Below are 60,948 nucleotides of genomic sequence, written 5' to 3'. Positions count from 1 at the left end.
GGTCCCAAGTATTAAAGAAAGGCAGCAACTCCCCATGTAAACAGTTGACAAGTCACTGGTCAATATATAACTCTTTATTACAGGATCAAACTCTAATAATAACAGACCTTAAACATAATTTTTTTAGTCTTTTACAGCAAGGAAAATGAGCCACCTGAGGTCAGCCGGCATCATCCAAAACAAAGGCAATATGCTAGTTCCTTTCAATTAAAAAGAATGCTTGTAAAGTATCAAATACCAAAGTCCTTTGTTTATGGGATAGGAATAGAAACAAATGAGAGTTGAGTATAAGGTAAGAAAAATACACGGTTATGACATCCTAGTGTTGCCCTAGATGCTCATGTCTCTGTTCTGATTGCTGTTTAAGAGACCATGAGCAGAAGTATGCCTGGTGTTTTCTGAAATGTAAATTAACATGAATCCAATTCTTTCTTTTGTTTATTGATTTCATAAATAAGAATGTCTAGACAATGTCTATACACGCTATCTTCTTCCTCGAAAACTTGCTGATCCCTGTTATAGTCAAATGAGTCAACATCAGGTTGACAGTACTACAATGCATAGGAAGGGTTGGTCCTTCTTATCCCTTCCTCCTCTTATGGCTCAGTACAAAATCGTCGTCATCATCACTGTCATCTATGATCCGTTTCTTTGTTTTTACTTCACCATTCTTTGATGCCTGCTGTGGCTTTTTGGAGCTCTCAGGTTTACTTGGTGGTGGAGATTTAATAGGAGTTCCTGTCCGAAGTTGTTTTTGCTTTTTCTGCTTTTTCTCAAAAGCCTTCCTTGCCTTTTCAGGTGACAGCATGCCATGTTCCATCAACCTGCATATAGACAATCTTCATGTTTTAGTACAGCACAATCTATTAGGTCATGTTCATCTCAGGGAAATTAGAAATCAGAATAAAAGGCAACTATGCAGCAATGAGTTCTTTTTCCTTTTTTTTTTATTTTTCGGAAAAATCCATCAAAACAAAGAATTCTATTATAAGCAAACAAAGCACAGCCAGGCGCTTCATGGTTGCGAGGGTCACATCATAAAGTTCTCCAGAATGAAAGGAGTAAAACTGTTTCGTGATAGAATGCGGATATCACACTATGATCTTAAATTTTCTTTGAGGAATTTAATATAGTCCCTCAATGATGATCATGAAGATGATTGCAATGTAGTGAGAGAATGAATCAATAGAGTCAAAATGATAAAGTCTCATAGCCAAGAAATAAATGTTTTTCTCTTCTAAGAGCAAGAGTTTGTAGTCATTTTGAAGCACCTTGATTTGTGAGGATCTTCTGCACTATCTGAAAATAACTCACCACACTATATTCCCAGTTCAATCACTACATGCACAGACTGTAATGTTAACTTTTGAACTTTGAGAAGTGAAACTAACACTCCGTTCAGTAGTGAAAAGTAGAAAAAGACAGGATGAATTGGTCTGTTAGGCTGAAATAATGGATCAAAGTTTTTGCAGTGCAATTCTACATGGCACAGCTAACACAAACAATCCTCAAAGCAATCCCTCTAAAGGAAGGCCTGGTAATCTGATTAATTTGATGAACAACATGTTTCCACAACACTATTTGCAGACAACAGACTATTTCTTTAGTTAGAGTAGTGTGAACTCTTGAGTACAGCATGTGGCACCAATGCAAGTCAAGATCCTCTTCTGGATGGCATTACTTTCAATAGCTTCTAATGCTGATTGGAAGAAAGGTTGGATGATGGAATTGGTGACTGTGTGTTATGGCCCGTATCAGTTCAAGCTTCATGCACAAGCTACCAAGATGAGTCAGCAAAGGAATGAGCAGAGGAAATGTGATCACAAGGGCAGGATCACGTGGCTGAGCATTATTACAACAGAATTAGGAAGTTAGTTATTTGGCGGGAAAGTTAGTTAGTCAATTGCAGATTGTTTTCTTGAGCTGAAGGCTCTAATCTGTATAAATAATGCGTCTGTCTACTAGGGAGCTTAGCTTGATTGTAATCCAGATTTTCCCTCTCAATAAGATCTCATCTTTCTCCTTCTCTGCCCTTTCTTCTCTTTCCCCCAATTTCCCTTTCTGATCACTTCTCTTTTCTCCTTCTATCTCTTATCCCTAATTCAACTCTGTCTGATCCATTACAGTGGTATCAGAGCTTGCGATCCTTGGATTGTAAGCTTCAAACCGCTGAAAATCATGGCGGAAGGAACTAGAATGAAGAGTTTTGAAGAGCAGCTCAGGAAACAAGAGGCTAGGATCCAAGCAGTCATTGATTCCTTGGCTGCGGACAAGCAGGCTATGGACGAACGGTTGGAAGGTAATCAAAGGGAGATGCGAGCTCTAATGGAAACCAATAACTCAGAGCTGAAAAGCTTCATGAGTACTCAAATCAGTTCCATTTTGAGGAGTTTGCAAGGTGACAGGGGCATTTTGGGAAATCCTACGGGCTCAGCAGAGAGGACTCCTAATCATCGCAGTACTGGAGCTCAAGGTGTTCGACAAGGTGAATTTGGCAATTCAACCAGAGGAGATGGCCAGCATTGGCCTGTGGGGGTCCCCAGGCTAGATTTTCCCAGGTTTGAAGGCCATAGTCCCAAGGAGTGGATCAGGAAGTGTGAGAAGTTCTTCCAACTGTTTCACACTCCTGAAGATCAGCAGATGGACTTGGTGGAATTGCATCTAGAAGGCAAGGCAGATCTCTGGTATCAAAATTTCAAAAAAGACAGAGGGGTGGTTCAATGGAAGGATTTTGGTTTGGAGGTGTGTAGAAGATTCAGCAATGTAGGGGAAGCAGATGCTGTAGAGGAGTTCAGCAAGCTTAGTCAATCCTCCACCGTTCTGGCTTACCAGGAAAAGTTTGAAGAGTTGAGGTCAATTGTAATGCTCCAGGTGCCTGAATTGACCGAATCTTACTACATAGCTAGTTTTCTAAGTGGATTGAAAGGTGAAATCAAATCGGCTGTGAAGATGCATAGGCCACTTAGTCTACAAGCTGCATTTGAAATGGCCAGATGGCAGGAACACCACTTAGAGCTTCTCCACAAGTCCAATAGAACTTCACTCAAAAGTGGCCCACAATCAACTCCCTATGGTTCTACCAAGGGAGTGCAGGATCCAGGAGTAAGGCAGACGGGTACTTTGTCACCAGATTACAGCAGGAAATCCAATCCACAGCAGGTTTTCAAGAAGATCTCCCCTACTGAGTTTCAATACAGGAAGGACCATAATCTGTGTTTTAGGTGTGGAGAAAGATTCAGTCCAGGGCATAATTGTAAAAGCAGGGGAATCCACATGATGTTAGTAGATGATGGGGACAAATGTGATACAGATCAGACAGTAGATCAGACAGCAGAAGAAGAGGAAGTTATTGAGTACGTGGGGAACCAGCAGGAGCATGATGTGATGCTAACCTTGCATGCAATGTCAGGAGAATTATCATCTAGCATCATCAAAATGCAGGGGCGGTATAAGGGTCATCATCTGACAATCCTTCTAGATGGAGGAAGTACTAACTGCTTTATCAAGAGATCTGTGGCTCAGATGTACCCAGAAATGGTGCAGAGGCATAGGCCTTTTAAGGTCAAGATAGCTGATGGCAAGGAGTTGCAATGTGACCACTGGATTCCTAGGATGCAATGGGACATGCAGGACCACAAATTTACACATGATGTGTTTGTCCTGGATCTGGAACCTTATGATTTGATATTGGGGGTGGACTGGATGAAATACTACAGTCCTATCACTTTTGACTTCAAGAAATTGCATCTGTCTTTTGAAAAGGAAGGGGAGCAGGTGGTGCTAAGGGGAGATTCCAACACTGCCAACGTTAGGATGCAGCAAGGCTTATCAGCTCACAAGTATGTCAAGCATAAGATCAGGAAGGCTCTACAGCAGTCTTGCATGGTGCAGATTCACAATTCACAGGTAATGTCTGTACCAGATTCTCTCACTAAATTGTTGGCCAAATATGATGATGTCTTTGCAGAACCTAAATCTCTCCCTCCTAACAGATGCCATGACCACCAAATTCCCCTTAAATCAGATGCCAAACCTTTCAAAATTCCTCCATACAGGTACCCCCATTTTCAAAAACATGAAATTGACAGGCAAGTAAAAGACATGTTAGCCTCTGGCCTTATACAGATCAGCCACAGCCCCTTTGCATCTCCTGCTCTATTAGTCAAAAAAAAAGATGGGAGTTGGAGACTCTGTATTGATTATAGACAGTTAAACAACCTTACCATAAAAGATAAGTTTCCAATTCCCATTATAGATGACCTGTTAGATGAGTTACATGGAGCAAGGGTCTTTTCTAAAATTGACCTTAGATCAGGCTACCACCAAATCAGAATGAACTCTGATGACATCCCCAAAACTGCTTTCAGGACTCACTCTGGACTATATGAGTTCCTTGTAATGCCATTTGGACTCACCAATGCACCTGCCACCTTTCAGGCACTAATGAACTCAGTTTTTGAGCCTTACATCAGAAAATTTGTCCTTGTGTTCTTTGATGACATTCTGATCTATAGTCCAGACCACAAAACTCACTTACACCACTTATCCCTAGTACTAGAGACCTTGAAAAGACACTTCCTATATGCAAAGATGTCAAAATGTTCATTTGGCCAGAATCAAGTGGAGTATCTGGGACATATAATTACTAGTGAAGGGGTGAAAACTGATCCATCCAAGGTAGAAGCTATGCTGTCCTGGCCAACTCCTACCTGCTTGAAGGCCCTCAGAGGATTCTTGGGTTTAACAGGTTACTACAGGAGGTTTGTTAAGGGGTACGGAGAGATGGCCAAACCTCTCACTGAGTTGCTGAAGAAGGATCAGTTTGCTTGGGGTACTGCTGCAGAATCTGCATTCCAGCAGTTGAAAATGGCCATGAGCAGGACACCAGTGTTAGCTTTACCTGATTTTTCAAAGCCATTTCTGTTGGAAACTGATGCTAGTCAGTTAGCCATTGGGGCAGTTCTGATGCAACAGGGGAGACCTATAGCCTACTACAGTCAAGTGTTAGGACAGAAAAATCAGACCAGATCCACTTATGAGAAGGAGCTGCTATCACTCATCACTGCAGTTCAAAAATGGAAACATTACTTGATGGGAAACCATTTCATTATAAAGACTGATCATGAGAGCCTCAAATACTTGCTGGACCAGAAAATAAACACTTCCCTTCAGCAGAAATGGTTGATTAAACTGATGGGAATGGATTATGAGATTCAGTACAAAAGGGGTAAAGACAACGTGGTTGCAGATGCATTGTCAAGGAGAGGTGAGCAGGGAGATCCAGCAGAAGCATTTGTGCATTCTCTTACTACCATTAAACCTCAATGGTTGACAATGGTGGCTGAGAGCTACATTGGGGATGAAATAGCTAAAGAAGCACTGATGAAGTTGGCTATGGGAGCTGATGCACTGCCTGACCACTCTTATCACCAGGGGATTCTGAGGTTTAAGGGTAGGATATGGATAGGTGCAGGCTCCGGGTTAAGACAAAAATTGATCTCCTGCTTCCATGATTCTTGCCTTGGGGGGCACTCTGGAAATCATGGTACTTATCAGAGGATCAAGAGCTATGTGTATTGGCCCGGAATGAAGAGGGAAGTGGAACAATATGTACAGGGGTGTGATATTTGTAAGAGGAGTAAGAGTGAAAATTGCTCTTATCCAGGACTGCTGCAACCATTAGCTATACCTGAGCAAGCTTGGCAACAAATTTCTATGGACTTCATAGAGGGGCTACCCAAGTCTTTTGGCTGCAATGTCATCTATGTAGTGGTGGATAGGTTTACTAAATATGCTCACTTCATTCCTATGACCTCTCATTACACTGCTAAAAGTGTAGCAGAGGCCTTCTTTGATCAAATTTTCAGGTTGCATGGCTTACCAACCCACATTGTCTCTGACAGGGACAGGGCTTTTACTAGCCTATTCTGGCAGGAACTTTTTAAAATGCTGGGCACAGAGCTCAACTTTTCTTCTGCTTACCACCCTCAATCTGATGGACAGACTGAGAGGGTTAACAGATGTGTGGAGAGCTATTTGAGAAGCGTGTGCATGGATCAACCAGGGAAATGGAGGAAATGGCTTCCTGCAGCTGAATGGTGGTACAACACCAACTATCATAGCAGTCTGCAAATGCCACCCTTTCAGGCCTTGTATGGTTACAAACCTATCCAGCTGAATCTGAGGCCTGATACCACGTTAGTGGCTGCAGTGGAAGATTGGGCACAGGAGAGATTGGGGTGGAATTCCTTGCTCAGGGAGAACCTGCTAAAGGCTCAGAATAGAATGAAACAGTTGGCTGATAAAGGGAGGAGTGACAGGGAATTTGAAGTGGGAGAGTGGGCTTATCTGAAGCTCCAACCTTACAAACAAACTTCTGTAGCCGTGAGAAGGAATTTAAAACTCACTGCCAAGTACTACGGACCCTATCAGGTGGAACAGAAGGTAGGTACTGTAGCCTATAAGTTGCAGCTACCTGCAGGGTCTAACATCCATCCTGTCTTTCATGTCTCACTGCTCAAGAAGTCACCTAAGGAGGCTCCAGTCAGTACTACATTGCCTACCTTGAATGCAGATAGTGAGTTCGAGGTAGTGCCCTTAGCAGTATTGGACAGGAGAACAATTTATAGGAAGGGTCAGGGAATAGATCAGGTGTTGGTGCAATGGGAAAACATGGAACCTGAGGAAGCCACTTGGGAAGACCTGTCGTTCATTCATGCCCAATTCCCTGCTTTCACAATCAATCAATCCTAGAGACTAGGATTATTTTTAGGGGGAGGTATTGTTATGGCCCGTATCAGTTCAAGCTTCATGCACAAGCTACCAAGATGAGTCAGCAAAGGAATGAGCAGAGGAAATGTGATCACAAGGGCAGGATCACGTGGCTGAGCATTATTACAACAGAATTAGGAAGTTAGTTATTTGGCGGGAAAGTTAGTTAGTCAATTGCAGATTGTTTTCTTGAGCTGAAGGCTCTAATCTGTATAAATAATGCGTCTGTCTACTAGGGAGCTTAGCTTGATTGTAATCCAGATTTTCCCTCTCAATAAGATCTCATCTTTCTCCTTCTCTGCCCTTTCTTCTCTTTCCCCCAATTTCCCTTTCTGATCACTTCTCTTTTCTCCTTCTATCTCTTATCCCTAATTCAACTCTGTCTGATCCATTACACTGTGACAGCTAGAAAAATAAGCATCTTGTCCATCTTATTCAAGAAAAAGTTCAACAAAATGGCAAGAAGAAATCAGAAGGCTAGCATAGCCCCTAACATGTGGCTTACTGCTTCATTACATGGTATGTCACTGCAGAAATTATATACCAGCTTTATGAAAAAATTAAAAACTCTAGGAAACCATTGAGTTTAATATTTGACCAAAGCCAGCTAAATGTGGCAGAGTCAATATCCTAACTAGAAAGCCTCTGACAAATGCTGCGAAATATTGGTTTATACGAGCCCAAAGAAAATGACAACTTTAGATATGAAATTTAGAAATATTAAATTGGTTTTACATCACTAGTTTATAAATTTGCCCCCACTGACCAAAGAAAAATATTTGTTCCAGGTAACGAATTTTATGCTTTTATCCTGACTAATTTGTAGAAAGTCAATATGACATGTTTCTACAAGTATTTATATAAACAGTTATTAGTTATATGAACAAGTAAGATATACAATCCATCGGTTTAAGTATGACTACAAGTAAAAGCCATAGTTTCAAAGGGGTTCTAAGCCACTAATGGGTAACAAAAAATTTAGAGTTTTGATGAGTTCACAAGGCATTAGTGGATTCATTGTATTTTCTTATGTTATTTGTTACATGTCTCAACTATCTATTATATATGCCCCCTCTGAGAAATTTTTCTGGCTCCACCACTGTTCCAGAGTCTTTGCTGAGAAGTTTTAGCTGTCCCAACAATTGCATGGGAGGAATATTTGTACCCAAGATTCAGTTATTATGTAGATATTTATTTGTATTTTCTCTATTTCCAAGTTATAAATCTTAATAGCCAGGACTAAAACTAAATATCATCTTCCTGGAGATGGAATATGAAAAAGATTCAAAAAACCTCGATGAGATTAGACATGAGCCACTATGTGAAGAAGATGTTGGCTTACAACTTACCCTAGATATGTGAAGACGAGGTTGGCTTACAACTTACCCCAGATAAGGCTAAATCAAAATCTGGCAGTGTCATGGGCAAGAATGCCAAATATTTCAACAAGGAAGCATGCTCTGTTTTGAAAGAGCAGCACGAAACAGACATGATGGAAAATGTCTTTTCCCATTAGCATACAGAAAGAATCAAGGGTTTGAATCTGGTGTCATTTGTTCATATTTCTGACTTATTCTAGCCAACTTAAGAAATAATTCATGGATAATAAACAGCAACTGTAGATCCCAAGTATATAACACTGCTGAAAAGAAAATGCTAACAATCATGATCACATTTGCTTCCGAATCCCTCTCCAAGTCGGACAAATAAATTAAGACAAAATTACAGAAGCTACAGTCCAGTAAGAATGATGTAAACAACTCCAATAACTGACATTAACTTGTCATAAGATTTCTCATTCTTCTCAATTGTCTCGTTTGGCAGAGCTTCTTCTGCAGCCAATCATATTAAAATTTGATGAAAATTTTGACATTTAGTCTTTTCCTAAACTCAAAAAATCTGGTGCCCCCCAAAAAAAAAAGTTCACATTACTTGGACACAAATATCCCAACAGTTTTGACTATTCGTCAACCGTTTATTATTCGTAAATTCCATTTATAAGATATTTATAAGATAAGATGTATTCTGAGAGAGCAGGAAGGAAAGAGACTCGATGACTCTGTGTTCTCCCACAGCAAGAATCCCAATCCACCTCACCTCTTGCAAGTCAACCCCATTTTCAACCCGAGACAAAATGACCCAAACCACAAGCATAGCAAGATGTAATACCATGATCGTTCCCTAGTTTGTTCTGCCTACAGAAAATGTCCCTTGTTTCTTCCACAGAAAATGGGACAAAAAGATATCCAGAAAATACTATCCAAAGGATCTAAGTGCTCTGGTACCCTTTGATATTGTTCCAATGAAGCAAAACGGAAACAATTTCATGATAGCTCTCTGATCATCGGCCACATCTTGTTACAGGAAAAATTGTAGGAAAAGTTTACTGCTGGGACACTTTCCAACAGTTTACGTCAGCGAATTTTTAAGGTTATACAACATTTGTTTGGTCTCATCATATCTCATTGGCAAACTATTAACCACTTAATTTGAATCTCAATTTTCTCCAATTTAACTAAATCAACTTCTTTCCTATTTCTTTACCTTACTTACTCTTTTTTTCTGTCCATCAGAGCCTTATATATTCATGCACAATTTAGATGTACAACTATATGCTTTAACACCTTCATCAATACTATATTAGTTGGCACATATTAACAAAAATTACAGGCACAAAATGGATACTTCTTGTCTATCAAAACCACTACAATGTGGAAAATTCAAATTAACAAAGTGAGATCCATAATGCAGTTTGGGCACGTTTATCTATAAGACACTACAGTTCTTATGGGCTTGCTTGAATACCCAATTTCTTGGGAAAGGTAGGGGTACTGGCAACATAGGTCATCTCTTTCATAATGTATTGAAGTAAAATATGAGAAATAAACCAATCAAGAGCCATGATAACTGTAGTAACAAACCATTATCAACAGAAAAGATAGGGCAGCAAGAAGTGGAAAACACAGCTTGGAAAATCTATAAACCATGGCAATATCAAGATGCAAATTCTCCAGTACAAAAAAAAAATGGAAATACAAAGTTTGGTTTGGCGAACTGGGATGATCACAATACTGCATCACCAGAAAAGGTGAATATCCATTATACATTCTCATTGTATCCAACAAACTTTGAGAAGTAGGTTTGAAAAGAGGTAACCAAACACTGACCAAGTTGAAAATCAGAACAGGTAGATATGAAGTTCTTGCTGAGAAGAAGAACTGCCCAAATTTAGTTAAGATCAGGCTTAAAAATCATCAATGAGTCATGACACCAAAGTTCCAGATTTTCTTCTCTTTCTGTAACTTTTTCACTTGCCAATGTATGTTTTCCAGATGAGGAAGACTATTCTTTTTCTTTGTCACAAAAATGTGAGTTCAAAGAGTGACCAAATCCATATTGACACCATAAACTAGTTTCAGCTGGTCAACTGGGATTGTCCACCCAAACGGTGAAACCCATTTATTGTGATATTTATCATTGTTGCTTGCTTGGTATAGAATTTCATTATATATGATACTTCAGGAAAAAAAGTGTTCATCCTGGTTTGGAAATTTTTAATGCAGTTGTCCTTCTTACACCCCCCCCCCCCCAACACAAACAAACCCTACTTCACAACAAACTGGTATAAAAGCTACTGGGTTGAACTGTTAGGCTGATAAAAAAAGGGACGAATTATCTAGTTGTTTTACAATTAACCTTGTCAAATTATTCAACTTGAAAACCTAGTCAAAGACAATCTTAGACTTCTTCATCAAAGTTTATGCAGGCAACTTTGGCACATGAGTGAGAAAAGGGCTTTAAATTCGTACTGAAATTTAATCATCGTAAAAGCCAATGGCAATGCCTCAAACACCCGCGCTTGTATATATGCAAGCAACACAAAGTTCGAATTGCAAATAATTCTCACCAGCTGGACAGTGAATCCTCAATTTTAATAGTTGTTACATCAAAGATAATTCTCTCGAGGTTGCTTTATACATTGTTACATCTTTTGATATTCTTATAAATCTGTGGATTTTTTTTTTATTCCGAAGACCAGGTCTTGCTGGCAAGAATAACTTCCTAAACGATGACTTGAAAGAGATCTACAATGCACAGTCTGGTGATTTCAATCTTAACTCTAAACAGCATCCTACAAGGGAGAAATAAAATGAAGGGGTCTAAAACAATAGATGTAGGTCATGTTGTTGGTGTGGTTAGTCAGTGTCTCAGCAATCCCGGTAGTGCACATGGGAATGCACTTCAATGGGCATATCTAGAGTATACTTCAAGCTGTGTATAGATTTTAACAAAGGAAGACTTATGGTTCTGGGCCAGTAAGAAAATTAGAGAAAGTAACAAAGGTCCAGACAGAGAGAGAGTAAGCAAAGGTGAAGAACATCTAAAACCTTGTAGAACATAAAATATTCATTTCAAGTCCAATCTTGATGAAATTTCAGGAACATGCTCCTTTCACCAAGCTTTAACGTAGCTGTTCTGATTTTCATGTGCTTCTCAGTTAATAACATCTCCTCAAAAACCACTTTGTCAGAGTTTTTAGGAGTGGAAGAGAATGAATTATGAATATTCTCATGTATGAGGAAGTGAAGATAGAATTTAGCTGACATCTTGATGTGCCAGATAGAACTTTCATACTCCCATTATTTTCCTGATGGAGAAACTTTCAGAATGGCTATGTCACATAATTATTTCCACTTGCATTTTGCACATTATAAAACTTGAATCTGAGCGTCATGATTTTTCAGTCTTCTACTATTGTTATCATCATTAACTGGTCTATTGATCTCAATTTACTTCATACTTAGGGAGAGATAAATAGTTCTATATGTTGATTGTGTTTGACATATTTTGTTTGTTGAAACCCCTACTTTATCCAATAGAATGAATTCACCAACAGATCAAACCATGTTTCCAGAATAACAAAAGAGTAAATGACTAACCAAAACTCTGCCATTTCACTGGAAGGTATCTGGTGTGACAGCGACTCATAAAATATCCTCAAAGGCTCTCTCTGTTGACCAAAACGCCGATACATTAATAAGCAAAATCAGTCAATACCCAGACTTCATACAAAGATTCAAACAAAATTCAAAAACTTCTGACCTCTTCAGGAACGTCAAACTTCTGGCCAGGTAAGGAGTAAACTTTCTTTTCTCTGGTTTTAGTTACTGTCTTTCTCTTCGTCACAGCCTTCGACGAACTAGATGTTCCTTTTGCTTTTGCCTTAACCTGATCATCACATACCAAAACAAATAATCAAAGCCAAAATCATGGAATCAAATAACATTTCCAACAATAAACTGGTTATGTCTCCATATGTGAATGCATCAATACACGATGGCATCAAATAGAGACCAGCGTCTGCTGGGTATCTGAGTTTCGAAATTTAATAGGAAGACAAAATTGGAAATCGAAATCCTATTTACTAGTCAATTTTCTGACTATTTGATTACCCAATGAAATTATCGAATTCATGACAATTTAATCAATCTCAAGCAGCAAGCAATTCAAATAAGTCTATTGCTTGAACTACAGATACAAAAGAAGAGCAAATTACACCAGGTGAAATGGTCAAAGAAAAGAAATCACAACTTGATTCCAAAATCTAGAATACAAAAAACAAATAACTACTAAAAATACATCCTTTCTCCATAATCAAACGCAATGATTTAAGCACACAAATTAAGCATTCATTATAGACATTGAAAGAGAAAAGGGGAAAGAACAGATTATAATCCAAGAAAACAAACAATAAAAATCATAACTTGGCTACTGAACAAGATCCGATAGAGACAAAAGGAGTGATCTTTACAACAGAGGTACCTCACTTTTGGAAATAGTGCTTGATAAAGATTTCTGTTTTGCATCAGCAGATTGTTTAGATGAAGAGCTCTCAGCAGCTTTTTTCTTGATCATAGATGATTCACCCTTTTCCTTTGCTAACGATGATGATGATGAAATTGATGAGGAACCCAATTGATTTCCCCCGCTGGGCTTCACTTTTACCACATTAGATTTGGTCTCTGTGGCCATATTTCCTTATTTCTTTCCCTACAGCTGCTTCTCCAAAGCCTTCACCCTGCTGCCTGAACTATCTTCTGGCCTTATTATTTTGCTGATTTCTGATGTTTCTTCTTTTTCCACACCTATCATTGAAGATTCATCAGCTAATCTATCTCTTTTGTCTGTTAGAAAGAGAGAAAAAAATATATAGTGATTGTAGATTGTGAGTTTCTGTGAAATTCTTGAAATTATTAATTAAATAAAACACGGTGATGAAAGGAAATACCACCATAAAAGGTAAACTTGGTTTGCAGGTTTTCAACTGTTCAACTGCTTTTATTATGTGGGGTTTTGACCTATGTGGCTCCTAACTTCATGTGTTTCTTTACCTGCTTTTCATTTTTGCCCATGTCATGAGAAAGGCAATAATAAATCTTTTTTACAAATTGTATCAACATAAAGATTTAGGGTTGCTTCTTAAAAAAAAATCTAAGGGTTTTAGTACAAGTGATGATGATCATTACATCAAGTGTTGTAGTTGTACTGAACAACTGCCCAGATAGTTTATTACTAGTATGCCCTTTTAATCTTCAATTCTCCTTTGCATGTCACTACAATTCCTACCTGATTTTCAAGTCATATGAGTTGAAGTTTGATCTACAATTGCAAACGAGTCGAGTCGAGTCGAATTTTTGATCTAATCGAGTTAAATTTTGACTTAATTTTATCAAGTTTGAACTTGACGAACTCTCAATATAAAACTCGAGTTCAAATTTGACTTAAATTCGAATCAAGTTCGAATTTAAAAAAATAAAATAATAAATTTCTTAATAAATAATAAAATATTAAGTATTTATATATGTAATTTTACTATTAAAATAATATATATATATATAATCGAACCGATTCGTGAACTAATAAATTAAGTATCTTTGAACTCGAGTTTGATTTGATCAATTCGAACTCGACTCGAATTTAATATTGACCGAATTCGACTTGAGTTTTGACACGAGCAGCTGAATTGATTTGTAACCCTAGTTTCATCTCCTACTATATTTATGAGGATCGTAACTGGTAAAGCAATAAAGAGTACTTGTTCCTGTCAAATCTTGAGGATAGAGCTTGGAAATCGAAAATTATTTTCAGTTGCAATTCAGCAATTCCATGAGACACTTGTCTAGGAATTTTTGCAAGCAACTGCACAAGTTTGACCCCCAACTTAATTTTCAAAATTGAGTGATTGGATCCATAACATTTTCCTCAACCATCATTTGGGCCGTACCTGGTTGACTTGGAATTTTTGCGTCTTTCCTATGCCTTCAAATCGTACGGAAAACCATTTTACCAACCCCAAATATACTGTACGTTCATAGTTTTTTTTTTTTTTTTTTTTTCAACAGTCACGATTAGTCTTGATATTTTTGTTTTTCAGTTGGGAAAGAGTGAAGAAGAAAAGGTGACTCGCCTCATTCCAAGAAGATCAAAGCATGCCACTGATGGCCTAGTAGTCTTAGTATTTGATGATATTTTTTTTTTGGAATTTGATAATTTAAGACTTCTTCAATGCATTATCTGATAATTGAATACTTTCACAATGCATTTTTTTCGTTACGCGTGGACCCTTATTCTATTTATTGGAAGTATGCAAATTCTAGCTTTTTCCAGTATTTTATATACAAATATTTTATTAGAAATAGCTCATAGATTTTGTCACAATTCGAATTTAGGAACTGATTCAAGTAACTTTTAGGCTGAAATTTATTCGCCCAAAATGATAAGCCCATATTATTTGGTAGCTGAAAGACCCAAATTTATCAATTCATTTCTTTTTTTTGCTTGATTCGATGTGGGATACGTCATTTTTCTCACCTTTGGGACTCTCAGAAACAAAATGTTCCAAAAGTGTTTCAAATTGTTCCTAGAAATTCTTTCCTCTTCTTGCTCTTTGTCACTGTTAAATCGTCCTTACTTCTTACCCTAACTTGAAATCTCCCTTCCTTTGGGATTTTGTGTTCTTGCAAAGGACGTCAGAATCCAAACTGTAAACTTAGTTGTGCTTAGATTCTAAAAGTAAATCTCATGCACTTAGATTATGTTTTGACTTTAGAGGTGACTCCCGTACATGGCACACAATTTCCTTCACGCTCTTGCGTATAAAGAATCATAATCCGTTGGTTCAGGCTCACTTCGCGCAAAAAACCACGTGAGGTTCAGTGTAATACCAACTATCACGAAAGAAATTCAAGGACTGGTCCAAATATTTTTTTGGCTGAAATTCACTTATCCAAAGTTATTAACCTAAGTTATTTGGTAGTCAAACGACCCAAACTTATCAATCCATTTCTTTCCTTTGCTTGCCAGGGTGAGATACCCCACGTTAGGTGGGCATACAAGAGAGATTCCCAATTGTATTGATTAGTGTCACGAGTTTCCATCTTTGAGAGACACCTCAGTTGGATAAAATGAAATTTGATGCTCTTAGGTATTCCCCCCCAAAAAAAAAATATCACATAGGTATCCCTTTGACAATTTAGACTCGCAAAAGTGTTACCTTGAAATTTGGTCCAAGATTGTGGTTTCCATAGTTTAACAATTCTTCTTATTCTAGATTTAAGAAAAAAAAGTTCAAAAAAAAAAAGATTTAAGAGAAAGAAAAAAGTATTAATAGAAAGTACTGGTACAAAAATTTATGGACGCAAGAAAAGTCCCCTCAATGACGGATGATGTGTCAGTCTGTCAATGGATTCAACGAATTTAACGTTAACTGATGGCCCTATAATTACTTTGTCAGAAAAAGTGCACCTGCCCAACCAACCAGCACGGAGCAATGAAACGACGCCGCACAAGATGTTGTACACATGCTTGCAGCTCATTGTTTTGTTCAGGGAAAATTGTTTAAGATTGTCAAATGAATTTTTCTATTTTATATTTTTAAAATATTAATTTTATATTTCTTACAAATTTAAGTCAACAAAAACTGGTTCCAATTTAGTATTCTGACTACTTTTCAGTTTGAAATCACCACATGATTCATATATGATCATTTTTAACATACAGAAAAAATTAGATTCCACTTGTTTTGAGTCAAAAATGAATATGAGTCAAATTTTAATTTTTTAAGAAAAAGAATATATTTTGGTTTAGATTATGCTTTTTAGAAGAAAAAAATAAATATAGATCAGACCATTTATTTAATTACAAATAGTACCTAATCTTTTTGCCCTTTAAAAAATGACCACATATGAGGGATCTAGGCAAAATGTGGTGAAAAACCTAGTTTGGGGGTTAAATTTTGCTGACTTAAATTTGTAAGAAACGTAAAATTAACATTTTAAAAGTGAGAGATAGAAAAATTTATTTATCAAAATGTGAGGGATGCTTTAAACAATTTTCCCTTTCGTTTGTATAAATTAGATGAGTATGTGTCTATTTCCTTTTTTAATTTCTTTTTCTTGATAAATAATTTTTTTTCTTATTTCACTAAACTTCATTACATCATTTACAATTTCTTTTTGGAATATCCATTGCATTCATGGTATGAAACTCCACACTAATTTAACTACTCTTGCCTAAATTGTCGGAAATCTTTTCTATTTTGAAACAATAATTTATATTCATTGCAAAAGAAGATAACCGTACGAGGTATTGAGCAAAGGCACACATAAGCTTTACAACCTGTCTAAGACAGGGGAACAAAGTTAATCTATTCTATATATTGGTGAATGCATAAAGCATATGGTTATTTCAGTATTGTTGAAAAGATTCAAGTTATTCCTTGCTAAAAGCCAATAATCCATTGCCTAAAAAGGGGCAAAAGGACAAAGAATGATTTTTTTTGGTCATCTCCATTGTACAAAGGCATATTTGCAGTTTTAAGATGTTAAACCAATTTTCTTGAAGTCCCAACCACGAAGCATTTCTTAGTGATGGATTGGAGAGTAATAATATCAGTCAAATTTTGAGTGTTGCAACTGTTACTAAGTCAACTGGCTCTTCACAAATATCAGGGAGATTGGATTCTAAAAACTCTGTTGTACCAAACAGAGTGCAGAATCATATGGAACATATCGTATTTTACAGGATCAGCATGCCAAAGAAAATGTTTCTGAACCTCTTTCACTCTCTTTTGCATTTCAAGGTACTTTTCCTCTGGGATGGAAAGGAGTATATCCTTCAACTTTGGTATGTCCTTCTCTAAAACGAAAACAGCAAAGGATTCCCAATTCAAAACCTCAAAGAAAGGAGGCACATAGTTATCAGATATTATAACTGGAACACATTCATAGAAGATAGATTCCACAACTCGTGGGCTATGGACTGCATAGCCTTTTGCACAGATGCAATATTTGCTGCTCTTCATATGCTCAATGTAGTTCTTATTACCTTTGACATGAGGCATTCGACCAAAGATTCTCATGTCAGGATCTTTACCCCAGTAATCCAGGAGTAATGGACGAACATTCCCGTGCATATAACCAGCAAAGAAAGCCAAGATTGGTCGTTGAGATGGAGGTTTACCTCCAATATCCTTGAGAGGGTTCTGAGCTGAGCGTACATAAACTGTCGGAAGGGCAACATCCTTGCCTATCTCAAAGCCCACATTGATGTCAGCATTGCATAGTGCTCTTAGGCAACTAAGCATAGGACCTCTTGTTTCAGCAGGAGCCTGGATAGCAGCAATTTCAAGAGAAAACATGTTCTTCAAATTTGACCAAATTCCGAGAAAGCATGTTGCAAGAAGTGAAACCTCAGTAACTCCCTTTTATGGTAACGGGCAAATAGGTAATACTTTTCAATGCGTCATAAGCCTTAGACAGACTTTATGTTAACACAACAGCTTCTGGCTAGGTTATTTACTTGGACGATCATTATTGCAAATATATGATGTTCAACTTGTTAAATATATACATAATATGAACTAATGCAGAAGTCAGTCCGAAGGATATAATGGTCTACTCTAAAACTTTCAAATCCCCTCTAGAAAATCAAACAAACAGAAAGAGTCAAACCCTATCTAGCATAAAAAGATCTTGTAGTAGTCAATACTCAATAACAGCAAGAATAACAGTGGCATACCCAATCATGACAAGCTGCAAGGAAATGGTCTTCTCCATTGGTTCTGTTCCAGAATGGATACTTTTGGCCGAGCATGCCTACATAGCGCTTCATGTACTCAATGAGGTTATTACGACTGTGTGAATGACGCACATAAAGTGTTAACTGAAGCAAACGCGAACTAAAAGGTAAGTAAAATAAATGGGCTTTGGCGGGATCATCAGTAGCATATTGCTTATTTGATTCCATTAACTTCAAAAACCATCCTTCAGAAGCATATATCCCTTCAACTATTGACTCATGGAAAATTGGTTTTTCTCCTTCCTTATAGATGTAAACTTTAAGCACCTTATCCATTAACTCATAGCTCCTGCAAATGCAATGAAATTGTTATTTATGTAAGTAGTCAGCACAAGAAAATGCCAGGAGAAAATTAGGGTAAGGCTTCTAAAGATAGGTATTACTACAGAAAGGCAACTTTATGTGTTTCATAAAATTGTAGGGGAAAGAGAGTATAGTTTTAATGACTGAATTTGTAATTTTTTTTTAATGTAAAGGACATAAAGCCATTAAGCCGCCAAATTCCTTTTCCACAACCAAGATTGAAGAAGTGAAGCAATTGTCAGAGACTAAAAAGTTCCACTTCTTTGCATATTTTATGTTCTGTGGGTTGGAGTTCAGAGCGTCTGCCCATTTCTCCTGACATAAAAAGCTACAATGCTCTAAAGGGTTTGAAAATTCATTTTTTATAAAACTTCAAATTGTCAAGAAAAAAGAAAAGGACAAAGATGAAGCTAACCGGTGACAATGTATACCTTTTAAACATCGACACATTTCTGTAAAGAGGAGCATAAAGTTCTGTGCTATTTCGATGAACTGGTGCATCCTGTATCTGTGACTTTGCATAATGCAGTTCCTGATCAGCAGTTGAATTCCATTTCACTATCTGTTAAAAAAAAAAGTTAATGAACTCAAATTCTTTTTCAAGCCAAATCACATAGACCTTATATCACATTGACGTACCACTGCACGAGGTAGGGACTGACTTTGCAGCAATAACTTGTTCATTGCAGATATTGAATATACAGCTGATGTTGGCAAACTAGACTTTCCATGCCCTACAGAAGAATTGTTATGTAGCAAGCTTACATTTCTCTGCATTAAGCTTCCTTTCTCATCTGTTTTCATTATATGTTTTTCATGATTCTGCACTGACATCGCAGGACTTACCAAGTCCATATTTATTTGAGATGTTGTAATAGGTGAAGAAACTGCAGGAGGAAAAGCAACTGTAAGCTGTTGGGGAACAGAACCTGAGCTTGCATGTGGCGCAATGGATGAAGAAAACTCTTCAATTTGCTTATTGCTGGCTGAACTATCAAAGATTTCTGGAACACTTGGAGATGAATTATTAAGCTTAGAATTTCTACTGTCCTCAAAAGTGGAACTAGATGCTGAATCTTTGACCAAGTAAGTGTTTTTAGGATTACCAGCAGTTCTAGAGGCTGACTGATTCTTGGCCTCAAAATCCCATCTCCCAAATAAGGTAAATTTTCCAGCAGAAAACAGAGACGATATGGTACTACTGTTTGGAAGTGCAGAAAACTGAATGGCAACAAATATACCAAATGTTATTCCCAATACCCAGAACGATCTCCTAGTCTTTAAATGACTTGCACATATAAATTGGGATCCTGGATCCATAACACACTTTTAACTATCTAAATGCGGAACACGTGAACTTTATATGTCAACCTTTGGACATTGCAAAATCAATCTGGAAGTCACAGATTGAAAATGGACTCTTGCCACATTCATAGTATCACATTGTCTTGCATTTCTGCACGATGACTTAACAGCAGCTGAAACGGCTTTGAAGTCCATTAATTAACTAAAAAGAGGAAACTTCTCCACTAGACATTCACAGGATACGCTTCTGAGTCATTAAAATTGCTGATTGATGGTGAAAAGACAAACATTCCAATCAAGTTTCCCCCGACTTCCTTCCTAAGCATATTCTGCACATTTTCCCCCGTCTATTCACTGCTTCATATTCAAGAATGAGCTGATGAATCATTGTCCTTTTTAGTCCTTCAAAAAGAACCTATAGTAATTTCCAGAGTCCTTTATTTGCAGTCTCTCGTAAGACCTTACCATCTGCAAGTTTCATTGGTATGTGAAAATATCTGAAAAAAGTCCTGAAGAGCAACCAAATGGTTCTCAAACTAAAGCACCTTGAACAAAGTCTTATGTACAGTCGTATCCTGTGAAGAAAGTGGCTTTCCAGGTATCCAGCAGCTTTTGAACCTTATTTTCTTCCAGGATTAGCAACGGATAACAGTCAACAGGGAAGATTTAATAGAAGAAAGAACCAAATAAAGACCATGTATCAGATATCCAACCAGCAAGATTCTGTAGTCAACTGGCATTTATCGTAGCCATCACATGATAGACGTGTTTTAATCACCAAAAAATTCGTTTGAGCACTACCTGAAGGCCAAAAGAAGAAGAGAAACACACTTTCAAACTGATTAAATGCGTGATAACATGTTCTCATAGATAAAAACAGATACATGTTGAGTAATAGGTAATTAATGATGGTATGTAATAGGTAATTAATGTTGGCATGTAATCTCCGAATAGGACATGCTAGATTATTTTCTGCAACTTTTTAGCTCAGGGTGAACACTGAAATTCAATGCTTCTTGAATGCAGTGAAAAAAGACAACTTGTATGCAACACTTGCATTGTGTTAAAAATCAGACCATTATGCTTTGTCACCAGATTTTCGTTATTTTGTTTAATTCTTCAAATTCTTCATTTTCATTATTGCACTTCGGACCTTAAAATGCACATAGACAAGCCACATAATGAAGCCAATTCATTTACATCAGGCAAACGATATTTGTCAAAACTGCATTTTTACCCTAAACCTTATGGAAAGAAACATATAGGTTGCTTTCACACAAACAAAAGAGGTCCAAACATAAGAAAGCATCACCTTTCTGGTACGAAAAAAACAGTAGGCTTCATTGTTCTTTCTGCGTATCATTTCAGCTTTATACATCACAAAATTTGCTGCAGTTAATTTGGGTTGCTACAATTTCATGCCCTAGACAATTCCAAAAATTATTTTCTTTTTCTTTTTCTTTGTTCCTTCTACTAAAAATTTCTTCTTTTCCCTGTTCCCTTTTCTTACCCCAAATCCAGTAATCATTAGAGAAGAACTACAACGGAAAACCAGCATGATTATTGCATACACAGAGTCGCTATATAAGTTACCTGCAGACAGTTAATCCCATGAGCACAAATTCAGAACTTTTTTCAGTGACTTATATCTCATAAAATTAAACTTAATGATCAAGGAAACATTAGATTATCTATCATTACCTTGCTGGGGATCAGACAAGGAATGGAACTCCACTATCTGGGATAGCTGACGAGAAGAAATAAAGAGTACTACGGCTGCCTTCAAGAATGATTAGACGAGATCGCTCTTTCAACTCAACTCCACCAATTTATTTTTAATTTTTTTTAAGGCCAGCCTTACGGGTTTAACAACAGCATTTGCCTTCAAATGGGTTTTCAACCAAGAATAACATACAGCCATAATTTCAATTCCAAGCATAATTTAACCCAACCATGATTTTCGGAGTTAAAGGGAAATAATCACCATTTACCCTAACATAATTCTGGGTATTGAAGGGGAAAAGATGAACAAAAGTTGTCGGAGCACAACCCGGAGGCAGGATGAACCGGTGACTGATGCCACCCGATGAATGAAATTGCAGCGCCAGCAACGCTTGATTTTTTTTCTTTTTGTTTTTTTTTTTTTCGTGTTTGTGGGGGGAGGGTTTAACTGATGATGGTGGGTTGGGCGTGAGGGAGGACAAAGGGGAATGGAGGAGTGGACAGTAGAGAGGACTGGGGAGGAGACCGGCGCGATCCCAAGAAGAAACAAAGAAAGAAGTTGAGAGGCAACGGGGCCAAGTATAGAAGGGGTGGGTTTAACAACACAGCCGGGCAGAAATGTTCCTCTCAATTTTTTGAGAGTCCACCTCGAGATCACGTGATTAATGTTTCCTAATTCATGTTCAGACACAGCCACACACACACAGAAAGAGAAGAGAGGATACATTATTGCCCATATAATAACAGAAATAATTACTTTTAACAGTTATGTACAGCAAGAAATCAAACACCTGCACTACAGATCTAAATTTCTAGTACGTTTCTTTCAAATATCTGACATCTATCACTTGGAACTTATTTGGAAAACTCTGGTATACCAAATTGAATGGAGTATCATATGGAAAATGTCGTACTTTACAGGCCTAGGATGCCAAAGAAAATGTTGCTGTACCAGCTTAACCCTCTTCTGCATTTTTCGATACCTCTTCTCTGGGATTGACAGAAGTATGTTTTTCAAGTTTGGGATATCCTTTTCTGGGACAAAAATGGCGAAGGACTCCCATTTTAGTGTTTCAAAGAAAGGAGGCACAAAATTGTCAGATATAATGACAGGAACACACTCATAAAAGATGGCCTCAACTACACGTGGACTATTTACTTCGTAGCCTCTTGCACATATGCAATACTTGCTGCTCTGCATGTGCTGGATGTAGCTCATTTGGCCCTTCACCTTAGGCAATGGGCCAAAGATTTTCATGTCAGGATCTTTATTCTCCCAGTGCTCCAGCAGTATAGGACGGAGATATCCATGCATGTTTCCAGCAAAGAAAGCAAGAATTTTTCGCTTGGAGGGAGGTCGCCCGCCAACTTGTCTAAGAGGATGCTGAGGTAAGCGTACATATGTTTCTGCAAGAGATACATCTTTGCCAAATTGAAAGCCCTCTTTAATATCCGAATTGCATAGAGCTCTTATGCAATGTGCCATGATTTTTCTCGTCTCAGCTGGAGCCTGCCATACAATTACATGTATGTCAACAGATGTTTATTCAATATTTTATCTGCACAACTTTTTCCCAGCCTGTTTTCTTGGGAACTTGAAGCAAAAGATCTGTAAATTAGATTGGAAGCCACCACACAAATCTTTCAAGAAGTAGATAAATCTGTCCTAAAATATGAAAATAAACTATAGCACAGCGGTTCTAGTAAAAAAAGCTCATTTTGCAGCTCTACACAGAGATTGAAAATAACCTGTTTGACTAAGTAGTAGAGAAATTACGATGCATACCCAGTCATGGCAGGCTACAACAAAATGATCAGCTCCTCCAGTTCTATTCCAGAATGAATATCTACTTGTGATTAAGCTGAGGTAATTTCTCAAGCACTGAATTAAGTTCTTCCTACTGTGAGAATTAGGCACATATAATGTCTCCTCCAACATCCTTGTACTAAAAGGTAAGTAGAATAAGTGAGCTTTTTTCGGATTCTTGGTAACAAAATGTTTGCTTGATTTGAGCAGCTTCATAAACCATCCCTCAGAAGCATATATCCCTTGGAGCACTGGTTGATGGAATATTGGTCTTTCTCCTTCTTTGTAAATGTAAACCTTGAGAGTCTGTTCCATTAATTCGTAGCTCCTGCAGTAGAAATTTCAGTTGTCTTAATAAAAGCCTTGCATGTGGAAGCTGGAAGTCAACATCCTCAGGACTAAAACAGCTTAAGATTATCTTTTGCCATTATTGAGCAACAGTTCAGATAAATATTTTCAAGTCATTGTTGGTTGAATGCTTAGCTTCACAATTGTACATAGAATTAAGTGCAGAAAAAGCTTCTCTTACTAACAGATGTAATTCTGCATTTAAAATATTCATTTTCAACGCAGCAAACTAACTGCTTGAGATAGGGCCTTTGACGGAATATTACTGATCATAAAAGGCTTCAAGGCTCAACCTGAAGTTCACCAAACATCCATATGTACAAAAGCAAGGAAAAACTTGAGGTTCTCATTCTACATTCAACAGAATAAGCCATAAACATGAGCTGCTACGTGCTAGCTTGCAACTTTTTCCTCAGTATTACTACCTCCAACAAAATGCATATTTTGTAAAATCTCCAGCCATGGCTAAGCAAGCAACGTTCAAGCTATAGGAAGAAGGTGGGAATTTGGTGAATGCAATTACGTGTTTAGTAGCACAACTTCAATAGCAATACATGTCTCCGTGATAAACTAGGAAAAATAGAAATAAAGATTAGAACATTGAGAAGGAATAAAGTAGTAACTAATAGTAAACAGTTGCCAACAAGATCTCCATAACTTGCCTTCTAAACATTGAAAAATTACGGTATAGAGGAGCAAATTGGTTGAGCTTAGGGTCATTCTGGACACTGGGGGCATTCTCTATGAGGGATCTTGCAAGTATTAACTCTTGATCAGTACCTTTACTCCACCATGGTCTCTACAGAGGAAATGCAAAGAAAATGGAAACAATTGAATTCAGACGAGCAACAACAAAGAAGACAGAAGATTAAGCTTCTGCTATGGAATTCAGATCTTACACGGTCAAACTAAATAATATTTTCACATACCATTGAATGATAGGAAGTGAGACTCTGAAGAAGCATATCATTCATCTTTGAAAGTGACGCCACTGCATCTTCAGGGCTATCTTTCACTTTGGGGATTGCATTCCTAGAAGAATAATTGACTGAAGGAGCAAGATCAGTTTTCAGAAATTCAGGAATGCTAGTTTTCTGAAGTGCATTGGTAGCGTCTTTGTCCATGGAAGATGGTGAATCTGATGGTTGCAATGCATCTGAAGTGTTTGAAAGGCTGCTATCCAAGATGTCATTTCCAACTGATACTGGTGCAATATTTCGTCCCTCAATTCTGTCCAGTGAAATGTTATTATTTGAAGTAGCATTTGAATCTGATGCTGGTACAGTTTGATTAGGCTCCACAGCCTTCTCTGGTGCTAGGCTAGGATTTCCTACTACCTCTGCCGCTGTTGAGTTGTGGTTCATATCAATGAAGTCCTTCGATGGAGATTCATCTTCAGGGTCACTATCAGCAACCACATCTAAGGAGTCATCATCAGAATGTTTTGCCTTTGCATCTGTTCAGAGGTGCTAGGGTCTGTGTAATTTAAGCTGTTAGAAAAATTCAAGCTTCCATCAACCAATGACTTCCCAACATAGAAGCCACTTGATGAATTTCCTATAGAGGAGTTTCCCACTGATGAAACTTCAGCATTGCCAGACAAAAATAAGGCCAAAAAAGCATTTCCATAAGGAAGCTCAAAATATTGCACACAGAAAACCAGAGCAAATAACACTGCAAGTAGCCATAGCAGCCTCCTGCTTTCGATCAGGCTTGTGAGTCGATATTTGTTCATATTAAATCAGCAACTCAATCAACATGAGCTCTTCCACCTCTGCACAGATCCCGAGTAACACTATTTGTTAGTCACTCTGACCTTGCTTTTCCACCGTTTTCAACTCAATTAATTCCACACTAGTATGCGAAACATCAAAGAGATACAACAATTCTGATCTCTAAGCAGTAACTAATCCACCATTAAAACAAATCAGATAAACAGGATCAGAATTAGACTGCCGGCAATGGTTACCTCCTTTGTAGTTATTCTTCAATAATTCCAGTTGCTTGGAATAAACCAATTAGAATATACAGATTATAAAAGTTGAGCTGGCCAAACAAATGAGTGAGGTCTTATTAACCAATGAACCATCTTCAACGCTTAACTAATCCTTAAACAATTTTGCTATACTTGCATTTATTCTATACTTTCAAGATTTCCATTCCCTTTGAATTCAACAAATAGGAACACGGACTACAACAAATAAAATGGGCTACACCAACAAACCACTTCACCGTCAAGAATAATAATGATAACAATAATGAATGGAAAGAAAGATTCCTTGACAACCCAGAACTGTTTTAGCATAAAAAAAGAACAGGCACATAACAAGAAAAAAATTCAAGAAAATTAAAACCCGTTAAAAATTCGAAAAACCCAGATGGAATAGAAGCTCAACTGACCTGTACAAGCTGGGAAAGACAAAAAATAGTGAAACCAGAAGAAATATGCTACTATGCAAAGGCCAAAATTCAGTTATACCACAGAGAAAGTTTCAAGCCCCAAAAGAAGAAAGAAAAGAAGAGAAGAAATCTACAGGGCTGAGAATTGAGAAATATAAAACAGTCATGTACTAATTGAATATTATGAATAGGATGAGGTGACGGCTTACCAAGCTTCATTTTCCAATTAACAACTTTGGATGTTACTTTACACAATCATATGCCTACGTCACTGTTGCCTGCCTGTCCCACACGCGGGTGTCGGTGCGTGTACATCTTGTATGAGTTTCTTTGTTTTTTTTTTTTTTTTTGGGAGTGAAGTAGAAGTTGAAGATAATTATGTACTCTTGAAATAATAAAAAAAAAAAAATTCCCTAGTTTCTAATTGCTTTTAAAAGGAAAGGAAAGGAAAGAGAAGCCACTGGAACTTTGTTAAGTAGAAAATTGATAGTTTTTGGCTTGATTTAATTTTTGTTTTGTTTTTTGTCCAAATAGTTTGATAAGTGATTGATAGATAATATTACACGTTTTAATTTTTTAATTTTTTTTCGAAAGATAGACATAACTTATTCCATAAAAGACCGAGTAAGATGGCAATCAAATCCGTGATTAATTCAAAGCTCTCAAATTCCTGAACTATCCAATTTTATTTGTTGCCCAACTCCCCGAAATATTTTTCCCAGAATCCTCTTTTTTGAAAAAAAAAAGAATTAAGAAGAGCAAGTTATTAAAAAGTTAAATAAAATGTAGAAAATGAAGTTTGAAATCTTTTTTTTTTAATCATTTTTCCCCCAATTTCGTGGCCCTTGGGCCATGTTATTAAGCCTAAATTTGCTAAAACCTCCAAAGGATCGTTTTAATCAACAATAAAAACACACACATACACACGTTATGTCTGTCTGATATATATAAGGTAAAAAGGATTGAAATATGTGATTACAAAAAACGTAAAATTTTTTTAAAGAAAAAAATGCAATTCAACAAAATATATTTTTATGTGCTTATTTTCTCAATTTCGTAGCCCTTGGGCCATGTTATTAATCTTTTTAAATCAAAAAACACACACACACACCTCCATATATACACACACTAGTACCCTTTGGTAGATTATACTACAGTACTTTACACGAGTAGTAGTGGCCCAGTGGAGAAGGAAATCTTTTTTTTTTGTTTTGGCTGACGGAGTGGATGTCCGGATCAATTCTTACGGGACCCGACTAATCCCACTCCGGTCCGGGAGAAGAGGCCTCATCTCCCCGAACACGTTAATTACGGGACTCAAACCCTTGCGGGTATTGGACACCAGCTCAGGTTTGCTGAGATCAACCGAACTGCCCATGAGGGGCGGGGAAGGAAATCAGGAATACAATTAATGTAGAAAGCCGAATCTGTGTGGCGGGGTTTGGTAAGTTATGGGTTCTGGGTTGGACTGTTAATATGCTATTTCAGACCCTCTTGGGACTTTCAGATATATTGGGAAAAGGCTCCCATCATTATTGGCTTTTTGCACCCATTATGAAATTGAAGTCACCAAAAGGCTGCTTATTGGCTTATTGCCTCTTGGGACAGTGACAACTGAATTTGCAAATAGTATCAATTATGTCTTATTCCACTACAAATACAAAAGCATATACTTTCAAAAAAACACAAAATGAAAAAGATAATCTATAGTTTCTAGGATAGAAGTCTTGCTTAATTTTTTTTTTTGGCTAAAGATGAAATGTCTTCGTTGATTTCTTTTATTTTACTTGTTCGCTGAATATGAGTATCTTAATTATTGAAGGAGATAGGGCAAAGTTATTTTTTCTCATTATCTTTTATGTATGTATATACTATATTATTTCTCGCACATAACCACATTTTCTCTTATTTGCTCGTATATCATATAATGTATATCAAATAAGAAATTAAACTACAACCTTAGATTACTTTTTTTTTTTATCTCAAAACTAATAATGTAAATAAAAAATGATAGAAAGCAAGTGATAAAGAGAGGTGCTTTCCTTTTCTTTTTTCAAATCAATGCTTTAAATGCAAAGTCGTAATAACAATAAATTCTGATGGTGCAAGTAAAATAGCGACAATTTTCATTACATTTCTGGTGTTGGAATTGGATACCATGCTTTCCTACAGTGTCTTAATAGATTCATGAACACTATGACCCCAATGTTCGTTCTGATTTAACATTTTTCCTGAAAAGAAGAGGCAAAAAAAAAGTGAAAAAGTGAGGTATTTAATCTTGTGATTGTCCACTTTTAACTTCTTTAGCTAATTATTTCCTTTCTTTTCTTGATCTTATCCTTCGAGATGAAGTAATATGAACCAAAAAAATTTTAACAAAATACAATTCTCTCTTCTTTTTTGGTTTTTATGTCACACCAGGAAGGCCTTTTAGTACAGTAAAATTCCTTGGCACATACACATTTCTTGTTGTCTTCCCTACTTCTGCATAGTCTGCCTGAAGTGACAGAAAAGGATGGAGGTGGAGGAGGGGATTATTATTGTAATAATGCCTTCTGCTCAGCTTGTAAATGTTATCAGGGCTTTGCTTCACAGGTAACTGATGCCACAGGAAATGCTGTCTTACCTGCTTAACCCTGTGCTGCATTACAAGATACCTCCTGTGTGATATTGACATGAGTATAGTCTTCAAATTCGGTATATCCTTCTCGAGAACAAAAATGGCAAACTTTTCCCAGTTCAGAACTTCAAGGAATGGAGGCACATAATTGTCTGATATAATCATTGGAACACAGCCATACATGATTGCCTCGACTAACCTTGGACTGTTGACTTCATAACCTCTTGCACATATGCAGAACTTGCTGTTTTTCATCTGTTGGATGTAGCTATCCTTGCGCAAGCGACCAACTATCTTCATGTCAGGATCTTTGTTTTCCCAGTGTTGTAGCAGAAGAGGTCGAACATAGCCATGCATATTACCGGCAAAGAAAGCAAGGATTTGCCTCTGAGAAGGAGGTTTGCCTCCAAGACCTCTAGTTGAAGACACTGATGAATGCACATATGTTTCTGGAAGAGGTACATCCTTGCCCAACTGGAAGCCTTCTTTCGTATCAACATTGCATAGAGCTCTTATGCAATTAGCCATCAGTGTTTTAGTTTCCTCTGGAGCCTATAAATATGAGTAAACATTTAAAGACGCATAAACTTAGAAACTAGCATTTGATCATAGAGGAAGAAGACAGTCCTGAATTTCTCGTTTTAATAAGCTGGAAAAACATGTGAAAGGAATTAGTTAGAAATGCCTGGTAAAATTGCTCCAATTATCCAGCATTAGTTTAAAAGCGTACAAAAGTGCATGAATACTTACCCAGTCATGGCAAGCAACCAGAAAATGGTCAGCACCAGAAATTCTATTCAAGAAAGAGTACCTTGCCTTGATCATATCAAGGTAGTTTCTCAGATACTATTTTAAAGTGTCAAAACTGTGAGAATTGGGCACGTATACGATCTCTTCCAGAATTTGAGAACTAAAAGGGAAGTAAAATAGGAGCGCTTCTTCTGGATTAGTTTTAACATATTGTTTGCTTTCTTGCAGAAGATTCATGAACCAACCCTCTGAAGCATAAATTCCGGTGAGCCAGGCTGATGGAATACGGGTCTTTTCCCCTCCTTGTAGATAAAAATCTTAAGCGTTTTTTCCATTAACTCATAGCTCCTGCATTAATGGTTTGAAGTAGTCATACTACAGAAGTGTGACAATATAATTGGTCATATCGCACTGCAAAATGCAGTTCAATACAGCTGAAGAAATAGGCATTCCTTTTTTTTCTTCTTTGTAAAAGATAAAGTTGCCAAGAACATTTCAAAACTCTCAGAAGTTTGAATAACACTTCTCTGACTGACGAAGTCTTTCACACCTAATAAATTAGATTTTTGAAACTTCTGTATCTCCCTTCTTGCCCAGAACTTCTACTCTGGACTATACAGAAGTTTCCAATCCCTGTTAAGTAGATAAATTAACTTCCATCTTTTAGATATGCCACTGAATCCACACAAAAATGCATTCTGAACTGCAAGGTTGCACACTTGCAAGTTGCAACTGAACTTCGGGTCTTTTCAATTAAGTTCATGACATCAAGATTTAGAAGCACATGATCACCTTTTCCTATTAACAAGAGTTCAGAGCGGAACAGAAATTACTAAAACCAGCATTTGTAGATTGACAGGCTATGCCATTTTCGACCAATCACATTGATGAAATCTCACTGGGACCATGTCTGAGATTCTTCATGGTCAGGTCAAGCAAACAGAACAGTTTTCATGAAATGAGCCAGTAGTACTTTCAGGAAAAAGGATAAGTTCACCAATAGTCTATTCTACGTGAGAAACCTTGTATGCCACCACAGCATTCATATGGGGAAACTGAAGCCAATAGCAAGATTGTTTTGATGAAAACATTTCAGTCTAAACACTGAAACAATGCTTAGATAAGAGAACTTCCAGAACCTATAACTTCACTTATCAGCTTCTTTCTATTTGTCTCTCCTGTATTTTTTTGGCAGGCCTCATGCATGATCATGACTTTGAGCATACATATAGTAGTATACTGATTATTGCATCGGAAATAGTTATCATCGCAAAAATTCCTACCTGAAGAAAGAATAAACATTAAAGAAGTAAACACAATGGATTCGTAAAGATACAGGATTTCCTTTCAAACAACTTGAGCATTCTCTGAATTTGTCATCCATCTATTCAACTTAGAAACTCATTATATTGCAATTTAAGTGAAGGAGAATTGCTATTGTAGCTGAAATTTTTATGCTATTGATTAGGCTCATAAATTTTCATTCAACTCTGTGGTCTCAACTCTGGACCATAAAATGAATGACCAAATTGTAATCTTTAAAGGAACAGTCAGGTCACTTTATTGAGCAAAATGTTTCTCGTACCTGAAAGTTCAAGGTGGGAAGGGGCTGCAAGAGGAGTAGATAAAGTTTACTCCATGAGATGCTAGCCTCATGGTGTCTGTATCACATTTTAGATTTTTTGAGAATCCAATCTGAATAAAAACTAGTGTGACTATCGAAATCATCTGAATCAGGAAAAATCAAGCTGCTATCAACTTACCTCTCAAACCTTGAAATATTCCAGTAAATAGGAGCATATAAGCCAGATTTATCGTTGACAGTTTCCACTTTTTCCATCTCTAATCTTGGTTTGAGCAATTGTTTATCTCTAGCTGAAGACGGTAGTATCTAATGACAGATTTAAAGAAGAGAAGAAAGCATTAACAAAGGTCTTTTTATGTCAACAACAGCTCGTCCCAAATAACATTGAGGTGAATGTACCGTTGAATTGGGAGGCGATGAAGTATGTCTCTGAAACATGTAATTCAGCTCCCTTATTTTCACCACTGTTCTTTCTGTACTTTTGGTTGTTTTCTTGGTAGCGGGAACAGCTTTCTTCGAAGAAATTCCACCAATTAAGGCAAACTGACTCTGCTGCTGTCCAAGCACTACATCTTTGTCCAATGCAGTTGTGTTGGAGAGAATTGATATCGAAGGAGCTTTCTTGCGTCCCTCAGTATGTCCATGGTATTAGCATGAATTCACACCATTGAGAACAAAAAAGCACTTCCATGGTATTAGCCCCTGCTTTTCCCTTTCTAATCTCACTTGAGCAAACAGATCCTGAGTGATTATGTTTCTTCCCTGTAAATTTGCCAGCCATATGGCACATAAAAGGCAGAATTACATGCTTTGAACTTCACACTAAAAGCTTAAATATCACACATCACGGATTCTTGACTAGTAAGACTCTCGAGTGAGTGCTGACATCCCATTAGTAAGATAGTACTAACATACATCTCAAGAAAGAAGAGAAACAGCAGACTGAGAGCTGTAAAACCTGCAAAGAATCAAATGTATTTACCTCAAAGATGCTCATATATGAAATTCCAAGTTGCTATTTGCCTTAGTTTATTGTTAGCAATGGAAGCAAAACAATCCATCATCCTACCATAAATGGCATATTTAGAAGAGATGTGCATGGTCTCCAAGTTTTTCACTTTTTCTGCTTTGGATTTGGTTTAGTTGTAGAGTTGCTGTCAGGTGCCTTGTTGGCAGCAATTTGGCTTTCCAAGAATCGGTTATGACTTGGAAGCCATAAAAGTACAAAAGAGTGCCCCTCCAGCTATGGTTTTTTCCCGTATGGTTGAAAATTTTCTCAGGCAATTTACTATGATTTACGGTTTGAAATGGCATACTGGGAAAGTCTAAATTTACGGTTTGAAATGTTAATTAATTTGAAACGCATAGAGGGTAGCCATTGCTGATTATTGACACAGAATCCGTTTTGTAACTTATATTACTGACCAATGACAATGGATTATTTTTGGTAACTGCCACCACTGTAGCAATAATTGATATTCTTTTAATTGCCATTTTGTGCTGTCCTAAGCAAACAGTTTGTTAAAAAGAAAAAAGGATTTTGTGGGATTGGTAGCAAAATTTGTTTGAGTTCTTGAAAATATCTTTTGTTATTGCATGTGATTAATTTAAATTCGTCATATGCATGTAATTAATTTAAGTGGGTAGAACCTGAACTTTACGAAAAAGGAAGAGAAATATGTGTTGAATGGCAATCAAGGAAGGAAAATATATACTTTACTGTAAAAATTACCCCTTTTTTTCCCATGACTCTTAACTGCTATACAGCACATATTTCACTTCTTTTTGTTCAAAGTTCAATATCTACCTACTTAAAGTAATTACATGCATGATGATTCTAAGCAAAAAACAAAAAAAGAAAAAGAATATTGGTATTTCAATTTATTTGATCCAAAAAATTTAAAAAATAATTATTCTATAGTAAAAATCAAACCTCATGCTTTGAATATCCAAGAAATCTTGTGGTAATCTTCCCTTATAATGCCCTCTAGGTTAACTCAAATATTTTAATGGTCAATTTGATGAGTTGGATTGAAATAGAGAGTAAAGTGAAAAGAAATAAATGTTAGGAAGTAAGCTACACTTTGACCAAATTTTAAGGGAAAATTTTGAGATTAACCCAAAAATAAGTGTTGGCCAAAGTTTTTAAATTAGGGACTTGAATGGAAAAGTCCCTAAAAAATTTTCAAAATTCACTCAAGCCCTTATTTTCAACGATTGACCTTGATCAACCGTTCTTGGGGTAGTGCTGTCACATGGGATGACTTTTATTTTTTTTTTTTTCAACAAATTTCTTATTTTGGAGGACCAAATTGACATTTATCTTAAATATTTTAGAAAAGTATAAAATTCCTCCAATAGACTATCACAGTTTTGATAGTAGGTTTTAGACCATAGTTAACGTTAATTTTTTTTTTTTTTTTTGTCGAAATGATAGGATTGTCATAGTTAACGTTAATGGTGGAGATGTGTTTGATTTGCATTTGAGTAGATAATATTGATTTGAAGAGTACCAAAATTTTGTTGTAATTTTGTATGTTATTTTTTTTATTATCTACCTTTGTTATGTTAATATCTACATATATTATATTTATATTTATATTACAACATATAATTGTCACCTATGATCAAAAAAATCCAGTTCTTTTTCTTGCCATGATCAAATATTTAGAGATAAATTACTATTAACTTGTGTCTAATATTTGGAAATTTTTTTATTTTTGAGAAGATCATGATTTTTTAAAAAGTTAATAATGAATTTCAAGAATGCTCTTGAATTGCTATTTTCTCTAGTTTTTAAGCAATAAGGAAATTCGGACCAAATAGTTGGGCCTATTAGCCACATTCAACCTTTTGATGTCTGAATTGTGATTTCGCCCAACTTAAATTCCCTTCCAATTTCAAAAGTCCTAAACCCCAACAAAACCCCTTCTACAAACTCTCCCCAACTCTGGTACCTAAACCCAAGAATCCTCTCCTCTTCTACAAACAAGAATGGAGATTGACAGAGGGGATGGGCGCAAGCCAAATCAATTAAGACCAGTGGCTTGTTCTCGCGGCATTCTAAACCGTGCTCACGGCTCCGCCAGTTGGTCTCAAGGTGCCGTATTTCTCCTCCCCCTATAAACACCTCAACTCATTTCATGAGCAATTCGTTTCGCAGATGGTAAACCATTTTTTTTTCCAGAAAGCCCTTTTCTTTGATGGTTTCTCCATCAATTGGGACTTTCTGGACTTAATTGTGTGTCAATTTTAATATTTTTCACATGGGTTTTTATCACTTTTTTCTGCCTTGCTTTTCTTGAAATTTTTTTGTACCGTTTGTCCAAGTATGATTAAAGTTACGGTCTTTGGTTTCTTTAGAGAGTGAATTCAGGATTTTTTTTGGAATTTATGCTAGATTTTTCTTTATATTAAAGATAATTGTTTAATTTTTGCTCTGAAATTGAGGGATTAGGTTCATGTTGAATTCTTTACCCATTCATTTTAATTATTGGAAAATTTTCGTGTGTTGATGGTGTGCTTTCATCTCCCTGGTTTTGGCATTAGGAGAAACCAAAGTTCTTGCTGCAGTTTATGGACCTAAGGCTGGGACAAAGAAGAATGAAAACCCGGAAAAGGCTTGCTTTGAGGTCATATGGAAGCCTAAAACAGGGCAGATAGGTGAGATTCCTGTGTGTAGATAGACTGGTCTTCCTTATGTGTTGAAGAGTGGAGATATGTACACTCTTTTAATCTGTATAAATTTGATAAATGCTTAGGGAAACCCGAAAAAGAATGTGAGATGATATTGAAGCGGACTTTGCAAAGCATCTGCCTTTTGAATGTTCATCCAAATACCACCACATCGATCATAATTCAGGTGATTTTACTGAGCAGTTGAGTCAGTCATGACGTTTGATGATATAGACAACGAGAATAGTAGGAGTATTATAGTTGCTTTCAATATCCAACTAAAGTTCAGAATCACAATTAATAGGTTTTGGAGAATTGAAACTTTATCTTTCCAAAATTTGAATATGAAGTATGAATTTATGACTCTACTAGTTCTCTTGATTAATATAATTTTTGTTACAACAATCACTGCTTACCAGAAACAGTAATAGTTTCCTGCAAACCATTTTTGACCTAGGTTAGCTACTTACATCTGTACATTCTATTGGTAAACAGCAAAGAGGCTATAGTAGTTTAGCAATTTATAGAGTCATTAAAAGAATGCTCGAACAACAAAAATGTAAAGAAAATGAAGTTGGAAAACTAAATCATGTTAAGTTAGCTTGACTTGAATCTAAAGGAAGTATGACTTATCATAAAGCATAGCTGAAGGCTTAATTCCAGTTCATATTAATCCATAGTCTGCCGAATTTCCCTTAAAATCTCAATCAGCACGTGGATTGTTGTTTCTTCTATATTTGTGGTACACATATTTCTTTCAATTTGTGATTCTCAGGCTGTGGTGTTATCATTAATTGTCTTACTCTAAGATTTGTGCTTGCGGGTTCTGAGAGATGTCAAGCATGAATTTTATTTTATTTTGCAGGTTGTAAATGATGATGGTGGTGTATCCTTCATGATCATAGTTATCAATTTATGATACTGGCCTTAAACTTTTTATAGTAAGAATATTTTTCCTGCCACTAAACCATGTTGATTTGGTGGCGAATTTGCTTAGTCCCTCTTTGAGGCTATTATTTTCTATGATGGAATTTCCAGAGGAGGATTCCTCAGAGTTTTCAGAATCAGAAGAGGAGGTTGTCTCTGTTTCTTCTGATTCTTTTCTTGTGAGATTATCTTCAGAGACTTGTGAATATGTTGAAATGTATGGGATTGAGTCATCATGAAGATCTTTCATCATCGAGGAAAGAGGATTTCATTTTAATCAAAACGGTGAAGCTATTTATCATTTTCAGGATCCAATCTCTGGTCATATTTATTTTGATATATGTACCGAGTGTAAAGGGAGCTTGCTGCTGATTAACTAGAAAAGTCAAAGCAAATAAAACCAGAAGAAACAAAGGGAAAAAGAGTGAAAATTAGGATTTTAGTCGACCTTGTTAAGAAACTATTCTCAGTTGGAATCACATGGACTCCTTTCCTTTTTTCTTTCTTTATTTTCTTTGGATCACATTCATTTGTAAGCGATATTATTGTGATTGTAACAATTATGACTGCTTCATATAAACTTTTTGCACCATTTTACTCGATTTTTCTACTCCTTTGGTCACATGTCCAGAAACTAAACACTTTGTAGGGGATTCAAATTTGGATATGCACTTCACTTTCGTCAGGTAGCATCCTTCTAAGGAGGGATACTTTATCTTTTAGTTGCTATGGACATTAAACAATTCTTGCAGTATTCATGCACCACTTCTTGCTAAATTGCAGTACTTGTTTAAAGTTTGTCTTCTTTCTCTCGCAACTTCCTTTATTTGTTGATGTACTCCTTGATTACAGTTTTTAAGCTTCTCCCATGTGCCATCAATGCAGCTTGTGCTGCCCTTGTGGATGCTGGCATTCCTTTGAAACATCTTGCTGGTAAATGATTTTTTATTATTCTCCACCTTATTTCAAGGAGAAAGAACTAACTAATTGGTACTAATTGTTTTTGCTGGATACTTCAGCTGCAATATGCTGTTCTCTAGCAAAAAATGGACGGGTTCTTTTGGATCCTAACAAGTCAGAGGAACAGGTGAGTTTTGTTTTTCTTTGTATAATTCATTCTACTGCTTGACAAATTTGGATGTACTTGTTTTCAATTCTGTGTCTGTTTTCTGTTTCAAAAATATATATAGCTTATTTATGTCGTCATTTCTGAAGTATTGTACTCCTGGAGTAGTTCATTCCAATTTCTTCATGAAGCATTGTTCTTGTGCTTTTCTTTTTTATTATTATATTTTTATAGGAACACGATTATGAAACTTTTTTGGTGAAGATATGTCTTAAAATAGCTATTACTCAGTCATATGTACTAACCTGCATCTTTACAAGCATTGTTTAACGATGGCAGAACATGAAAGGATTTGTATATTTAGCTTTTCCCAACTCGATTCAGTCCGTGCTTCCTGAAGGATCATTACAAGTGGGAGGTGAACCAGTGGAACATGGGATTATTACATCTGTCACACATGGTGGAATGTCAGGTGCCTGCCATACATCTCTCTGAGTCTCCAGTTTAATAACTTGAGCTTCTAAACTTCTGTTTTGGGATATTTCGAATGATTGCTACCACACACTGAGTATTTAATCTAGGGCGGCTCTTGATGATAGCAACCTTCTATAATGTGACAGCTGTGCTGTAAGCTGTATAAATTAGAAGTATAGTTGCCATCTAACTTCTTTATCAATCTATGTGTTGTTAGCAGTTTGCAGGCTTCAGTTCTTAAGTTGGAAAATGGTTAGTAATGAATTTTGTCTTCCAATGCTTATTTATGGTATGATTCTGAGATCACACTTTATGGGGTAGTTTACATTTTGACCCTGAGGGATTGGCTAAATGACACAAGGATTCAATCAGGTTTGAGAGCTAAAGTACAACTTCGTCAATGAAGGGTCAGCAACAGTATTAGAAAGTAATAGTAATAGAATTATTGACAAGTATTTGAATTAACTTGGTTACTAAATAGAAAAAGATATAAAAAAAGTAGGACATTGATAGAAGGCAAGGTGGCAACAAGGTTACCAGCCCTTTGCATGTTACTGCTATCCTCAAGCTGCTTTTGCCTGTCCATTGCCTCTAGGCCAAGTCTTGCTCCCTGACCAGAAAATAAAGCGACCTGACCCTTTCGTCTTTACCCTCCCCAGCCATAACTGACATTATCACAATCCTTCCGAAATTCATCTCTTTACCAGACTAACTACCTGGTTTGGCCTAATTTCGCACTCCTGTTGCCGCTGCCAGCCCCTCACCTGCATCCCCTAATATACTTCCAATCAATTGACCTCTGATTCTCTCTCCTCCCCCAAGTGCTGCAATCAGCTTCAATCTCCACACTGCCAAGCTTGTTTTCCTTTCCCATCTAATCGGATTGTGTGTTTTTACACACCCACAGAAGTTAAACATACTTAAATCACACACTATTCATGGTGCAGAGAAACCAATAGTAGTCTATGTTTCCTTATAGACATGCCAACTGGATATAGTGATTCACATAGACACCCCACCTTCACACGCACTAGCGGGAAAGTGAGGAGTGCTGCTTGGTGAGAATCTGTCAAGGATGTTGAGTGTTGATTGTTGGACTTTCTTCGTGGAATACTTGTATGCTGGTGGTTTTGGTTGGAGGTTTGGGGAGAAGAAGGCATTTGCGGTGGTCATTGTGTTTATGGCAAGGCATTTTGTGCGAGGACTGTCAGAAGCAAAGAAAAGTTTTTCTGTTGTAATTTATAGCGTTATTATGCTATCTTAGTGGGTGTAAGAGTCATATTGTAGATTTTATTTCCTTGTTCACTCTTTTCTTTGTATTGCCAAATATAACACTGTGGCTATATTGTCTACAGTGGATGATTACCTTCTTTGTCTGCAACGAGGACGGGCTGCATGTGAGAAGTTATCTGTCTTTATCAGAAGCAGCTTAAAGTGACACATTCCAATTCACCTGTACAACTTTTGTGGGAGTTTAGGATGCTGGGAGGCGGCGAATCATCAGTTTTCTTCTACCTCGGCATCCTCGACTGCTAAATGTTTGATAAGCATTGTTTTCTTTTGGTTGAAATTCCATTTGAGCTTTTGTTATGGGGTGTGAATCGGCTTGCATGAGCCTGTGATGCCATGTACTGATAATCTTCTAGATTTAGCATGTTTCGTCTGTAATCAGCACTGGATGAATGATGATGTATATCTCACTGCAAAGTTCTTTTGCAAGACTACTTATTTTACCCATTTTGTCACTTTTTAAGTCGGTTGTTAAGTATAGCTGCGGAGTCTTTTATGCGTGGAAGATGATAAAAATCAGTTTCAATCCAAACCAATTGAAGATAAGCCATTTTAATAGCAGTGCTTGGAACCTGATATTCTTTGTTTTCTAAATTGCAACAAGATACCGATTTAATTCTATAAATGCATCAAGAGCGAAGCTAAGAGTATAAACAAATTAGTCTATACGTTAATAGACAAATGTATAAACCCAGAGAAACTAAGAAGGATGCCCTAATAACAAAAAAAAAAAAAAACTCTTTAAGATCTGCCATATACATATTTTTTGGGTTGGAGGATACTCCCCCTTGCCCCCCCTGGTGCCTACGCTGCTGATTAGGAGGGTGTAAAAGTGGGTGTATGCCTATGGTTACTGCTTACCAGAAGTGACTGCAAGAAACTGAAGTTTCCTTAGGTGGACTCCATCAGAATTCATAGGGCTTCAAAGACTTTTGGAAACGATTGATTATTAATTTTAGTGGGAGTAAGACGAGGATTTTCGATAAAAGTTTCTAAAACTTGATAGGATTTTTTTTTTGTTTTATATATATATATAAAGGATAAAATCCTGAATTTTTTCTTGCCTAAAGTCCTAATTAATACCTATTCTTAAAGTTTTCGGTTGGCATGAAATGTTTCTAAATATTTTCATTTAGCATCTCATCCTACGTTAATTCTCATTTGGTGATTCTAAAATTCATTTGTTGCAAGTGCTGTGAATATTTATGAATTGTCCCCCTCCCAACCCCACCACCCCCCCCCCCCCCAAATTAAAAAGAAAAAAGAAAAGAAATCCAGGCTTTGCCATTGCTCCGAATATTCCACAATTTGATCCTTACATATGAGGTCAGTCTGCACTAATATTTTGGTATGACCTTTCTACCAATAGTGCAAACAATGGTCCCTTATCTTGTCTCAAATGAGGCATTACACTTTACTATCAGCCAAACCAGTTGATGACAAAAACCAATTTAGTACGTTTTTAGGTGTTCATTGCAATTGACAATTACGTGCTCTTTCTTCTCTTCGTCTTCGTCTTTTTCAACATATGCTACTCTTGTCTGACTTGACAAAGTCTAATGGTTTAGGAATTTTCTTGGCAAAGGGGTGAGGAATCTTGAGAAGCAGACCGGGAAAATCATTTGATTCTCCATTCATAGAATCGTTTGGTTCCTTGATATTTTCTTGGTAAACTTTACAATGAAAATTTCAATTTAATAATGTCTTGTCTTTCATTTATAGGGCACTTTAGCCAGAGATTACTTTTCCTTAAAAACAAAACAAAATACTTTTAATTGCCCAAACAAAAAATGTTGTAACTAAATTTTTCCTCACCGGGGGTAAGATAAGACATTTTCTTTGTTCCCTTTTTTTTTTTTGTTTTTTCAAACGAATATTATACATGAAATTATATATTGCATAAATTAGCTTTAAGAATGTGTTGTTAATTTGCTTACTACACAATAAACATTAAAACTAGAGCTTGAAAGTCGCCTTGTTGAAGTATCTACAACCTTGAAAAAACTATACTATATTATAATTAGCTCAATTTTAGACTATAGTTAGTTTGAAAAGTCATTGTTAATTCACTTGCATTGTCATGTGTTAAACGAAACAAACAAGAAATCCACGAGGTCTATAACAACAATGAGACTGTTTTTGGCACAGGAAATAGATTTGGCAAGCTATCAAAATATGCCACTAAAACCCTGGAAGTGTTGAAAGTTCATCATCATGAACCAACAAGCAGCAGCTAATAAATTATCGTAGATCGACCTGTTTTTTTTGCCTAAATATTACTCCTACTAAACAATAGGGATCACACTAATCACTCTCGAGTGATTTGACAAATTGTAAGAATTGATTCTATCATGGTCTTTTATCAGTATAATGTTGGTCGGATTTGGTGTGAAATAATGAAGTTGTAAATTTATTAAAGGACAAGCGGCCACTAATAAATTTGAATAGTAGGGGAACCACACAAATCATTCTTGAGTAATTCGACAGCCTCAAATAATTAATCCAACTGAGGTTCATCATTATTACTCCCTCCGTCCCACTCTGATAGTCCTGTTTTCTTTTTTCGTCTGTCCCAAATTGTAGTCCACTTTCCATTTGAAAAATGTAGTTGTATTTAAATTTCCTAAAATATCCTTATTTAATGTAAGTTGTTGTTACTATAAACCTACTCCATTTAATGAGAGTTTATTCTTTTTTTTACCATCAATTTAAGTTCCCATAAGGTTGTACTCTAATTAATGTGAGAGTATTTTAGAAAAATAGCTACCTAAATTAATTGTTCCAACAAAGTTAACTACTTTTTCTTAAACTGTGTGAAAAAAGAACCAGAACTATCAAAGTGGGACGGAGGGAGTATAAGTTTGGCTGGATTTGGAATATTGAGAAACGAAAATGGCTTGATTCCCTTTTGTAGGATTTTGCTTATTCGTCTTTTCTTGTTTTCATGAGAAAAAGGTGCGTGATTTCCTATGTTCTTTTAGTCTTAGTCTGTCACTTTCTGCTAACTAGCTATAACAAACACGTAATTCCACTATTGGTTGAAGTAATGTGACATTAATGCATTACACTAGGGTCGATCTAGTGACCTTTCCATTATTAGGTTTAGAATTTGAATTCTGTACCAATGGTGAGATGTAGATAGAAAAGAGTGAGACGATACAAACAATAAAAAATGCATCCAAGTGTTTAATAAGCCATATTGAAATGTAATCAATTTGGAATTGTTTAAAGAGTTAAATTTTTTGTCTCTTTATACCGATTAATTTCAATTCAATTTATATATACTGTTTCACCGAACTCTTATGGGGTCATCTACAAGGCTTTTCATCAAGAGTTTAGCCGGGATTCAAGAACGGAGCTCTCCTCTTCCAAGGGCTTGAAGTTGGCCTGTGGATTCTTTCTATTTTCTCAGTAATCATTATAGATTTTCCGATAACGATAGACCTCAATTGAGTTGCCAAAGAAGACCAGTCAGCACTTTCCATTTTTATTTTCTCAGTAATCAGCTGAAAACCATTTACTTTCGTTTTTGATGTTTCCTGACCGATCAGATTGATGATGTATGAAAGCAAAGGATATGCAAGGATTGGAGTAATGCCGCAATATGGTGATGCTGATTCGGTCAAGTGGTTCTAGGTTGAAAAGTGCAGTTCATTCCATGTTGACAATTGTTTTGAAGATGGAGAGGAGGTGACTAATTTGCCATAGACGCGTCGATATGAAACTAGCTAATTCCTTGTTGCGTACATCAATTGTTGAAGATGGAGACAGGTAGCTAATTTTCACTTTTTTTTAAATATATTTTTCAATTATTTTTTTTATCTTATGTACGTCAAATCGTTATACTATATTTAAAAAAAAAAAAACTCGAGATAATACCAATCCAAACGGGTTATAAATGATTTGGGTTGGCTAAATTTTGAATATGAAAAAACCAGGTTGTAGTGATTAGATGTAGAGCTCGAACATAAGTTACACTGGGACCTGAATATGGCAGGGACATATTTGAGCGGTTTTGCAGAGGTTTCAAGCCCTAAATAGGGTTGAAGATACTGAAAACACTTCACAAGACGGATCTCTATTTACTCGCGTCCGCGAATGGAGGATGGACATGAAAACCGGTGAGGTGAAGAATATAATTAATTAAGAGGGATCGACTTCCATGGATTTCCCAATAATTAATGAAGGTTTTGTTGGTGTCAAGGGTGCATTATGCGGTAATTTGGTATGTATAACGTCGGATGAAGACACAAATATGTTGTTTTCGCATGCAGGTAAAATAGAAGTATCAAAATGGGTGATTTGGACGGATTTGGACGGGTTGAAATGGGTAATGGGTATAATTAAATTAATTCATTTATACCAATTCAATTAGATGTGTATAAATGGATAAATAAAAAAAAATGAGTTGGGTAACCCATTATTCATTTATAATCCATTTATTTTAACTTTTTGTAAACTCATTTAAATTTATTTTTACAAACTAAATTATCAATTTTTATCATCCTTTGCGCCCATCATTAGTTTTAAATATTTACTTGTAATGCTCAATAAGGCTAATTATCAATTTTTTTTTCATCTGTGCTCTACGTCGCAAAATTACATACTATTTAATAATTAGACAATAAGACTATAAAAATTTGAACTAAGTACTACAAAAGTTAACATAAAAACTTTAATCACATACTTGGGTATGAAATTTCGTACGTACCAGTCATGTGAAATGAACAATACCATTAATTATGCGGTAATTTGATATGTATAACGTTGGACGAAGACAAAAATAGGCATGCATGCTGACACGGTGCAAAATCATGATACAGGTTGGACGCTGCGTCAAGGAAATCTGCCATAACTATATATAAACACTGCCGTCAGTCCAAAGCGAAGAGACGTGCATTACTTTGATATCAACCAACAACGTGATGGTTAAGGAAACAACCTAGTCGAGGAACATGCAGAGACTATATCTGCAAGTTAACTCAGACTTTGTTACTACAAGGATGGATGGAGAAATGTGTGTTGCACGTTGTAACTGTTTATTCTCTTGATAATTACTAAAATAATTAGTCGTCCAAAATTAATTACAAGAATAGAAGTTTTAACAATTTACAGTATTGCAGTGCTATTAACTTCTTTTTTCTTTTTTGGTAAAAATTGACTTACTTCTCTAGCACAACATATAGAACACCTACAAATGTTTAGAAAACCTTATTCATTGTTTCACTTAGTAGGGCAGCATTATGAAGCAATAGAGAAGTGAATTTAAGAAAGAAAGGAAAATTAGAGAAGAAAGAGCAAATTTTAAAATAAGCAAATTCCAAAATAGTTATCACGGAATTTCAAATTGATCGAAGAACTGCTTTTATTAAGCTAAATTGTTAATTAGTTTAGGTGTACTTGTGTTTTGCATCGTATAACTTCTTGCTGTAACTGTTTATAGTTATATTTAATTAAAAACTATATGGTGAGTGAAAAAATAAATTATACTTTTTATGTGTTCCACAAGTTTAATTTTGAGCTTTGAAGGTTTCTTTATTTGAGAGTAATTTATCTTTTTCAATACTTTATTTATTTATTTATTTTTAGGTTTAAGGCATTTTCAATAAGCTTAACGGTCAAAGGCGTGTTTAATAAGCCATATTGAAATGTAATCAATTTGGAATTGTTTAAAGAGTTAAATTTTAAGTAAAGCACTTGTTCATGTTTAATATACATGTTAAATATCATTAACAATTCTTTGACAAGCATAGTATATCCTGTAGTGAATTTATAATTCATAAGGATTTAAATCAAACTCGTTTAGTAGGCACCTCACAGTCTTTGCTCAAACACTAATTTCTGGCCTATAAAACAAAGTCAACTTTAATCCACAAGCCTTTTTTAAAAAAAAAATTTTAGCTCTTTAGTTATATGTCCTAACATCTTGCTTTTATAAATGTTCACTATGTTCAAAATTCATTTACATTGATACTGAAAGTAAATTAAATAGTCACAATAACTATGCTCGATTATTTTACTTATTTGAATGCAACAATTCAATGATGAAAGCAATACTTTGATTAACTAATCTTGATGTCTTATTCTTTTGTGCTTCATCTTCTATTCTCTTTCCATTTTTTGAAACTATTATTTCTTTTTTTTTTTATTAGCAAAATATAGGACTTTTATTAATAAGAGAAGCTCATTACCTTACATTTAATAGCAGCCAAGGAATCATTGTCTTTAATGTGCACAGTTACTATTTATACAAAAGGAATTAATATGCACCAATTATTATGTGATACATTAAGTATCATATTCTATGTCAACAAAAAGAATACAATAATCTATACTAAGATTCTTTTGCTTACAGTTAACCCATAGTGGTAGGACAAATACTAATCTATTGTCAAATCATAACTCTGTAATATATTGGTTCAATTTCTTCTCACTTTTCTAGAGTTTTTCTTTTCCATGAATAACCACCAAGATCCATAAATTTTAGGCATTAAATTTTCAAAAAAAATATCGTAATTTTTAAAATTATTGCATGTATATATTTAGCAAAAAAAGAAACTAAATACTTCAAATTTATTGACTTTGATAGCTTTGCCTCTTAAATTATTAGGGAAATATGATATCACAATGAAATCAAACTAAGTCCCAAACTCAATATTTTTTATCCGAAGGAAAACCATGATAAATTAGCCATTACTGAGAGCAAAAATTAATCCAACTTCGTACAAAAATAAATGTTTCAAAAGTCTAACATTACATGTCCAAATAATAATAATAATTTTATCATAACATACTGTTCACATAATTTGCAAAGCTTTCTTAAGAAATTACCTGTAAAAGAAAGAACAGAATTGTTGAGAATAAGGCAAACCACTTACATCCAAATATTTTATGAAACAACTTCAAAAGCTTTGAGTATTTTCGAGGTGAAGTTAATGTAAGCAAAGTTAATTTTTAGAACAATTTGATGATCCATTTTATCCAAATTGATTAAGGAATCCATCTTGATCTTGAAACTATTAAAGAATGTTTAAAAATATTCATGTCCCAACGTAAATGCAATTTCTTGGAGACATTTTAGTAACTTTTTTTTTTTACTTCTCTGTAATCGTTACCTATTTCTCCGTAATTTCTAAAACACATCTCCAGTATTATTTTTGTGAGAAAATTTAGTTCAAAAAAAATTTCATAACATAAAAACTACAAAGTCTTTTAGAAACTTTAATATATAGCGGTTCAACATAGATGATAATATGCTAAAGATGGTTGGTCTTTTTTTTTTTTTTTTTTTAAATTGGCAGACCCCGTATACGAGGAAGGGATGCCAACTCTATTTTATTAACATCAAAATAAATAAACAAATGGAGGGGACCAAACCAAAACCTCCAATATATGAAAAAATCCCCATAAATAAGGAGTACTTACTTCGTTACAAAAACTGATCTAAAGTTAAAAATTCTTCAACATCTAGCCTAACTGGCACTTTACATTGTCTAGGCAAATCCGCTATAGATGGTTGGTTCTTACTATTTCCAAACTTAAACTTTTACACTTGCTATCATTTTATATCCTTTTACAAATTATCTATTCCCTAAAAGTAATTAATTTGCCCATAGTGAATCTCATTTGTAGCCACAATTAACAATTTTGTTCATCATGATGCGTGTGACTTTTCTTGCTTGAGTCTAATTAGTTAAAGTATATAATGATTATTCTCTTCAAAGTCTCCAAAACCCAATTTAATTTATGGGGACATTAACTAGGTAGCCTTCAAGTCCATTGTGCTCATTTGTTAGGAATTTATCTTTCCCTTGCTCTTTGTAAGGTTTAGAGTCTATCTTGTGTAATATAAAAAATTATTCTCCTCAAAAGCACCCCTTCTATTTGTATATAGTAAATTAATTCCTAAAACCCAAATGAAGAAACCTTCATTCTATTATTGAATTCTTTCAAAAGTTATCCAATAATAGTTTCATTCCAATAGAAAATAAATGAATTCAAGTTCGTTATCTATAAGGAACATTCCCCATGATATTTTTAATATTTTTGTTTGCTAATTCCACTTTTCATCCTTTTCCCATTCAGATTGAAGATAATATTTCACTTGGCGGTTAATAATTACTCACTAATTTTCTATTCCAATTTCCTCCTATAAGGCAATAAACCGATAAAACTGAAGAGAAAAAAATTTTCAATTGTTAAATGATGTAAGAGAATTTAGATGTGCCAATTTATGCATGAGGGGGTCTATGAGTTATATTAGTATTAAGTGTTAAGGTAGTTTGAAGAGAAATTTCAAACTCATAAAGTTGATAATCACTAAATCTAACATAATATGCGTTCTTTGTACCCCTAAAAAAAAAAAAGAAAAACAAAGAAAATGAAAATGACACAATGTGTCTTCTAAACAGTTCTTATACTTCGATTATGCTAATTCTCAACTCTAGAACCAAAAACAAATAAATAGTACTAGAGTTAGAAGTACAAGTCAATAAACTTGGGCAAATGCTAACATCCAAGCGAGTGTGATAAGTGACTAATTTACGTAATAATTGTATGATATTTTATATTATTTTTAGTCACTTTGGATATATTATTGGAAGAAAATGATTCATTTTGGCTATAATTGGTATAAAATGCTTTTAAGTGGTTAAATGAGGTTTTTATCACTTTTTACTTGGATTTTGTGTATTTTGACAGTTTTGACACATTTTCGTATTTCGGCTATAACTTGAGCTACAATGATCGGATTGGGATGATTCTTGAACCCATTTGAAGATAAGAGATAGATCTACAACTTTGGTGAAGACATCTGAATCCAGTTTGAAGGTTTTCCAGGTCAAAAAGCCGAAGTACAGAGTCAATGGCTATTGGTCGAAACTGGAACAAGGCATGGAGCAGGCAAGGGTATTTCCATCATATCTCAGCCTACACAGATCCAAATGAGGTGATTCTTGATGCATTGGAACGATAACGCATAAGGCTACAACTTTCGTGTTTTAGACATGAGCTGGTTCAGCCTCTAACATCAAGAAAAGATCGGTTGAAGTTGGGCCAAAAACAGAGCAAGTGATCCACACTCGGATCCACTATTCATCCGAACCCTCGGCTGTTTCTGGGTTAGTGGATCCGAGCTCGGATCCATACGGATCCGAGGTACTGTAGCAGCTCGGATCACTGTAGCAGCCCAGATTTACTGTAGCAATCCGGCCTGAATTTGGCCGGATTTGTGGCCGGATTCCTGGCCGGATTGTGGTCAGAGAAGGCTGCTTTTTACGCGGAAAACTCAATTTCACCTCCACCAACTCACATGGGATGCTAGACATGTGAGAAACATTACCAGCTGTAAGGAGAAAGTGTAAAGCTTCATTTCTTGACCACCTTTCATCATTAAATAGCCAAATTCATTGCAAAATGAAGAAAAGGGGATGATAGAGTAAGAGATAGAGAGACATACGGGAGAAGCTTGGAGTCTGCAGAAATGTAGCTCTTTCATCTTCCTAGTATTAGTTAGCTTAGTATAGAGTAGTATAGTTCATCCATTCTTGTTTATTATCTAGATTAGGATGAAGATGGAGGATGAAGAAGGCAAGGAAGAAAGCTCATGTGACAAGGGTTGTATTCCTTCCAAACTCTTTATCTTTTGTATTTGATTCCAAGTTTAGTTAATATACAAGTTCTGGATTTCGTGTGTAATATGTGTTTTTAAAGTTTAAGCCTTGGGTTTGGTTGAACTTTCTATGATTGTTAGTGTTTATTATTTGGCTATTTGATTGCTAGTATTTGAGCAAGTTATTTAGCACTTTAGCTCTTGAAATCATGATTAATCTGGTACCATTAATTGTGATTATCTAAGGTGTTGTTTCTGCAATGAAAATTGAGATTTAACACTAGTTCAAGAAGTGTTAAACATAGGGAGTACACTCACGAAAGTAGAGGTGCACCTATGTGGTTTTTAGTGATTCATTTCATGTAATTTCATTGAAGAAATGAACTTGTAGCTAATTTCATAACCATGAAAATAGGTATGGATTAGTTATGAGTATAGTTGATTCACTACGAAAGTAGGTTTCACATGTTTAAGGAAATTACACCATAACTAGCCTAGATGTAGTAATTAATGATCCAAATATAGCACTTGCATGAGTAGTTAGGGATACCATAACCTAAGGAGCTTTCATTTGTTATTTTGTATAATTTCAGTAGGTTAAATTTCTTATAATTCATTGATAGTCTAAATAATAGAGAAGCTTTAGTAATACCGGTAATTGTTCACTCTTCCCTGTGGGATCGACCCGATATATACCCTAAACTACTAGTTGACCTGTATACTTGCAGTGAACGGGTGTAATTCGGTTTTTTAACTTGTACGTATGTAAAATACCCGTCAAGTTTTTGGCGCCGTTGCCGGGGAAGATTTGGCAATATCGGTGTGAAGAGTAACTTTATTAGTTTAGACATATTATTAGTTATACTGTGAATGTTATTTTCTGTTATTTTAGTGTTTTTATGTGTATGTGTTTTATAACTTATTCTTCTTACTAATCTTGCTCTTAAGTTGTTTAAAAGCAATTTTAGGTGATGAGAAGGGTAGGTCAATTTGGAGGACAATGCTTGAGAAGTGGAAGATTGGCAATGGATGGTTATCAAGTGCAAAGCTCCTTCAACAGAGGTAACCAAGAATTTACTGAATGTATGTCTTTTGAAGATGGTTTAAGGTGCTTAAAGGCAAAATTTGATGTAATTAAGTTACAAGTTCAAATGGACACCATGATGCATGAAATTGAGCAGAGAAGGAATGTTAATGTTTTTAATTCTTATCATGTGATTTGTGACTTGTGTGGAGGTTATCATGCTACTAATACATGTATGCAAGCACAAAATGTGGATTATTATGATGAATTAGAGCATTACAATCCTTGTTTTGATCAATATAGTGCTAATTGGAGCAATTCTCCTGCTTATGGTTGGAATAATCAATGTACTTATAGTGATAATTCATGTTTTTATGATTACCAACCTGAAAGTGTCCAATTCGAATCAAAACCATCTTAGGAGTTGGCAATAGAGAAGTTAGCTAATACACCTCTACCTTGGGAGTTAGAAAATGAACCATTAGCTAATGATTCTAATGCATCTTGGGAGCTAGCTGTAGAAAATTTTTCTAATCAATTTGATTTAGCCATAGAAAAGCTAGCAAATGCAACCTCCGACCGTTTTGATAGGATTGAGGAAAGGTTAGATGAATTAGCTTCTCACTTTGGTCGAATACATGAGCAATTGAATGCATTGTGTGAAGTTATTTCCTCTAATAATGTGCAAAATGATCCTAGCATGAATGATGGGAATGTTGTATGTGAAAATGGATTGTATTTTGATGAAAATGATGAATCTCAATTGTGTTTCAATGAGCAAATGTCCATTTCACATGAGAATATCTTTGGAACTAACTTTGAGCCTCAAGAGGTGAGTTTTAATGACTCATTTTTCACCCCTCTTGAGGAGTGCAGTGAAAGTATAGGTTCTAAAGGTATTCCTGCCCAAGATACTCTTATGACATGTCCTTTGGTAAGTTCTCAAGTGGCGCATATTCAAGGTAATATCTATGGAACACTTGGGATAGGTAAGTCACTTACATTTCTCACATCATTAGATCATGTGGCTTTGGCTATAAAGTCACCATTTAATGATCCACCACGACCTAAAATGGTGGATTATTCGTTAACTAAACCTCCTTGAAAAATGAGGAGAAATAGTCAAGCTATTGACTTTAAAGAAGCGCTTATTGGGAGGCAACCCAATGCTTGTTTAAGTTAGTGTTACTTTGGAGTGATTTTATGTTTAAAGTATGAGTTTGAGTTATTTTGTTATTTTTTCATTTGTAGGTTTTGGAAAAAGATGCAAAAGTGACCAAATGAGGTGAAAAAGGCGAAGTTTGATCAAAGATCTCAATACCTCAAATTCAGTAATTGTGGTTTTTGATGCATTAAAGAGGTTTAGAATGCATGTTTAGATCATTTTACATGTGCGCGAATGGTTTATTTTGACATAGAAATGATCTAGGGTGTATTTTGAAGAATTGAGGTCAAACTGAAAATTGCAAAAATTCTACAATAAGTGCAGATTCAATGGATCCGAGCTCGGATCCATATGGATCCGAGGCCTCGGATCCACTTCTGCAATCAGAAAAAAATTCGAACTTCTTGATCCGAGCTCACTCACAATGATCCGACCTCGGATCCTTTCAAAAACGACCTCGGATCCTTTTAAAAACGAAGGCTTTGATCACTTTTCAACTCCACTTTTCTTCATGTTGGCTTGTTTTTAGTAAGTTTTAGTTGTTCGATTAATGTTTTTGTGTGTTTTGTAGGTGGCAATGGCAAGAGTTCATGCAAATGATCTCAATTGCAAAGGTGTTTATATTAAGGCAAAAAGGGAGTTTTCATGTTCAATTGCTGCATTTCATGCATTTAAAGTGTTTCATGTTTAAGTTATATTCATGCATGATCATGTTAAATTTGAATTTTATTCAAAGAACATGAAGTAGGTTGAATGTGGAAGGTTGGCCAAGCAAATTTGGAGGAAAAACTGCAGAAAACAGCTTTTTCTGCAGCAAATCCGGCCATAAATCCGGCCAAATGTTGGCCGGATTGAAGGCCGGATAGTCAGGGGAGAAAAGAAAATTTTTTCGAGCATTCTGGACAGAATCCGGCCGAAAATCCGGCCTGAAATCCGGCCAAAAACTGGCCGGATTGTAAAAAAAAAAAAAAAAAAAAAAAATCCACTGTAGCAAATCCGGCCAACAATCCGGCCGGAAATCCGGCCAGAAAGTGGCCGGATATGCAACAGTAAAAAAAAAAAAAAAAAAAAAAAATTTCTGCCCAGAATCCCTCCAACAATCCCTCCAGCAATCCCTCCAATTTCTGACCGGATTGTGAATAGTAACCAGCGTAAGATGAATCCGTTTCACGGATTCCTCACAATTTTTCTCTCTTCTTCTTCAACCTACACACACACTCACACCTCAAACACACACCACTCACTAAAACACCACTTTTCACCATTTAATCTTCAAATAACCTTCACCAAATCACTTTCTCTCATCCTCTAGAGTGAATTTCATAGTTCATATTTTTTCAAAAACAACTCTAAAGTGGTTTCAAGCTTACCATTAGTTAGGGTTCTACCTTCTTGAAATCACTCAATTGAGGTCATATTGGAGTAAGTTTCTTGGGGGTTTTCACATCATATTCATCTCTAAACATCACCAAACCACCTTGAGGTAACAATTCTTCACCTAACTTTGTTATTTGAATTTTGCCATGAATGAATATTTTCTATTTTTAGGCAATTTTTAATATGTGAAGTTAGGTGTATTTATTTGAGCTTATTGATGCTATTGGTGATTGTTAGTGATAACTATATTTTGTGATTTGCATTTATTGTACTTATTTGGTGAATTCTTGCTAGTTTTATGCTTAATTTGGCTTGATAACGAAGTTGCATATTAAGTAGCCAAATGTAGCATTTTAATTAGCTTAGTGGGAGTTTTTGATATTCATGTGAGTAATTTAGATTATCTAATGAATGAAAAGGTGCTTGATTGAATGATTTTGTGAATTCTTAGGTAATTCTAAAAGAAGAGGTGAATTGAAGATGACCTTAATTGATGAAATTCATAAATGCACTTATAATCCTTGTGGTTCAATGGTTTTTAGTATTTCATGAATTCTCAAGAAGGTCATTTATATTTTGGCTTGGTGTGTTTGCCTCAATTTTGAAATTACTTTTGTACTTGCGGGGATTTGATCATTGATGACAAAATGTATAAATGGAACTTATTTTGTTCATGATTGTGGATTTTTTGTGTGAAATTAGCTTCCCTTTGCTTTGGATACTAATGCATATATTTGATTAGCAAAGATTAGCTCATTTTATGTTTTTATCCCTTGAACATTGTATGGTTCCACATGCTTGATCATTTTTCCTTTTTCCTTGAATTGCATGATTTTGTTGATTGCAACCTTTTATTTTTAAGAAATTTATTTGTTTTGATTTTGTCTTTTTCAGGGTGCAATAAGTGAACTTCCATTCTTTCTCAAATACGGTTGAAAATTCATCACTTGGACATGGATTCGGATTGCGCAAGTCATAAGGGGAGTATTTTCTTTTACTTTTTCTTTATTTTCCTTTTCTCACATTGAGGACAATGTGAAGTTTAAGTGTGGGGGAGGAAATATGTGAACTTGCATTCTAATGCTATGTGATGATATTTTGTGGATTTAAATGCTTAGAAATATTGGAATTGTGTTTGAATTATTTGCCATGTGGATAATTTGCTTGAAATTGGGTTTGTTGGCAGGGAGTTTTCTTCCATTTATAAGGAGAAACTCTGTAAAAATTTTTCTAAAATCTTTTCCAATATTTCACTATAGCCCAAAATTTCTTCAAATTTTTGCATTTTCATTCAAAAAGGGCCAATTTGTTCCAACCTCAAGTGTTTAATTCTTCCAATTGTTGAAATGTTATATGTATTTTGGAAGGTTTAGTCCTCATTTAACTTGGAAATGTTTATTACGCAATTAGAATTTTTACATTTTAGAAAGTATATTTGGTAAAATGAGGAAAATTATGCCTATAATTTTACATGTTTAATGAGATTTCTTTTCTTTACTTAATTTTGTAAGTAAGTGATTGACATAGTTGATAAAAGGTTATACTCCTCCTTTGATTAGTCTTATATATTTTCTAAGAGGGAATATCTATTTATTGTCCTTCATTTCTAAAAATAAAAAAATAAAAAAATAAAAAAATAAAAAAATAAAAATTATTCTACTCCAATGATTCTCGTACCGAGTAACCGGGGGTTGGCATCTACAAATGTCGACATTCGCGTAAAAAGGTATTTGAATTAAGAGTATGCATAGCAACTTGAATAAGTGAAATGTTGAGTAACCGGGGATCTTCACCTAAAAGTGTCGATTTTCGCGTAAAAAGGCATTTTCACTATTTAAGTAAAAATTAGTATGAATAAATCTCTCTTAATTATAGAATTTTGAGAAAAAGATGATTATAGGAGGAGGAATGCTATAAATTGACTATGTGATTTGCTTATTTGTAAAATTAAGTTAGGGTAAGAGATTAAGTTTAACTTGTTGAATTTAGGGTATAATTATCTTTTCTTTACTTGATATTATGAGTATTTAGTGTAATTTGAACAATTGTATAATGATTATTTTCCAGGTCTTGAGGAATTAAATTTGACAAAAGTGCATATATTGTTTCACCTCTTGAATCATTGCATTTGATTATGTGTGAATTGCTTGAGGACAAGCAATGATTTAAGTGTGGGGGAGTTTGATAAGTGACTAATTTACGTAATAATTGTATGATATTTTATATTATTTTTAGTCACTTTGGATATATTATTGGAAGAAAATGATTCATTTTGGCTATAATTGGTATAAAATGCTTTTAAGTGGTTAAATGAGGTTTTTATCACTTTTTACTTGGATTTTGTGTATTTTGACAGTTTTGACACATTTTCGTATTTCGGCTATAACTTGAGCTACAATGATCGGATTGGGATGATTCTTGAACCCATTTGAAGATAAGAGATAGATCTACAACTTTGGTGAAGACATCTGAATCCAGTTTGAAGGTTTTCCAGGTCAAAAAGCCGAAGTACAGAGTCAATGGCTATTGGTCGAAACTGGAACAAGGCATGGAGCAGGCAAGGGTATTTCCATCATATCTCAGCCTACACAGATCCAAATGAGGTGATTCTTGATGCATTGGAACGATAACGCATAAGGCTACAACTTTCGTGTTTTAGACATGAGCTGGTTCAGCCTCTAACATCAAGAAAAGATCGGTTGAAGTTGGGCCAAAAACAGAGCAAGTGATCCACACTCGGATCCACTATTCATCCGAACCCTCGGCTGTTTCTGGGTTAGTGGATCCGAGCTCGGATCCATACGGATCCGAGGTACTGTAGCAGCTCGGATCACTGTAGCAGCCCAGATTTACTGTAGCAATCCGGCCTGAATTTGGCCGGATTTGTGGCCGGATTCCTGGCCGGATTGTGGTCAGAGAAGGCTGCTTTTTACGCGGAAAACTCAATTTCACCTCCACCAACTCACATGGGATGCTAGACATGTGAGAAACATTACCAGCTGTAAGGAGAAAGTGTAAAGCTTCATTTCTTGACCACCTTTCATCATTAAATAGCCAAATTCATTGCAAAATGAAGAAAAGGGGATGATAGAGTAAGAGATAGAGAGACATACGGGAGAAGCTTGGAGTCTGCAGAAATGTAGCTCTTTCATCTTCCTAGTATTAGTTAGCTTAGTATAGAGTAGTATAGTTCATCCATTCTTGTTTATTATCTAGATTAGGATGAAGATGGAGGATGAAGAAGGCAAGGAAGAAAGCTCATGTGACAAGGGTTGTATTCCTTCCAAACTCTTTATCTTTTGTATTTGATTCCAAGTTTAGTTAATATACAAGTTCTGGATTTCGTGTGTAATATGTGTTTTTAAAGTTTAAGCCTTGGGTTTGGTTGAACTTTCTATGATTGTTAGTGTTTATTATTTGGCTATTTGATTGCTAGTATTTGAGCAAGTTATTTAGCACTTTAGCTCTTGAAATCATGATTAATCTGGTACCATTAATTGTGATTATCTAAGGTGTTGTTTCTGCAATGAAAATTGAGATTTAACACTAGTTCAAGAAGTGTTAAACATAGGGAGTACACTCACGAAAGTAGAGGTGCACCTATGTGGTTTTTAGTGATTCATTTCATGTAATTTCATTGAAGAAATGAACTTGTAGCTAATTTCATAACCATGAAAATAGGTATGGATTAGTTATGAGTATAGTTGATTCACTACGAAAGTAGGTTTCACATGTTTAAGGAAATTACACCATAACTAGCCTAGATGTAGTAATTAATGATCCAAATATAGCACTTGCATGAGTAGTTAGGGATACCATAACCTAAGGAGCTTTCATTTGTTATTTTGTATAATTTCAGTAGGTTAAATTTCTTATAATTCATTGATAGTCTAAATAATAGAGAAGCTTTAGTAATACCGGTAATTGTTCACTCTTCCCTGTGGGATCGACCCGATATATACCCTAAACTACTAGTTGACCTGTATACTTGCAGTGAACGGGTGTAATTCGGTTTTTTAACTTGTACGTATGTAAAATACCCGTCAGAGTGTATGACTTTATTTGTCATACTATTGATCAGTATTTTAGATCATCCTCATAAGTAGATGGCAGGTTCAAAATCTCTAAATTCCTTTTCTTTCACTTTTAGTGTTTGTATGACACAAAAAAAAAAAAAAGAACAATGAAAGAAAGCAAGAAAGAAAAATGAAAGAAACACAATATAGAGATTTCCTAGCTAGTTGAAAGAACTGTCTTTTGTGTTTATGTTTAATTTAGAAATTTCATCGTTAAACAAATTTTAAATAGAACTCGATTTTATTTCTAAAGTAAAACCTAAAGCTTCCCTAAATCAAATTTATTCATAAAGTACAACCACAAAGCCGATATTACAAAAAAAATATCAACACAATAAAAATAAGACATTAGAATTACAAATACAACAAAGTCATTAGAGATTGAAAAGTAAAAACTAAATATTTACTTATATTGGATCTATTTACTTTGTTCGTTGGATGTATAGGAATTCTTTTCAATCAAGGAGGAGTAGGTTTAGAATGATATATAAGCAAACGCGGCCCGGGCTTCCCTTTTCTTTCATTACTTCTTTCTTCAGACCTAGAGGAACCACGTCCGCATCAGTAGAAGTGGTGGAAGGCCCGCCTAAGCCAATGGGAGAGCTTCTGCACCTCTCTTCAAGAGATAAGAGTTTTTCCATCGGTCAACAACTAAATCACTAAATTATATTGGCACATTTTAATATAGTATAGATATAGATGACCACGGTATTATGCTTTTGCCCACCAGCGACTAAGTTTCTTTGAGGAACGTCAAGAACAAAATAGTGGATAAGCATTCAAAAACTCATGATTAGGATTGATTACAATTAGAAGTCACGTATGATATCTACCTATGAGGTCATTAAGTTAAAGACTAATTACTCACATGACTAGCATATGAGTAATTTAGTCATCTTTTATTACAGATTTTACTTAGTAATTTTTATTAATTTTTTTCAAAAATTTGCTGTCACATGATTAGATTCTATTAGTAATTGGTAAAAATCAGTCATTATGATTAAATGTACATAGAAACTAAAATAGTTAGGAATGCATTTGCTTTTATCCAAATTTTAGGAACTAAAAACACTCGTAACCCAAATATTTGAGACCAAAACTGCAATTATCTCTTAAAAAACCCTAATTGCACGTCATAAATAAGCAATCAGCAACTTGAAATACATCTTGCACGTTATAAATAAGGAATCAGCAATAATTGGCTAGTACTAATTCGAGGAAAACAAACCTCTACAGACAACGATATTAATGTTGTTTATTTTTTGCTTCAAAAAAAAAAAAAGGCTATTCATGTCCTTTTCCCTCCAAGAATATTTTATCCTTAGTTAGCTTCAAAAAAAAAGGCCATTCATGTCCTTTTCCCTCCAAGAATATTTTATCCTTAGTTAGCCTCTTATATGTTGAATTGAACGAATTTGCCACTGTGGTATATTGGATTTTGTTACAAAGGGTCGGCATAGTAGCGCCTCAATTTATCACCATGTTTCTCATGTAAAATTAAACAAAAGGATTTTTAAAATTTTTTGTGGTCGGTATTGGATTTTTTGTTACAATAACATGCCCACAGAGCGATTCCTAACAAAGGAACAATATAATATACAAAAGAAAAAAGAATTAATGGACGGAATAGACCAAACCCAGTTTTCTAAAGTTCAGTTATTTCCAAAAAAAAAAAAAAAAATTGTTAAGGATATCGTCTATAAGAGAAAAAGATGAAAAAGTCCTTATGTATTTAGTCTTCCAAAATTTTTTTTTTTTTGTTAATTTTGCACTCAATAGTTGTATCTGCATTCTTATGTTAAAGTTCAATTCCTATCGATGTACAATGTTCAAGCAACTGAAAGCAGCTTAAAGACAAACCCCACTCCAATGCTAAATTTCGAGTTTCATAATTTTTGGAAATTTTCCCATGGCTAGCACACAAAATGCTGCCTTATCTTTCTTGTCTTTTCTTTTCTTTTCACATTACAAGAAGGATTTCTTTTGGGGAGAGTAGAAATGCCTGAATTATTGATTTGCTTGTGATTTGATCCATAACTAACAGTCTTTTTTTTGCAAGAACTAACAGTCAAAACTAACAGCCTATAACTTACAGTCATCATTTCAAGGTTGTTGCAAAATTAATCCAACAGTAAAAATTCCTTATTAATTTCATAGCCGCGTACTTTTCGACGTCTTCATATTTAACTCTCTCTCTCTCTCTCTATATATATATATATATATATATCTCCACAATTTTAACATGTCAAATTTGTAGTACAGCGTTCCTATAAATACCACCACGCGGCATTGCTTCTCAATCGTCAAACTTAACATTTTCACGTCATCCCAAAACCAAAGGAATGGAACATTCATATTCATATTCATCAGCCACAGTTCCCTTAAGCTCTTGCGCCAGGGGCTGGGTTGATCGAATCAGCAACATCTTCCGGAAAGAAATTGCCGTTGACATCGATCATCTCCCTCCCGTTTCTGTTTTTGAAGTCCCCAAAACGCTCAGCCTTAAAAAACCCGAAGCTTATACTCCTCAGCTCATAGCCATGGGGCCGTACCATCATTTACGCCCCGAGCTCTATCAGATGGAGAGGTACAAGCTCGCTGCCATCAAAGAGATCTCAACCCCGGAGCAGATTTCCAATTTCCAACACATCGTGATCAACAGGTTGAAGGAGATAGATCCTTCTATCCGGGCTTGTTACAATAAGTTCATGGACTATGATCAAGATACGTTGGCGTGGATCATAGCAATAGACGGTTGTTTCTTTCTCCACATCTTGCATTCTTATCTTGTGCACGATGAGACCACGGACAGGAGACTGTTCGGCAACACTATTGTCACGAGAGATATCATGATGCTTGAGAATCAACTCCCATTTGTTCTGTTGAAAGAGATTCGCAAGTCTCTTCAAGTCTCTCCTAATTCCAATGATCAGGGGGTAGAAGGTGATATTGAGTTGATCTCAATGTTATTTCAATTGTGTGAAGCACAATCTCCTGTTAAGTTCTCTATTGATAAGACCAACAAATGCCGTTACCGTAGACCTCTGCATTTGTTAGATATGATGTATCATATGATTGTTAATGTCCCAGGTCCTGCCGTGTCCGGATGCTTAGTAAATGGTCCCATTCAAGTCGTGCCAACTTATACAGAATTCAGGAACTCATCGACCTCTTCATCCTCGTCCTTCTCGACTGATAATGAAGATCCAGAAGTGGCTCACAATAATTTGGAAACACTCTTGGACTTGGTGGAGACCATTGGTCCTAAGCATACCCAGCGATTTCTTAGCCCTGTTAAGTTTGTATCGAGTATTCCATGGTCAACTATTTCTGGGCTGTACAGAAAAGGCAACCTGGGTACTGGAGAGCAAAATTCAGAACATGATGAAATCGAAATTCCGTCGGTATCTCATCTCTGGCGCTATGCTAAAGTGCAATGCAAACCCTTCATTGGGAGCATTCAAGAGATCAAGTTCGTGGAAGAGGAAGCCGCTTTGTACCTTCCTGTAATGAATTTGAACGTGAGCTCAGAAGTGATAATGAGGAATCTGGTGGCTTACGAGGCTGCTATGTGTAAGTCAACCCTTAAATTTGCTCGATACGTCAACCTCATGAATGGGATTATAGACACTGCAGAAGACGTGAAGCTGCTGAAGCAAAATGGGGTGATCAAGGGGGCTCTCACGGATGGGGAAATTGCTGATCAATTCAACGGTATGCAGAGATGTTATGCCGGCTCAGATCACAAGTCTAACATCGAGGTTGCCGTTGAGAAAGTTAACAAATTCTACGGCAAGAAGCTTTTGGTCAGGACGGTTAGAGGGTTGAAGAAGAATTTGTATGCTTCATGGAAATGTCTGGCCCTGGTTTCCACTGGCGCGCTGCTGGTCGTGCTTGGCCTGCAGACCTTTTGCGATTTCTATGAATGCAGCAAGCTCTGGAACTTCCACCAGGGATCGTCATGATTATCTCAATCAGCACCAGGAAGCAAAATGTCTGTTTTAATTGAACAGAGAAGCATATGATTCATTTATTTCTTCTTTTTTTCTTTATTAAATTATTGTTTCTCATGGAAGGTGCACTCGTATCTAGAATACCAAAAAAGGCCAAAAAAATGTTAAGAAAGATATACCTGTTTGCTAATGCTGTCTCGTTTAATTGTAGCTTATTACTCCAAAATGGCCAAAAAAAAAAAAAAAGGTGTATCTAAGTTGTGTAAGATTGAAAATAAAGAGGGTAATGTGAATCAATTTCATCGCAACAAAATGTGATATGCAATGCAAAAAATATGACTTAGGGAGCATTTGATAAAATTAAAATTTAAAACCTGAAAACTGAAACTTAAGTTTGAATTCGCACAATTTATAAAGTCAAATTTGTTTCATAATATGCTGAATTTGAGCACTGAATTGAAGTATTGTATTTTATGTGTATCATACAGTTTACTACAAATATTTTATTTTACTTTAGATGAAAGTAATTTTTTAACTATTACTTTTTAATTTTGATAAAATGAACTAACATGAAAATCGAATATTTTTGTCTAAGAGAGAGTATGTTTAAGTGTGTGTTTGGAAGAAAAAAAGATGCACGTTTTTGTTGTATGATAAACATATAATGTTAGAAAATGTGTGTACGTAGGTGACGAAAATGTGTGAATTTGTGTGTATGTGTTTGTGAGAGAGAGTGTCCGTATGCATATATGACAAAAGCACACATATATGAGAGAGCAAGAAAGGATGTGTATATGTGTAAAAGCGTGTTGGGCAGTGGTGGAAGAAAATGATTTTGGATGAGTATGATTACACTAATTTGAGCATACAGCAAATCAAGTGATTGCATTTTCACTTTAAATTTTGTAAAAAAAAAATTAAGTAGATTTTAATGTATTCAAATGTATGGAAATTTTGTTATTAAATAAGCTTAACAGAAAATTTTTTTCTTAATTCACTAATTTTAATGACTTTTATTAAAAGATTAATATTCGGCACTTAACGGGATTATGAAGCACTGCCTTCTAACTAAACACTAATATTGCCCTTAGGAAATATAAGTAGATTATCCCTCGGTGACCTTCCTACAAAACTATCACCTGCTATAATTGCCTCTGCCAAGTTATTGGACACATTTGCCTTCTTTTTTTTTAAGTAAAATGGTAAATTTTATTAATATCAGGAAATCAGGTTACACACAGATTCTCTTATCATCACTAATACACTCCTCCTTACAGCATATTCCTGAAAACTCTACAAACACACGCTATATCAAAATTTTGGTAGGGATCCCCAACTCCCTTACTGCTAAAGCTGTCCTCTTAATTTGATTGCAGAATGAATCCTTTGACTAGTGAGGAGCAAGTCAAGGAATTTCACAATCCCAAGAGAGTTTACTTTTAAGTACACCACACATGTTATGCGATCCATACTTTTCTCAACTGTTGCTTTGTTGATTACACTTTCAAGTCCCACTTCCTCGATTTGTCCACTATTGCCAATTTTCTTTTGCAAAGTAGCC

At 35.6% G+C, this 60,948-nt stretch overlaps 6 protein-coding genes and 2 long non-coding RNA genes across 15 annotated transcripts; 3 read left to right on the top strand and 5 right to left on the bottom strand.

The window, feature by feature from the left end:
- Window positions 1–228: 228 nt before the first annotated feature.
- On the bottom strand, window positions 229–13,255 carry LOC140004012 (uncharacterized). 4 transcript variants are annotated; one of them, XM_072061636.1, is made up of 5 exons: window positions 13,164–13,255; window positions 12,595–12,917; window positions 11,875–12,000; window positions 11,712–11,782; window positions 229–824 (listed from the first exon to the last, which is right to left on the bottom strand). In XM_072061636.1, exons 2-5 carry the CDS (start codon window positions 12,802–12,804, stop codon window positions 581–583), a joined length of 651 nt encoding a protein of 216 aa, XP_071917737.1. In that variant the 5' UTR covers window positions 12,805–12,917; window positions 13,164–13,255; the 3' UTR covers window positions 229–580. The 4 variants fall into 4 exon arrangements, with proteins under 4 accessions (XP_071917737.1, XP_071917736.1, XP_071917738.1 ...); XM_072061635.1 differs by having other exon boundaries at window positions 13,064–13,172; XM_072061637.1 differs by lacking the exon at window positions 13,164–13,255 and having other exon boundaries at window positions 11,875–11,994; window positions 12,595–13,045.
- A 3,464-nt stretch (window positions 13,256–16,719) lies between these two features.
- On the bottom strand, window positions 16,720–21,835 carry LOC140004011 (probable glycosyltransferase At3g07620). 5 transcript variants are annotated; one of them, XM_072060830.1, is made up of 6 exons: window positions 21,220–21,835; window positions 18,853–20,319; window positions 18,645–18,775; window positions 17,851–18,199; window positions 17,158–17,440; window positions 16,720–16,968 (listed from the first exon to the last, which is right to left on the bottom strand). In XM_072060830.1, exons 2-6 carry the CDS (start codon window positions 19,531–19,533, stop codon window positions 16,778–16,780), a joined length of 1,635 nt encoding a protein of 544 aa, XP_071916931.1. In that variant the 5' UTR covers window positions 19,534–20,319; window positions 21,220–21,835; the 3' UTR covers window positions 16,720–16,777. The 5 variants fall into 5 exon arrangements, with proteins under 5 accessions (XP_071916931.1, XP_027085563.2, XP_071916928.1 ...); XM_027229762.2 differs by having other exon boundaries at window positions 17,293–17,440; XM_072060827.1 differs by having other exon boundaries at window positions 16,720–17,440.
- Window positions 21,836–21,946: 111 nt separating this feature from the next.
- On the bottom strand, window positions 21,947–24,898 carry LOC140012585 (probable glycosyltransferase At5g03795). The gene is made up of 4 exons (XM_072060832.1): window positions 24,325–24,898; window positions 24,058–24,194; window positions 23,027–23,375; window positions 21,947–22,750 (listed from the first exon to the last, which is right to left on the bottom strand). Exons 1-4 carry the CDS (start codon window positions 24,757–24,759, stop codon window positions 22,085–22,087), a joined length of 1,587 nt encoding a protein of 528 aa, XP_071916933.1. The 5' UTR covers window positions 24,760–24,898; the 3' UTR covers window positions 21,947–22,084.
- Window positions 24,899–25,121: 223 nt separating this feature from the next.
- LOC140012586 (uncharacterized) lies at window positions 25,122–26,166 on the bottom strand. Its single transcript, XR_011819764.1, has 2 exons — window positions 25,796–26,166; window positions 25,122–25,169 (listed from the first exon to the last, which is right to left on the bottom strand). It is a non-coding gene; the product is annotated as an uncharacterized lncRNA (long non-coding RNA).
- Window positions 26,167–28,202: 2,036 nt separating this feature from the next.
- LOC113706130 (uncharacterized) lies at window positions 28,203–31,850 on the bottom strand. Its single transcript, XM_072061134.1, has 10 exons — window positions 31,820–31,850; window positions 31,637–31,708; window positions 31,436–31,512; window positions 31,150–31,380; window positions 30,929–31,056; window positions 30,751–30,826; window positions 30,392–30,448; window positions 30,188–30,262; window positions 29,166–29,231; window positions 28,203–28,967 (listed from the first exon to the last, which is right to left on the bottom strand). Exons 1-10 carry the CDS (start codon window positions 31,848–31,850, stop codon window positions 28,203–28,205), a joined length of 1,578 nt encoding a protein of 525 aa, XP_071917235.1.
- Window positions 31,851–33,614: 1,764 nt separating this feature from the next.
- Window positions 33,615–38,625, top strand: LOC140004010 (exosome complex exonuclease RRP46 homolog). The gene is made up of 8 exons (XM_072061681.1): window positions 33,615–33,850; window positions 34,300–34,413; window positions 34,512–34,612; window positions 35,291–35,311; window positions 36,213–36,285; window positions 36,372–36,439; window positions 36,758–36,890; window positions 38,248–38,625. The coding sequence occupies exons 1-8, from the start codon at window positions 33,745–33,747 to the stop codon at window positions 38,328–38,330; spliced, it is 699 nt and encodes a 232-aa protein (XP_071917782.1). The 5' UTR covers window positions 33,615–33,744; the 3' UTR covers window positions 38,331–38,625.
- A 2,722-nt stretch (window positions 38,626–41,347) lies between these two features.
- On the top strand, window positions 41,348–43,684 carry LOC140013092 (uncharacterized). Its single transcript, XR_011820168.1, has 2 exons — window positions 41,348–41,953; window positions 43,006–43,684. It is a non-coding gene; the product is annotated as an uncharacterized lncRNA (long non-coding RNA).
- Window positions 43,685–57,776: 14,092 nt separating this feature from the next.
- Window positions 57,777–59,399, top strand: LOC113703589 (putative UPF0481 protein At3g02645). Its single transcript, XM_072061133.1, has one exon. It carries the CDS (start codon window positions 57,777–57,779, stop codon window positions 59,397–59,399), a length of 1,623 nt encoding a protein of 540 aa, XP_071917234.1.
- The last annotated feature ends 1,549 nt before the right edge of the window (window positions 59,400–60,948 follow it).

The sequence above is a fragment of the Coffea arabica genome, chromosome 8e (assembly GCF_036785885.1).
Source record: "Coffea arabica cultivar ET-39 chromosome 8e, Coffea Arabica ET-39 HiFi, whole genome shotgun sequence".
In the NCBI taxonomy this organism is placed as follows: domain Eukaryota; kingdom Viridiplantae; phylum Streptophyta; class Magnoliopsida; order Gentianales; family Rubiaceae; genus Coffea; species Coffea arabica.
Note: the sequence above shows the minus strand (reverse complement) of the source record. Positions and strands in the feature narration are given on the sequence as shown.

What these genes read in the sequence shown, in the direction of transcription:
- LOC113706130 (XM_072061134.1), bottom strand. Translation starts at nt 31,850, where the DNA reads ATGCACATCTCTTCTAAATATGCCATTTATG. An exon ending in TACTATCTTACTAATGGGAT is followed by an intron (nt 31,513 to 31,636) that starts GTCAGCACTCAC and finishes GCAAATTTACAG; the next exon opens with GGAAGAAACATAATCACTCA. An exon ending in TAATCAGTATACTACTATAT is followed by an intron (nt 30,263 to 30,391) that starts GTATGCTCAAAG and finishes TTCAGTGTTTAG; the next exon opens with ACTGAAATGTTTTCATCAAA.
- LOC140004011 (XM_072060827.1), bottom strand. Translation starts at nt 19,533, where the DNA reads ATGGATCCAGGATCCCAATTTATATGTGCAAGTCATTTAAAGACTAGG. An exon ending in AGTCCCTACCTCGTGCAGTG is followed by an intron (nt 18,776 to 18,852) that starts GTACGTCAATGT and finishes TTTTTTTAACAG; the next exon opens with ATAGTGAAATGGAATTCAAC. An exon ending in AATGTGTCGATGTTTAAAAG is followed by an intron (nt 18,200 to 18,644) that starts GTATACATTGTC and finishes TTGCATTTGCAG; the next exon opens with GAGCTATGAGTTAATGGATA.
- LOC140012585 (XM_072060832.1), bottom strand. Translation starts at nt 24,759, where the DNA reads ATGAACCACAACTCAACAGCGGCAGAGGTAGTAGGAAATCCTAGCCTA. An exon ending in TCACTTCCTATCATTCAATG is followed by an intron (nt 24,195 to 24,324) that starts GTATGTGAAAAT and finishes TTTCCTCTGTAG; the next exon opens with AGACCATGGTGGAGTAAAGG. An exon ending in TTGTAGCCTGCCATGACTGG is followed by an intron (nt 22,751 to 23,026) that starts GTATGCATCGTA and finishes ATTGTATGGCAG; the next exon opens with GCTCCAGCTGAGACGAGAAA.
- LOC140004010 (XM_072061681.1), top strand. Translation starts at nt 33,745, where the DNA reads ATGGAGATTGACAGAGGGGATGGGCGCAAGCCAAATCAATTAAGACCA. An exon ending in GCCTAAAACAGGGCAGATAG is followed by an intron (nt 34,414 to 34,511) that starts GTGAGATTCCTG and finishes ATAAATGCTTAG; the next exon opens with GGAAACCCGAAAAAGAATGT. An exon ending in TTGTAAATGATGATGGTGGT is followed by an intron (nt 35,312 to 36,212) that starts GTATCCTTCATG and finishes ACAGTTTTTAAG; the next exon opens with CTTCTCCCATGTGCCATCAA.
- LOC113703589 (XM_072061133.1), top strand. Translation starts at nt 57,777, where the DNA reads ATGGAACATTCATATTCATATTCATCAGCCACAGTTCCCTTAAGCTCT.
- LOC140004012 (XM_072061636.1), bottom strand. Translation starts at nt 12,804, where the DNA reads ATGGCCACAGAGACCAAATCTAATGTGGTAAAAGTGAAGCCCAGCGGG. An exon ending in GCACTATTTCCAAAAGTGAG is followed by an intron (nt 12,001 to 12,594) that starts GTACCTCTGTTG and finishes TGTGATGATCAG; the next exon opens with GTTAAGGCAAAAGCAAAAGG. An exon ending in AGTTTGACGTTCCTGAAGAG is followed by an intron (nt 11,783 to 11,874) that starts GTCAGAAGTTTT and finishes TTTGGTCAACAG; the next exon opens with AGAGAGCCTTTGAGGATATT.